We start from the raw sequence: 72,089 nt of genomic DNA on the forward strand, positions 1-72,089 counted from the left end.
CTGTTGTTGTTATTGGCCATGATAGGACTCTCAAAATAACATGCCATTTCTTTATCCAGGGAAGAGAAAAAATCAAAGGCCGTTTTTTACCTCTCCGAGGGGACAAAGTCCCCTAGGAGGGGTTATACAACGACCGTGTCTGTCTGTGGGTGGGTCTGTGGGTGTGTCTGTCTGTCAGGACTGCGAACGCGTTCGCATTTTCGGTGCAAAGTGTAATCACTGCGTACGCAGTTTCTCAAAGGGTTGGCAAAACCACCGTGTGACGGTGAGCGTTAACGGATGCATTTGCGGTTTGGTTTGGATGGTGTTTTTTCGCTCACCGTCGTGACGGTTTGGTGTATTACGGTTTTTGTAATGTTTATGCGTAGGTTGTGAGTGTTGAATTTGTTGTGTTTGTGTTCTGATGGATGTGCATGTTGAGTCTGTTGTGTTTATATGGGCGTTTTCTCTCCAACTTCTTCTTAATGACTTTGGGACGGACCGAGTGCTGAGTGTAATGCTACCTCTCAACGTCCAATGGCAGGGTTTCCACCAGTTGTACACGGTATTCGTCTTAGTATCAATTTGCGATCGCATCGGGCGGGTTTTAAACCCGAGACCTCCTGATTGACAGGCGGACGTTCTACCACAGAACCACCGACACTTGTTACGCCTTATTGAAAATTAGACCTTCAGCTTTATCGGAAGCGTATTTAATAGAGTACGAAATTTTGGTTTAATTGAAATAGAATTGAAATTGAAATTATTGCATCGAAGAAATTCTACTTTAGCGTTTCTCTATTGATTAAAAATAAATGCGCCACCCAGGTTTCGAACCCAGACCATTCGGCTTGGCAGTCGAGCGCTCTACCACAGAACCACCGATAGCTCCTTAGATTCACTGAAATTAAGACAGGCATCGTAAGCATAATAGGTAATAAAGTCTTTTTTTATTAATGAATTTATGAAGGCCTAATCTGGTATTTTTTAAAGGTTAAATCTTGTTTTAGCGCAGTCAGCCGAGATTAGAGGGTTAAAGGGTAGACCCTGTGGGTGGTCCACTTTTTTAACGACCTATTTATAGTTCTGTTAATTCAAAGGAGATAATTTAACGTTAATTGCTTTAAGAGCTGGCGGTTCGTCAAGTGGCTCTCTGGGCTTTGTTGATGGTAAGGTTTTTGCTTCTTGTAAATACATTTGGTGTGGATATTTGGATATCTACGATTTCTAACGCAGTCAATGATTTCTTGGGTGTGCGAGTCATTATATGATATTGGAAATTGGACGGCATTGGTCTTTTTCATGTGGTATGCGTCACAACGTCAACAGGAAGTGAACGAGTCGTCCACTACCAGATATCTACGGTATCTTCATCAAGGGCGAGTGTTGAAATAAAATGAGCGTTAAAGATGCGGCAAGTATTTCGTAAGAGAGTAATTCCAAAAAGCCTCTGTAGATATTTCTTTCATTAAAATTTGCTTCGTATTATATTTAACTGATAAACTTGTTCTGTAAAAGGGTTTAATTCAATTGTGCATTGTTATAGTACGTCTAACTTACTGTTGTAACTACTTAACTTATGATATTCTGAATAAATTAAAATTGGTCGTTTCGTCTCAATTATTTTAATTATAATTAAAATTTTATACCGGGCGGGATAGAAATGGGTTAATATTTATAACAAATAACTCTAAATTGCGGAGATATATCTTTAAGGGTTATCTCGATAAATTAATACCACTAGGGACAATTCTTCCGAGGAGAGGTATATTTTGGCTTGCCAACTTGTTTTTCAAAACAATTAGTCATCCTCTATTGAGACTTTTAATCCAACTTGAATAGTTTTCTCCCAGTTTTTCAGTTTCACAACTTTCACTTACACAGTTTTGATGCAAAATTGGTGCATTGTACTTTTTGAAACCCTTTCGCAGAATGTACCCTCCAATGTGATGTATCACTTCGTAGTTTTTAAATTTTCGCTGTGCTTCAGTTGGACAGGAAAATTCTTTTATAATAGGTTTTTGTTTATTTGATATCGACGGTTTTAGATTTACCCATTTGATTAAGAGGGCGTCAAAATATCGCCTCAACCAACTATTCACTAAAAATATTTGTTCCTTGTTTTCAAGGTCGGAAAATCTATCAACAGTTTGAAAAAAAATTTGGTTTCATTTTGTAGGTCATTCTTTTTTCGGAGTCTTCTTCAATGTAGAAGAAAATGAGCTGGCTCTTTTATGTTTAATGTGTTTAATAATGTGCATATTTCGATGATCTCTCAGCTTAGTTCTAAAGCACTTGCATTTTCTTTTAAATTTGTAAGTACAATTTTTATCCTCATTTCCGGATCATTGACTAGAATATAGTTGGTCATTGCCAGAGACGCATTGACAAATACTTCTTTGTTGTGTTTGAGAAAAAATAATTCATTGAAATCTAAAAAAGAAAAGCCAATGAAATTTATTCAAATATAAGATTTGCGAGTTGAAAATATTTTTAACGTCTGTCATAAAAAATTTTATTCGTGTAAATATTAGTTTTGGGACGACAGTCTTTCGAAGGAGATATTGGTTTTGTCGTATTTTCTTTAATGGACAAATCCAGAGGCTTCAGAGCTTTGTTTTAGGCATTTTCATTAACCTAGGTTGACTATACATTAAAGATACTGTAAACATTATTATAAAATGTGTGTATTCACTTACAGAAAGGACACTTGCACCACTATTTTGAAATGGAAAGGGATCACATTTGAAATCTGAACCTTCCAATACCACAGGGAAATGTACTGAGCATATATAGTCATATTTATTTACTTTGTGAGGCATGATATCAGTCCTGCCACATGCTTCCAGCACATCTTGCATTTGCCATAATTTGATTTGGGTTTAGGAAAACAAATAAAAACCACATCTCTCATATGGGGTTGTCCTAAATCTTTTGAGTGACTCTTGCACCCTTTATAAATACATTTTTTATAATTAACCATTTTTTAAATTAACCTAATTTATAAAGAAGTTATATAGATCTTCCATTATTTTAGCTAAATCTAAGGCTGAGGCTAAACACGCTCGCTTGATCTATCTTGCAGACCACAGTGACGTCAATCTTCCTTGGTGACGTACCTTTGCACATCCGCAGAGTCTCTTTACGCCAGGCGTATAGCAGTAGAGGTAGGCTCATTTCGCGGGCCGACTCTGCATATACAGATTTCCATTCCCTCTCTTTAATCTTGCTTGTTAACAGTAAGAATTATCTTTGTATTCCGAATATTTTGCAGACAATGAAATAAAATCAACAATTTATGCAATAAATCTTTTGCTTTACTTTGACTTATTTGATATATTTTTAAAAATTAGATAATTTTTTTATCAAAGTTTGATCCGAAATTAATCAAATAGGCCGATAAAAATATTTCGCCTAAGTTTTTCTCTTTCCCTCACCACTAGAGGATTTTGGAAAGGGGGTAGGAAGGGGAAGTAAATCTGTGACGTATGTTCAACAGCAGCGCCATCTATGTACAGATATCAAAACTATAAAAAACGTTAAAAACAAATTTAGTCTGCTGCAGTATTTTTGTGGGAAACATAAGCCTTAGCAAGAATCGTGGCCTTACGCGAACGTTTCTTATGATTAACACGTAAATCATAAGTTAAAAATATAAAATGAATCGTCTAATTGGACTTAAGAATTCTTAAATTTGAATTTCCTAATTCAATGAATGATAATCTGGAAAAAAATTTGAAAATATGTTATTTGGTAAATTTTATATCTGAACCCCTTCTTGATGTATAAAAATAAAATATTCAAATCACAAATATCATTTTTATTATTGGTATTATCCCTTTATCACCATTATCTAAAATTCCATTAAAATCAAAAGTAACTGAAAAATATCACATTGCATTCATTCATTAACAAACTTGAGGGAGCTAAAGTAAGTGGTTGACAAATTATTGTTGACAAATTTGAGATGTTCCCACTTTTGTGCCCTTTCAGTGCATGCCGTCTTTCTAACGCACAAACTAAAATGTACCACAAAGTAGCCACAACATGGCTACAAACTCCTCCCTGGCCACAAGTACACTCGCACAATCCCAAAACAATAGTTCCCTTACTATCATCCATTGAAACAAAGCAATTATAAATGCTGTTTGCTTGGTAAGAAGCACGAACTTTCGCTTAGCTTTAATGTATAAGAGACATTGACTAGGTTGGTGTGATAAGAAAACAATCGTGACTCAGTTAGATTTGAACATACGGTAGCCTTTGTTTTTGTGTTTTTCACTTCTTGAATGTTGTTTTGCAATAATCTCATCCGAATATTCTTTGGGGATATCTTTTCGAAGTCCAATTTCCTTTTGGGATTAATTCTGCAATTTTGACTGAGCTTAGTGAGCTATTGTTAGGCCTTGGCTTAAGAGCGTCCCTGAAAAATGTTAACGATTAAAAACACTTTTTGTATCAGTCTATTCTATAATGCCTTTGTTTAAAAACATTAAATTCAAATTTTATTTAAATGTTATTTAATTTACATTTATCAAACACATTAACAAACCTTTTCTTTGGAGAATCCATCGCTTCAAACTTGCCGATTCACGAATTGCGAATTCGTTGGACAGCAAAAAAAATCGTCGAAGTTGGCCGTAAATTCCGATCAATCAGATAAATCCACTTTTTCGCAGGTTTACCGGGGGAAATACTGATGGGAAGTCTCCTAGTAGGTTAATATTTTTATCGGCCTATTAAAGAAAGTCGTGATACTAATTTTAAATAAAATTATTTTGGAATCTACTAAACTTCACGAAAAAAAATTATATTACCCGGGACCAGCGATGGGCAAAAAATCATTTGGCGAATAACGAATAAATTTTTTTCGTGTCAGTTGTTATTTATAAATAAAATCACAATTAATTTATTTAGAGAAAAATATTTTAAATAATAGTACGAAAATATTTTTTAATAAAATAAGTTTATAAATAAAAAAGGTCAAAATATCTGTTTTATTAGATCATTTGAAATAAATGTATTTTGCAAATAAAGAAGACTGAAATATTTTGTCATCAGATATTTCGGGTTGGCGTAGTTTACAAATAGATCGTCAAAAATAGCTTCCTTTTATTTATTATTTAGTAGATAACGAATTATTTGAGAGGGCTTGACTCAAGGAAGATAACTAAATATATGGCCAATTTGTAAGAAAATACAATACAAATTCCAAAGACTTAAAGTTAATTCTGGTGTCAGAGACGAAATGCAATTTTCGACACCATTTTTATTTTAACAAAGAGTATCAATATTACCCAGCAATGGTGGTTACTATTTAATGGCACAGCGAAGGTACAGCAGACCTGTCGGAGGGGAGGGTCTTATGAAGGTTTAAGGGGCCCTTATCAATTGGGGCTTTTGGGAAGAGGGATGGTAGCGCCGTGAATGCGGCGCCCTGACAGCGACATGTGAGCGAGGCCCCTTCTCACAACACATATATTTTGCGAAGGAATAAATGAGGGGCCCGAATAAGTGCCGCAAAGTACGGGAACCCCAAAAAGTGCCGGACCTCAATAAGTGCCGCTAAGTAAGGGGACCCCTATAGGTGCCCTTAGGTGTGGGGACCACAAAACGTGTCGCTAAGTGCGAGGCCTTAGACGCTCGCCTGGCTTGCCTGTTGTAGCGCCGGCCCTATAGCTACGCCACTGTAGCTATTAATTAGTTATTTAATTAATGCTACTAATTTAATATAAGATTAATATAATTTATAAATATTTAATTAATGCTACTAATTTAATATAAGATTAATATAATTTATAAATATTTAATTAATGCTACTAATTTAATATAAGATTAATATAATTTATAAATATTTAATTAATGCTACTAATTTAATATAAGATTAATATAATTTATAAATATTTAATTTCATATAAGATTAATATAATTTATAAATATTTAATTTCATATAAGATTAATATAATTTATAAATATTTAATTAAATATAAGATTAATATAATTTAGAAATATTTAATTAAATATAAGATTAATATAATTTATAAATATTTAATTAAATATAAGATTAATATAATTTTTAAATATTTAATTAAAGATAAGATTAACATAATTTTTAAATATTTAATTAAATATAAGATAACATAATTTTTAAATATTTAATTAAATATAAGATTAATATAATTTATAAATATTTAATTAAATATAAGATTAATATAATTTATAAATGTTTAAAATGATGTAGATTAATATAATTTATAAATATTTAAAATGATGTAGATTAATATAATTTATAAATATTTAAAATGATGTAGATTAATATAATTTATAAATATTTAAAATGATGTAGATTGAATTATAGTACCTAACGTTATAACTTCGTAAAGGACATTCACCAATGCTGTTGTTTAAAAAAACACCGAAGCTCAACGAGCGTCGGTGGCTCAGTAGTTAGAGTAAATCTTTTGAGCGCAGCAGACCCGGGTTCGATTCCCGGCCGGCGCCAATATATCGCAAATTGATACTAAGACGAATACCGTGAACAATTGGTGGAAACCCTGCCATTGGACGTTGAGAGGTTGCATAACACTCAGCACTCGGTCCGTCCCAAAAGTCAATAAGAAGAAGTTGATGAGAAAACGCCCGTACAAACACCACAGACTCAACAAACACAAACACAACAGACTCAACAAACAACACCCTCAACCATCATAACACAAACTCAACATTCACACCCTACACATAAACATTACAATAACGAAATATCCAATCCAACTGAATTAAAACTGTCACGACGGTGAGCGTTAACGAAAAAACACCATCCAAACCCAACCCAACCGCAAATTAATCCGTTAACGCTCACTGCAATGATTAACTGACTGACACACACACACGCACACACACACACACACCCACGTGGACAGACACGGTGATTGTATAGCCCCGCCTAGAGGACTTTGTCCCCTCGGAGAGGTAAAAATTGAGTTAGTAGAAACCACCTATGGACTGTGAGAAGGATGATAAAATACGCGAAAAAGTAGATTAGTCCATAATTAAAAATTGGGTTGTCTCACTGCAACCCAAATTTGGGTTAATAACAACCCAACATTAGTTAATTTTTTAAAATTGGTTAATTTTTTATGGGTTGTTTTATTAAACCAAAATTAGGTTAAAATTTGGGTTGAAATCCATATAGAGTCTTTTCAAATTTCATTTGGTTTCAAAATTTTCAACAATGGTTAGCTTATTCCTACCGATTCTCATATTTGTTGAAAAGTACATATTGAAAAATTTCATGATATTTCTGAAATTTACAAAAAATAACCATCTCCCCCGAGAGCGTACATACTGAATATTTCAAATTTCTAGAAAGTATAGATTTTGAGAAAAATTCCTGGGCCGATCAAATTGTGACACCCTGTATACGAAAAATTAAACGTCCCTCTTAGATATGAAGGTTTTTACCTCTCCGAGGGTACTATGTAACCTAGGAGGGGTTATACAATCACCGTGTCTGTGTGTGTCCTGCGAACGCGTTCGCAGTTTCGGGGCAAAACGTAATGCGTAATCACTGCATGCGTACGCAGCTTCTTTGATTCTAAATTGTGGCAAAACTGCCGTGATGGTGAGCGTTAACGGATAATATTTGCGTTTGGGGTTTTTTGGTGTTTTGCTCGTCAAGGCTCACTGTCACGACAGTTGTGACTTGGTAGTCTTTTTCGAGATGTTGCGATTGTAATGTGGATGTGTATTGTGCACTTGTGACGTGTTGTGTTTCTATGATGTTTGTGTGGCGTTTGCGATCTACTCTCCAACGTCTATGTATTGACTTTTCGGACGGACCGATTGCTGAGGGTTGCGATAAACGTCTCAACATCCATAAGGCTGGGTGTCCACCAAATCCGACGGGTTTTGAACCCTAGCCCTCCTGCATGACAGGCGAATGTTCTACCACAGAACAACCGATACATGTTACGGTGCAAAGAAAATTATAAGCTCAGCTTCATCGGAATCGTTTATTACAAATTAACAGAGTATTAAATTTCGGTTTTTAAAATAGAACGAAATTTCGTGTTCCATATAAATTATTGCATCGAAGATATTCTAATGTAACGTCTTCTCTGTTGATTAAAAAGAATAGGCCGCCCAGGTTTTGAACCCGAGCCCTTCTATATGACAGGCGAATGTTCTACCACAAAACCACCGATACACCTTACATTTCTTTGAAAATTATAAACTCAGCATAGCGGAAGAGTATTTTAATGGTTTTTAAAGTATACTTTTTTTACGTATGAAATATTAAAGGTCAAATCTTGTTTTAGCGCAGTCAGCAGAGATAATAGGGTTAAAGGGTAGAACCTGTAGCCCTGTGGGTGATCCACTTTGTTAGTTTTTTGTTATTTATTTACGGGTTTTATAATCGTTTTAAATATAGTTGCAATACAGCGAAGGCGTTCATTTAACGTTTGTTGATATTCGAGCTTGCGTTTAGTCAAGTGGCTCTTTGTGCTTTGTTGATGGTAAGGTTTTTGCTTCTTGTTAATACATTTGGAGTGGATATTTGGATACCTACGACTCCTTATATAGTCATTGGTTTCCTAGGTTTGCGAGTCAATATATGATATTGGAAATTGGACGGCATTGGTCTTTTTCATGCGGTATGTGTCACAACGTCAACTGGAAGTCTACGAGTCGTCCACTACCAGATGCCGAAAATAGCTATTCTACGGTATCTTCATCAAGGGCAAGTGTTGAAATAAAATGAGCGTTAAAGGTGTGGCTGTAGTATTTCGTAAGCGAGAAAAATACAAATACCCTCTGTAGATATTTCTTTCATTAAAATTTGCTTCGTATTATATTCAACTGATAAACTTGTACTGTAAAAAGTGTTAAATTCAATTGTGCATTGTTTTAGTACGTCTAACTCACTGTTGTAACTACTTAATTTATAATATTCTGAATAAATTAAAATCGGTCGTTTCGTCTCAATTTTTTTTATTATAATTAAAATTTTATACCGGGCGGGATTGAACCTGGATTACGTTTTTAGTAAATAACTCTGAATTGCGGAGATATATCTTTAAGGGTCATCTCGAGAAATCAATACCACTAGAGGCAATTCTTCCGAGGAGAGTATTTTTGGCTTGCCAACTTGTTTCATGGAGAAATTGTAGAAATAAAAGTAAAATGGAGGTCATACATGGATTATTATTCATCAAGGCAAAAACTGTCTTCAGTTTTCGCCCCGCGGGTCTTTGTCTAACTAACTTAAACGAAACCAATTTTCTTATATATATCGTATCGTAAAAAACCTAAAAAGTTATCAATCGTTAAAAAAAACGTATTTTTATTTTTAACAATTGATAACTTTGTAGGTTTTTTACGAAACGATATACAGGGTGTCTCAATTTGCTCGAGCAGGCCATTTTTCTCAAAATGTATTTATGCTAGGGTTCTGACCTCCAAACTCAGTGAACAATAGGTCTTTTTCAACCGAACCAAAATTATTTTTACACTTTCGACTATGCCCTACAACTTTTCTATTGAAATATTTTGCGTGACACCTACCGGTGAAAAAATATATTTTCCAAAACGGCACAAAATCGTTCGATTTTTCTGAAATTTAGTAACCAAAGCCTTCCATACCTAACAAATAAACCCTAGCATAAATACATTTTGAGAAAAATGGCCTGATCGAGCAAATTGAGACACCCTGTATATAAGAAAATTGGTTTAATTCAGCTTAATTTAACAAAGATCTGCGGAACGAAAGCTCAAGACAGTAATTGTCTTCAGGAATAGTAATCCATGTGTGACCTCCGTTGAACTTTTATTCCTGTAATTTCTCCATGGATCCTTTAAATGATTCATACATTAATTTGGTCTTATATAGGCACACGACAATTTCCAGGTCTAAAATTTACCTACACGGTAAATCACGCCATTAAGATTCAACCCGAAGTAGGGTTGTTTTCGACCCAAGACGGGGTAGTTTTCAACCCAAGGCGGGGTAGATTTCAACTCAAGACGGGGTTGATTTCAACCCAAGGTGGGGTAGATTTAAACCCAAAATCAAGTTGAATTTTTAACCTTTAATGGGTTGAGTCTAAACAACCCAAATTTTGGGCCGGGTAAACACGGACCCAGGTTTGGGCTGAATTTTAACCCATTTTGGGTTGAAAACAACCCAACCTTTAAAAGAGTGTAGATGGTCCAACAATCCTATATTTTTTTCTGTTCTTCTTTAGCAACCTTGGTAAAAAAAACTACTACTACATAATTACATAGAACAAATCCTTGAGAAATGTTTTCCCATTTCTTGAAGGCGGAATTATTTCAGAAGTAGTTTGTTAAATACATTTCAGGTAAGCGAACGTGTTTTTTAGTCATTCGTTAGGTATCTTAAGCTTTGTAAATATTTGTTTCGGGGTAAACAAATAAGTAAACGTGTTATATTTATAAGTTTTACATAATTAGTGGAAGAGTTTGTTATTTAGCGATTATTCTGAAAATAATGGGTACGTTATTACGTAAAATAGGGTGCAGTTATATTGTAATCTAATCAAATTACAGTTTGACTTAGAACAAATTGCGTAATAGTTTATAACTTCGGGCGGAACTACCTCATTACCATTGTTCTATTGGTCGTAGCGTAAGTAACGTAAAAAGCCTAATTAAGACATAGGAAATTCTCCCGACGATATTTTCTTTAATTGATGATAATCTGTTTCGCCAATGACCATATAAACCTATATACTGTCCGTTAGCTGTTACTAGTCTCATCCGAGTCTGATTGAAAACTGAAACGCTTAGATAAGTGAAGGTAAAATACCGTTAAATTATTGAATCGGGACGTAAAATTAATTAGAAGCATGCCCTTCGTTTGTTAAGGTAATTATTCTCCAATTTGAAACCTATTGTAAACGATTTTTCACCCGTATTTATCACAATCACGTGAATCTGAGAATAATTTGGCCAACAGAGAGAGTATGGTTTCAAATCGTCAGACTCAGTGCCGGCCCGAGGCAAGTCTCAGGATGGAGCGAGATCCGATTATGGCGCCCCCTCGCGTACCCCTAATTTAAAAATATTTCCTTTATTTTTCTTTACCACTGAGGTGCCCATGAGACTTGGCGCCTGGAGCGGTCGCTCAATTCGCCCTTTGGTAGTGACGGCCCTGGTCGGACTACACAATGTGTTTAGTGTCATAGTTATGTTTATTATGTTAATTGTGGTCGTAGAGATGTGAATTTCTAACGTAACACTACATCTGAGAACCTTTTACTCTACAAACAAATGAGTATTGTCAGGCAAACAGACGTCTGTAGAAAATACTCCACTGAGAAAAAGTAAAAAAGTTCATGAATTCTTAGCGATATCAGAGGAGGTAGACTATTACATCTTTAAACACTGTTCTAAATAAATTGCCAGTTAATTAATGTTTATAGAACACGAATTCTAATAAAAATGAAATATTTCAGATCTTCGTTGTTTTGCATCTATTAAGTAGCTGTAAATATGCCTTTGAAAGACGGCGTTTTGGTTCCGGATTACAAACTAGTGGATGGATTTAATCTGTTGGCCGCTTTCTCGGATCAGGCCTTGAGGGATACCATTAACCACAAGCCAAAACCGGGCGACATACTGCTGACAGCATTTCCAAAGTGTGGGAGCACGTGGACCCAACAAATTTTATTGCTACTATTCAACGACTGCCAACCATTGGCCAACCCCAGAGATTTCCTGATGAAGTGTCCCTATTTGGAGATGTTGGGCGTGGACGCCTTGGATATCCAATCGGAACCGAGGCTCGCGAAGATTCACCTCCCTTATCACTTGGCACCCAAGTCACCCGAGGCTAAATACGTCTTCGTGGTTCGAAACCCGAAAGACTGTTGCGTGTCTTTCTTCCATCATTCTCGCACGAACTTGTACGACTTTGCGGAAGGATCCTTCGACGTCTACTTCGATTTGTTCATCAACGGCGGAAACGACTACGGGGATTTCTTCGACCACACTCTCTCCTGGTACGAACGGAGAAACGACCCCAACGTCCTGTTCCTCTACTACGAAAACATGAAGAAAGACATCAAGACGGCCATCACCCAAATAGGCACCTTCCTGGGTCCGAAATATCAAGCTCTGGTGGAAGATCCGGACAAGATGGCCGACTTGGTTCGCTATTCCAGTTTCCAATACATGAAGGAGAATATCAACGACGAATCTTCGGGAGGCATTGATCAAATTGTCAAATCGGGCATAGACATCGATAGTCTGCCCTTACCGAGCGGAATGAAGTTCATGATCAAGTATTTAAAGGATAGAAAAACGTCTTTTGGCGATTTCCAACTGGTGCGAAAGGGCATTGTCGGCGACTGGAAAGGCCATTTTACCGAAGAGCAAAACAGCAAAATGAATGAAAAAATCGAACGGAAGTTAAAAAGCACCGAAATTCCGAAATGTACACTTTCTGGAAGAGTATTGGTTGTATATAGTACATAAATAAAATTATAATTATTAATCACTTCATTTCTTTATCTGGTGAAAGAGAGTATGTTAATGGTGGATTAACCCAGCTTAAGGGGAAGCATTTTGAACTATTAGTACCAAAGTAAATCAGCAGACGGAGCTGCCCGTTGCACCTTTCGCGGGTGTTCCAATCTTACTACGCCATCTACAAATCAGTTAAACTTAAATTTAAAAAATGTTGAATTACAGAATTCGTGAATTTTATTTATAAAATATATTAAATTAATAATAAAATAATACTTTTATTTAATTATTATTATATTACCAATTTTCAGTAGTATTTAATATGAGATAGATTGGTTGTAAAAGCCGTTTACCTCTTATAGACACTCTATGGAATGAGAACCGGCCGAAGGTCACCTGGTAATCTCTTAATGGGCGAGATAAGAATATTATACACGCTAAAAAAGGTTGGGTCAAATTCTACCCATTTTGGGTCAATTGTTACCCAAATTGTGGGTCAGTATTTCACCTACCAATAAATTTGGGCAAAATGAAAACAACCCAAGTTAGGTGAAAATGTAACCCAAAGTTGGGTAAATTAACAACTGCCCAAAAGGTTGGGTAAAAATAAATAACCCAAAATTATGGGCTTTGGTAAAAAAACAGCGCAAAATAAAGGGTTGTGCTATTAATTTGACCCAAATAATTAGGACATCATATTTACTTAATTAATTTGGTCAATAGCCTAGTGTTGTTGTTAACCATCAAAGGCTTAATTTCAAATTTACTATTCTTCATTGAAAACGTTTAATTTAATCCAATTAGCTAATGAAGTTCTATTATACTCCTATTAGATTATAATAAAATTACCATTACATGAATTTTCCTCCTTTTATGGTTTCAGCTTGTAAGCCGGACGGGGCTCCGTACTGTCGGTAGTAAGAAAAATTTGGCTGGGCGGGGCTGGGGGGGGGGATAGGGTTTTTTTTTAATTAGGGGGTCTGACGTATTTTAAGAATTTTAACGTGTACTGCTGGTATTGACCTTCGTAGCGGAACAATTTTACGTTGCCGTATCAAGAGTCGGATGGGGTAGAAATTTATACGTACTGGCTGAGAGTTCCAAAACCCGAAACATTGTTTATTCGAAAACCATAACAAATTTATGTTGTTCATCGAATTTTTTTCTGAAAGTGTTTATAACAGAAAAAACATTAAAAAAGGAAAAGATATTAAACGTAATCGTATAACTTCATTATCTTCTAAAGAAAAAAATGTTTATTTAGGTGGAATTTGTTAATTTTTATTATAAACATGTTCTAAGATTTACATTGTTTGAAACCCTTTTAAGAATAAGTTCCAACATATATTTATATGGTTTTGAATTCATTTTTCATTAAGGCAATACTATACTATACAAACTATTGTAGTGTAATAATACAGTTTACAGGTAATTATAAATTAAATAATTTTTATTCGACAATTTAGTTACCCTTACTTAACTAGATTAAAATGCTTTTGGGTTGCGTTCCTTATTGCAAATCTAAAAAAGTGATGAAACTCTGCGAGAAAGATGGCTGAAAATCATATCACGTGATAATTACAAAATAAATGACACATCAGCATCAAGTGTAGTATGCAGTTTACACTTTTGTGACACAGATTATCGTAAAGGTACAGAATTCATCTTTAAATGACAATTGTGGGGCTTGACATTTTCAAAGAACCCGTAAACAATTTGGATATAAATACACTGGCGTCTCTAGGCCCTTGGGGGTGGGATATAGTGACCTGATATTAAAAATTAGCCCACCCTAAAAATCTCATAGTAGCCCCTCAAAAATGTAAATAATGTTTAGTCATTTTCTTGCCTCTTAAAAATCAAGTAACCAAATTCAAACAAATAATATTAGATTTATTGATTAAATTAATAAAATTTCGAATTGGGATTTACTATTCTCCACTCCTTGATTTAATTTAACTATCAGACAGAGGTGGTTTAAAATACCCAAAGCAGAAGTTTGTCATGATTATCTCAATTTTTTTGACCGTCATAGAGGGAGCAATTCCATATTCACGAGAAACTCCTGGAATTTGTAACAAAATTGAATATTACATATTGCCCAAACTTTCTAATTGTCCTCTTTTACAGTGTGATTTCAATGACACTCATGCTTCAACTTCTACAAATTTTGTCTGTGACCAAATAATTCCACTTTGAGTTGATAATATATCACAGATAATTTCAGCTTGTTACGAGAATCTTAAAGAACTTAATTTTAAGTCGCAATCGAGAAAGTTTCTCAAAATGTGAAACGTTCAATACAACATTTACGGCAGTCATTCCTGGAAATATGTAAATAATAACTTTGTTTAAACTTCTCCATATTATGGATTGTAAATATTTAAATAATAACTTACTTTCAATTTCTCAGTTATTAAAATATTTACTATTGGCTTAGCTACACGCGTAAATTGTGATTATCCAAGCAGTCTCTTTTCGTCGACGTGTGAGAATTTTCTTCTAGGAACCTTGAGTAGCGAGATCCGCTGACAAAAAAACAAAAGTAAAATTTTTTAAAAAGTGATTATAACGAATAAAAAGAGTTGATTTACCTTTCATTTCCTTGAAAATGCCAATTAATTCTCAATCTTTTTCATAATGAATCAAAAACCAACATATCAGGGTACGGTGGGATTCAATGTTAAAGAGGGGTCAGATTATAGCGCCACAGCCAACGTAGCGGCCACCAATGGAATTCAGTATTTTGGGCTGATTGAGCGCAAGGTTCTTACAAGCGGCACTATGGATTGAGCGGGCCACTATGGGGCGAGAGAACGCGAGCGCATGTGCAATGGGCCGTGCTCGGCAAAACGCCACGACGTTGAGGCTCGACGCAAAAATATTGTATTAGGCCTAACGGGGATTTTTTTGCGTCGTGACGTTTTTGCTCGAATGAAAAACCAGCCTTTATTCCAATATTGAACAATTCCTTAATTTACATCGCAATTTGGGCAGTAATATGGTCAACCGTCAAATGGAAATTTAATATAAAAGGTGGTAAATGTTTTTGAGATCAACCTTTTCTCCGAGAAGCAAAGCATTGGGGGAAATATTTGGTGGGGATAATTCAGTTACGGGCTTCTGTCGCCCAAGGGATTGCATAATTTGTAGGGCTGTGCGAGTAGTGGTTTTAGGCATGGCCAACTTCGCGCTCTCACTACGCTCGCACCAGGCGGCCTACCACATAATTTCAAATCCATACCCCAGTAGCAATTGTCGCCTGCCCGACGGCGCCGATTTTCGGTTGGGCCGACTGTTTGACGGCGACTATTTCGTAGCCAAAATACAGTCGGGAAACTACTCTTTGGACTGGTACTATGTCCGCCCGAATTAAAGTCGGGGAAACTATTTTTACGGCAAAGAAATTACTTTCCGACGAACAATGGGTAGGTATTACGACTCAATATTGCAATGATACCAACTCCATTTCGGATTCATACCCGACCGCGTTTCGGATTTATACCCGACCCTGTTTCGGATACCCACCCGACCCCGTTTCGGTCTCATACCCGACCCCGTTTCGGAGTCATACCCAACACGAACTCTTACGTATAATTCTGGTATGAACCTATAAAAACGTATTTTATTAATACATCCAGAATTTAAACAGTGCAATATAATCAAAATTCAAAATTTTAGCCAGAGATTCCAACAGTAGACCACTTTCGCCCTTTTTGGGGCTCATCAGGAACTCTGGCTTAACTCGAAAATCTGCTGATATCAGTAAAACTAATATACATTCAGAGTGCCCTATATGTGAGCAGTCCATTGCAATTTATAGTGAAATTCTTCATCAATTATTGCATGGCGATCGCTATTCAGCAGACATCGTTTACGCTCGGGCTTCCGTTGAATTCCAACGTTAAGATATTTATATCAAAATTAATTTTTTTTAATTTTTTAATTATGTTCAGATTTCCAACATTTCGGTAGTCAGGCCCGAAACAAGTATACCACCGACAATTATTTGAACAGTCGGCCAATTGTAATTTTACCATCTACAAAGAGACCTTTAATGCAACGGTCGGCCGACCGTCGGTAATCAGGCCAGAAACAAGTATACCACCGACAGTTATTTAAACAGTCGGCCAATTGTAATTTTTACCGTCTACAAAGAGACCTTTAATGCAACGGTCGGCCGACTGTCGGTAATCAGGTCCGAAACATGTATACCACCGACAGTTATTTAAACAGTCGGCCAATGGTTATTTTTACCGTCTACAAAGAGACCTTTAATGCAACGGTCGGCCGACTGTCGGTAATCAGGTCCGAAACAAGTATACCACCGACAGTTATTTGAACAGTCGGCCAATTGTAATTTTTACCGTCTACAAAGAGACCTTTAATGCAACGGTCGGCCGACTGTCGGTAATCAGGCCCGAAACAAGTATACCACCGACAGTTATTTGAACAGTCGGCCAATTGTAATTTTTACCGTCTACAAAGAGACCTTTAATACAACGGTCGGCCGACTGTCGGTAATCAGGCCCGAAACAAGTATACCACCGACAGTTATTTAAACAGTCGGCCAATGGTTATTTTTACCGTCTACAAAGAGACCTTTAATGCAACGGTCGGCCGACTGTCGGTAATCAGGTCCGAAACAAGTATACCACCGACAGTTATTTGAACAGTCGGCCAATTGTAATTTTTACCGTCTTCAAAGAGACCTTTAATGCAACGGTCGGCCGACTGTCGGTAATCAGGCCCGAACAAGTATACCACCGACAGTTATTTAAACAGTCGGCCAATGGTTATTTTTACCGTCTACAAAGAGACCTTTAATGCAACGGTCGGCCGACTGTCGGTAATCAGGTCCGAAACAAGTATACCACCGACAGTTATCTAAACAGTCAGCCAATTGTAATTTTTACCGTCTACAAAGAGACCTTTAATGCAACGGTCGGCCGACTGTCGGTAATCAGGCCCGAAACAAGTATACCACCGACAGTTATTTGAACAGTCGGCCAATTCTAATTTTTACCGTCTACAAAGAGACCTTAATACAACGGTCGGCCGACTGTCGGTAATCAGGCCCGAAACAAGTATACCACCGACATTTATTTGAACAGTCGGCCAATTGTAATTTTTACCGTCTACAAAGAGACCTTAATACAACGGTCGGCCGACTGTCGGTAATCAGGCCCGAAACAAGTATACCACCGACATTTATTTGAACAGTCGGCCAATTGTAATTTTTACCGTCTACAAAGAGACCTTTAATGCAACGGTCGGTCGACTGTCGGTAATCAGGCCCGAAACAAGTATACCACCGACAGTTATCTAAACAGTCGGCCAATTGTAATTTTTACCGTCTACAAAGAGACCTTTAATGCAACGGTCGGCCGACTGTCGGTAATCAGGCCCGAAACAAGTATACCACCGACAGTTATTTGAACAGTCGGCCAATTGTAATTTTTACCGTCTACAAAGAGACCTTTAATGCAACGGTCGGCCGACTGGCGGTAATCAGGCCCGAAACAAGTATACCACCGACAGTTATTTGAACAGTCGGCCAATTGTAATATTTACAGTCTACAAACTTTGGACTCTTACCCGACACATGGACTCTTAACCAACTGTATTTCGGCGCCTATGTGCTACTGGGGATGTATTGGCGCGAAATAAAAGTTTGGTTTTTATTGTCATCGACGGCCGTCGGGAGCGCCACTTCCGGCTTCTTTTACGATTTAAAAAACATGGTTTTCTATGGCGTGAAACTTGACCATAATGAGTACAAAGTACTGTAAAATATTTAAATATCACGAAATTATAGTTATTTTATATTTAGGTTATAATATAAAAGTCCAATTTCCATATATAACCCCTCAAATACTTCATTACTTAGGTAATTTTAAATAGTTTGTATGAATCGTTAAGCTTTATCGGATTTAGATTTGTCGTCTTTTAAAACAATTTTCACGGCGGGAATTTCGAACACTTGATAATTACTTAATGCTGAATGATATTTGATTAATGTAAAAAGATATTTATTTCATTTTTCAATTATTATTTAAAGTTGTTACATATGAATATTTCTGTGGAAATTACCCAAAAATGCCTTCGAGTTGTGTTCACTATGGCCCATCTGTAAAAGGCAAAACACCTGGAAATTGTTTCCACGAGTTTCCTTCTGATGGGCCGTTGAGAGGCATGTGGCTAGAAAATATCTCTCGGGATAATTTCGAGCGTTGTATGTAGTTTACACTTTTGTGAAACAGATTACCGTAAAGGTCTTAAATGAAGAAAGCCGGAAAAAACGTCAATACCTACGGTATTCCCACAGTATCCAACTTATATGATACCAAATGCGTCGAGTAAAGAGCCTGACACGCAACGAACCACTTTAAAATGGAGCAAGCTGAAATTTGTAGCTTGTGTCTCGAGTGCATTTCCGGACCCTGTTCAAATTCACCACTTTTAGACTTAATTAAAACATCCGACAGAGGAAGCCTTAGTTACCCAAATAAGGATTTGGTAATGGTTCCTTCTGTAGTGTTGAGCTTCATTGAGGCAGCAGTTCCTTATTGTTGAAGAAAAAGAGCAATGAAGATATTTTTCTCAACGAAATCTGTTCTTTCCGTTCTCTCCTTTAGAGATAATATTTCGATCGTATATAAAACAACCTGTCGTTTGACTAAGGTTTGTCATCTAGCTTCTGCAGTTCTTGCAGTAATGTCGCTCCAGTACTAATCTAGTATTATTTGTTAATTGTATATAGTTTGTAAATATTATTTAAATGTCATCATTAATAAATCAATAGTTAGTTATTTATAGCGTCGTTCAGTTTGTTCATTTCTAAACCCTCAAGCGGCTATGCCCAGCGTGTAGGGCTTCTAACGGTGATCTGGTGTCTGATGCTTTAACAGATGAACTGGATTATTTTTAATCCGATACCTTTAGCGGATAACAGATTTTTACTCTAACGGCAGAACGCGGATACGCTTTTGCGCTTGTCTGACAAGCTTAAATGACTTTAACGGGTTGATCTGTCTTTTAAATAACGGCGGATATACTTTCTTAGTATATCTTTATATTGACTTCTTGGAACTAAGCCATTTTTTTGTTGCTATACAAAAATTTAAAAGGATAAAAAACATTCAACTAGATGTCGGAAAAAAGACATCATAAAGACAGATATCTACGCGCTTATCAGAGAAAAAAAACGGCTTTCTATATCTGTGGCCTCGTCGGTTGCCGAAACGAGATAACAAAACTAGATTGCTGCGGGTCAGATAAAAAAAGGAACAGGTAGCCAGATAATTCAGGTTTTTTATCGGCGATATATCTTATATGATAAATAGTAATCAGATTGCCTTATTCAGATCATCTTTAGAAGTCCTACCTGCGTGCATGTTGTAAACTTCAACACTTATTTAAGAGAATCACCAAGAATTAGCGAAAATATTGAAGCTCACGTGTGGCTGAAACTTACCAGGTGTCCAATTTTGCAGTGCAATTTTAATGTCACTCATGCCTCAATATCTGCCAAATTTATCTGTGACCAAATAATACCACCCGTAGTTGATAACATAACTAGGACAATTTGATTTGAGAAAGTAAAGGAACTAGTTTGCAAACCTCAATCGAGAAAACTTCTGAAAATGTTAATTGCTTTCATTTTCATTATGGATGTTAATATTTCATTGTTTTCCTGAAGTTTTCCAGGATTCTTTCATATCTATCATTCATATTTACCAGTGTTCATTCATATCTACCATTATTCATATTTACCGGTGTCAATTCATATCTATACTGGTGTCAATTCATATCTACCAGTATTCATATTTACCAGTGTTCATTCATAACGACCAGAATTCATATTTACCAGTGTTCATTCGTAACAACCAGTTTTCATACTTATTTACCAATGTTCATTCATATTTTCGTTCATTATCACTATTATTCCAACTATATCTGTCTTTAAAATTTAATGAAAAAATGCAATTATTAACTTTTACGTCAATCTAATTATTTCATAAAGATATTAAAAGTATTTTTATGTTCGTTACTCTAAAATTTTAGTTGCATCACTTAAAATATCAGTTTAATAGATTATCAACTTGCCATAAAATAGTTTAAAATCCAACCCAAAACGTTTGATGTCGGTTTGTTTACATTCCATTCTAAGCACGTGATTTTCACTGGCACCTGGGCGGTGGCACTTTTGGAAATAGTCGATCTCGGCGGGGAAAATGAATTATAAATTTTTGAAAAGGGTTGTAAATCATGCAAAAGGTTTATTCTACCTCTGACATCGACGAATATATAGAATAGCTTTCAATAAATTCCTTAAAGTAACGAAAAACCATAATCGTTCAATTCGATTCAATGCTAATAGTTAGGTCCGGAGGTGGCGCCAGGGCCTCCGTAGCGGCAAAGAGCGAATTTCGCTATTTTTGATCTTTTGGGCAGGCCGCCTTGTTTTAGGCAATTGAGTCGGGTATCGAGTACGAATTTTTTTTCATCGAGTATTCGAGTCGAGTAATCGAGTACTTGATTAAGGGGAAATTTTATCTTATTCGAGTCAGGTAATTCAGATTTTTTTAACGAGTCGGGTTATCGAGTATTCTTGATTAGGAGCTGGTTTTATTCGAGTAATTAGTAACTTGAATTTAAAATGAGTATAATCTAACTTTCAATGCTGAAAAATATTCCATTAATTTCCACATCTTTAGTAACATTAAAGTGATGTAAAAGACTAGTATACTAGTCTACTAGCCTAATTATAGTAATTAATAGTAAAATAACAATACAATATGAGTATTAACGCCAGCCGACATCCTTACTCGTGAAGTGACACCCCAAACCAAAACCAAATCTTTTAAATATTGTTAGACGAAAAACCGCGCATGCGCACTACGTATTAAAAACCGTGATCCATTCAAAGTATTTTTTGTTTGTACGTCTTGTAGGTACCGTTTATTATTGCCACCTCAAAAAGTTGCAAAAACCCCTCTTTGAATTTAGAGCAGCTTATTCGATTAATCGGGTACCCGACTATGAAATTTTTTGGTACTAGATAATCGACGAGTATTTTCCAATTATTTATTCGAGGTCGAGTTCTAGTGCTCGAACTCAAAAATACCAAGTAATCGATGATTTTCGAGTACTCGCACAGCCCTAAGCATTTGGTTGATACCAGTGACGATGGAATTTAGTTTGCATGGGTGGAAATAGCTACGTATTTGTAATCCACAAAATGACAAAGAAAAACATTTTGTGTCAATAATATCACATACAATAGTGATTAAGAAATTACACTTAATTACAAGTAATTAACAGCAAATTTTCGATTCCCCGAGTTGGGGCTTCATTCAATCCTAATTTATAAACCGACACCAAACTAATATGGCGAAAATATTTGGCACCCCCCCCCCCCCCCCCCATTGCCTCTGGAAAACCACATTATTTTGTTTTATTCTAAAAAAAGTGTACTTTTCATGTTTCAAGAAAAATGAGTTTAATTTATAATTCAACAAATCCATTTTACATGGAATACATTGCGCCCCTTTGACGCCCCTTAGCCTCTGGCGTCCGGTGCCGATACTAGTGCAACCCCTTCACCATGCCTCTGACGGTGCCCTTACAGTGAACGTTATAGGAAAAATTTCGCCCAGACCTTTGGCAAAAAAAGCTCGGTGAAGTATAAATGTAAATTAAAAATAACTCAATATATCTTAACTCTCTTCTCTAATACCTGTTCCTGAACGAATGACACAGGGCTACCTATATATGACCTTCTTTCCTCAGCTTTTTCCTATAGTTTCATGATTATTATTCCCTCCTTTAAAGTTTTTCTTTGATATGGTATTGTGAGAAATTTCGAATCGCAGAAAAACATTTATATTTTCTAGTGTGTCAAAAAATGAAACTTAAAATAATTTTACATTTCGTTTTCAGATTTTGAGTACGATTATGTGATATTTTTTGTCATTTCCAATATATAGTGAATATATCTACTAGGTTATAAAAACTTTTATCTAGATATATAATTTTTTATGTCATAACATTGATTCTTTAATAATAAAAATGTTTAATTTGCTAATCAAACACGTTCAAAAAGCTCTATAGTTTTTTTGGTCACCATTTACGTTACGTGAGACCATATAAAAGGATAGCACGTTGAAAAGAAGGGCATTCCAGCTTCAAGTCACTTCCGTCCAATAACACGTCCTCTTCGTTATAGTGCAGTATGTCAGTCGCGATGGAAACCGTGCTGTGTTGCGTAGTATTGGTTGCCGTAATTACTTCATCGACAGGTAAAGTACTTAATTTTTAATATCACTGAAGTTAAGAATGCATGCTAAGATTTTCTAGTTTTCCTCCAGGCGATGTAGTTGACGATATATTTGGAACGCAATTACCAGTGACCGAGTTAACGCCGTCATTGGCCGATGGACACGGAAGTGACGTCTTCAAACCGATGATCATTTCTCACGTGTTTCATTTCATATTTGGCAAGAATGCTTTTTCCAATGATACGCAGAACGGAACGTCCATAGCAGTTTATGACGCAACAACCGACGGTGCGGATGGTTCGAGCAAGGTGCCGCCGACCGAGTCTACTGGCTCTACGACTGACGTTCCATCGAGTACATCCGTCACACCTTCGTCCCCAGTAGAGCCCACCGTCGACCCGGACGAAGATGACGATGGTCCTGGTATCGGAGCGGGTTGCCTCGCGGCGATCATAATGGGTGGTGTGGCCGGAGGCGTCGCCATCATCTTCGTGGTCATCTTCGTACTCCAGAAGCTGGGGAGAAGGCGTTCTGCCGACGAGGCCGATCCCTTACTCGAAAACGATTCTTGAGTTCATCGTATCCATTTAATTTAATTTATTGTTGCATGTAGTTCATTGTTTTTAAATAAATGTTTTCAATTCGTAATACTACTTTAAAAATTATTTTTCAATCGCACGCGACGGAGGTAGGTAGATCTAAGTTTTGTATTAAAGAAACTGAGGTGGATAATCTCCTTTTAAAGATGGACGAAGGCTTGAAGAGGTTGAAAGCTCAAGTTTCTTCAGTAAAACTAACAATTACAAATTCGTGTCTTTCTTGTTGAAAGTACTTGATAGATGAACAAATATATTGTTTGGCTTGTTCTTTAATTTTCACGTAGACGGTATTTCGAAAATGGGGATTATCCAACCTTGTCACGTGGTCTATGAACGTCGGCTGTTTCGGTAGTCATTTTTTTTTCACGATATACGTAAAAGATCTCTTACTGTTCTACTATTATTAAATATGATGTTTAATATAATTTTGTTAACTGAGTTTGCAGGGTGGTTCATTGTGTTGCGGTAAACGTTGTAGAAGCTTTTCTTTTGGTTAAATCTTAATTTTAAATCATTTTCAAAGTAGACCTATATTTTAAGATGAATTACGCCTTGTCCGAAAAACATTTTAAAAGTTAGATTTGAATATAATCATACCTTTTTTCTAGTTGCCAAGTTCATCTTCAGCAACTATGTTTTTATATCAAAACCGTTTGAATCATTAAAACCTAATATTTGAATAAATTAGTCTAAGATGTGGAACACTGCAACTGAACTAATAGGGTAAAGATGATTTCGATAAAAAATTCAAGTCGATTTCATGAAATGCCTTAAACGTTGTGGAAAAGTGTATTCCTCGAATTTAACAACTATATTTATTTGGCTAATATTTATATATATAACTTTTTTAGCTCAGTTGTATCTAAATCGACAAATATTTTCACGTTTTTTGAAAATTTAAATTTTAACCGCTATATGCTATGAGAAAATTGTAGAGCGTCACCGAAAACGTACAAATAGCGTTGGCTGAAAAAATATGTCTTGAAAAAGTGATAAGTTGGGCAAGCTAAAATAACTTTTTTTGAATTCCATTGGGAGAGTAGTGTAACTTTATGAAAGTCAGAAATTTGTTAATCTGGTGTTTAATGCAATAAACACCACTGAAAAATCGAGGAGACAATGGCGAAGAAATTAAATTAATTAAATAAATTTTTAATGGTGATTTAAATTACGTAAGATCTGGCGACCTTGCTGGCCAATGTGCTGAACCGTTTCACCCTATTCATCGTTTTGAAATAAAGTATTTCACATTTCGGGGGTTACGAGGCGTGGTACTCTTTTTGAAACCACAATATGGATCATTTAGCTATTGACTTTTTCCTATTAGTTTTTTAATCTAATAGGACTGTGTTTGCATCTAGTCGTATTCGCAACCTATGTTAACCCTGAAAGGCGAGAACAGTGTTTCTTTCAGAAAATTTTCTTCGGGGGGGTTTTCCAGACATCCGGGGGTGCCGGTATCCAGTGGCGAGCGTACCACTCCATGCACGCCTGGCAGTGGCGTCGGAAAAAGGTGAAGCTCCGGGGGGGGGGGGGGGCGATAGACTTTTTCCGGAGAGATGCCTGAAAAAAACACTGGGCGAGAAGATAAATATACCACAGGCTTAAAGGTCAGTAAAAACCTTAAATTTATTTAGTATTTAAATAACTGTAATACAAACTATGTAACATTTTAACAATCATGCCTTAATATTCCAGAGCGGATCGTACGGAACTAGTGACCATTTACCACGCGGAAGGTGGACGAAATCTACGACAAGTGAGTGAGATCTTTGAGCAGCGAGTCAGCGACATCCAGATAGAAGACCATCCACAACTACTGTAAGGCGAGCTGTAAATGACTTTCACCAGTATGGTAACGCACAACCTCGATTTCGTGGGCCTGGTCAGCGGGATTTGCACTTTGAAAACACTGTTTTAGCCTATTTTGCCGCATACCCACGTTGTAGTTGTGCCGCGGCGAGTAAGGATTTGGCTTGCAGTAAAAAACGCATTTGGGAAGTTTTACATAGGCATAAGTACCATCTTTACAGAGCAAAAATATTACATCTGGCTTCGATAAGTAAGTTCCACACTTATTTATTACTTCTGGCCATACACGACTTTGAAAAGTAAGTGCCACACTTATTTATTACTTTCGAATATTCACAAACCGGTGAGGCAAACTTATTCTAAATTGTAACCGTTTCAAAAGCAAAATTATTCCGAAATGACACTATTTGGTGACGATGAGCGTTCTGAATAACGAAAGTAACTCAGCGTTGCCAGGCCAGAAAAATGAAATTATATTGTTTTACATAAGTACGGGCAACTTTGAATAATCGCTTTAGTGTGGTAGCACTTGACCATAGTTGGCCGTGACTCACCTTTATATTGGAGGAAATTTTAAATTTGTATATTGGCATATTATAACCCTCTATTTACATTCTTAAGGTTAAAAAAATGGTACGTTCTAAAACTTCTTTAATTATCGCCCAAATATTGGAACTATTTTTAAATTATTGCAAAAAGCGTTCTATATAGCACGCGATTGAAATTAAAGTTCGGAGAAAATTGAAAGGTTTAGCGAATTGTACGATAATAATAACACGATTGGCAATGCTAAACGAAAGTGGAATTTCACCCCGCCAAAAAGGGGCTACAGAAGAACTTTTGTCGTTCCAAGCTGTCTCCATTAATTCGAGTCTATTCAACAAATACACTTTTACACAACGGTTGAAGCATTTTGTAAAATCGACTTTACTATTTAATCAGAACCGCTTTCATCGGTTCATTAACTCAGATGGTTAGAGTATCGTACTATTAACCCGAAGGTTAGGGGTTCGATCCCCCCATTAGCCAAATAAATATAGTTGTTAAATTCGAGGAATACACTTTTCCACAACGTTTAAGGCATTTTATTAAATCGACTTGAATTTTTTATCGAAATCATCTTTATCCTATTAGTTCAGTTGCAGTGTTCCACATCTTAGACTAATTTATTTAAATATTAGGTTTTAATGATTCAAACGGTTTTGATATAAAAACATAGTTGCTGAAGATGAACTTGGCAACTAGAAAAAAGGTATGATTATATTCAAATCTAACTTTTAAAATGTTTTTCGGACAAGGCGTAATTCATCTTAAAATATAGGTCTACTTTGAAAATGATTTAAAATTAAGATTTAACCAAAAGAAAAGCTTCTACAACGTTTACCGCAACACAATGAACCACCCTGCAAACTCAGTTAACAAAATTATATTAAACATCATATTTAATAATAGTAGAACAGTAAGAGATCTTTTACGTATATCGTGAAAAAAAAATGACTACCGAAACAGCCGACGTTCATAGACCACGTGACAAGGTTGGATAATCCCCATTTTCGAAATACCGTCTACGTGAAAATTAAAGAACAAGCCAAACAATATATTTGTTCATCTATCAAGTACTTTCAACAAGAAAGACACGAATTTGTAATTGTTAGTTTTACTGAAGAAACTTGAGCTTTCAACCTCTTCAAGCCTTCGTCCATCTTTAAAAGGAGATTATCCACCTCAGTTTCTTTAATACAAAACTTAGATCTACCTACCTCCGTCGCGTGCGATTGAAAAATAATTTTTAAAGTAGTATTACGAATTGAAAACATTTATTTAAAAACAATGAACTACATGCAACAATAAATTAAATTAAATGGATACGATGAACTCAAGAATCGTTTTCGAGTAAGGGATCGGCCTCGTCGGCAGAACGCCTTCTCCCCAGCTTCTGGAGTACGAAGATGACCACGAAGATGATGGCGACGCCTCCGGCCACACCACCCATTATGATCGCCGCGAGGCAACCCGCTCCGATACCAGGACCATCGTCATCTTCGTCCGGGTCGACGGTGGGCTCTACTGGGGACGAAGGTGTGACGGATGTACTCGATGGAACGTCAGTCGTAGAGCCAGTAGACTCGGTCGGCGGCACCTTGCTCGAACCATCCGCACCGTCGGTTGTTGCGTCATAAACTGCTATGGACGTTCCGTTCTGCGTATCATTGGAAAAAGCATTCTTGCCAAATATGAAATGAAACACGTGAGAAATGATCATCGGTTTGAAGACGTCACTTCCGTGTCCATCGGCCAATGACGGCGTTAACTCGGTCACTGGTAATTGCGTTCCAAATATATCGTCAACTACATCGCCTGGAGGAAAACTAGAAAATCTTAGCATGCATTCTTAACTTCAGTGATATTAAAAATTAAGTACTTTACCTGTCGATGAAGTAATTACGGCAACCAATACTACGCAACACAGCACGGTTTCCATCGCGACTGACATACTGCACTATAACGAAGAGGACGTGTTATTGGACGGAAGTGACTTGAAGCTGGAATGCCCTTCTTTTCAACGTGCTATCCTTTTATATGGTCTCACGTAACGTAAATGGTGACCAAAAAAACTATAGAGCTTTTTGAACGTGTTTGATTAGCAAATTAAACATTTTTATTATTAAAGAATCAATGTTATGACATAAAAAATTATATATCTAGATAAAAGTTTTTATAACCTAGTAGATATATTCACTATATATTGGAAATGACAAAAAATATCACATAATCGTACTCAAAATCTGAAAACGAAATGTAAAATTATTTTAAGTTTCATTTTTTGACACACTTGAAAATATAAATGTTTTTCTGCGATTCGAAATTTCTCACAATACCATATCAAAGAAAAACTTTAAAGGAGGGAATAATAATCATGAAACTATAGGAAAAAGCTGAGGAAAGAAGGTCATATATAGGTAGCCCTGTGTCATTCGTTCAGGAACAGGTATTAGAGAAGAGAGTTAAGATATATTGAGTTATTTTTAATTTACATTTATACTTCACCGAGCTTTTTTTGCCAAAGGTCTGGGCGAAATTTTTCCTATAACGTTCACTGTAAGGGCACCGTCAGAGGCATGGTGAAGGGGTTGCACTAGTATCGGCACCGGACGCCAAAGGCTAAGGGGCGTCAAAGGGGCGCAATGTATTCCATGTAAAATGGATTTGTTGAATTATAAATTAAACTCATTTTTCTTGAAACATGAAAAGTACACTTTTTTTTAGAATAAAACAAAATAATGTGGTTTTCCAGAGGCAATGGGGGGGGGGGGGGTGCCAAATATTTTCGCTATATTAGCTTGGTGTCGGTTTATAAATTAGGATTGAATGAAGCCCCAACTCGGGGAATCGAAAATTTGCTGTTAATTACTTGTAATTAAGTGTAATTTCTTAATCACTATTGTATTTGATATTATTGACACAAAATGTTTTTCTTTGTCATTTTGTGGTTTACAAATACGTAGCTATTTCCACCCATGCAAACTAAATTCCATCGTCACTGGTATCAACCAAATGCTTAGGGCTGTGCGAGTACTCGAAAATCATCGATTACTTGGTATTTTTGAGTTCAACTACTCGAACTAGACCTCGAATAAATAATTGGAAAATACTCGTCGATTATCTAGTACCAAAAAATTTCATAGTCGGGTACCCGATTAATCGAATAAGCTGCTCTAAATTCAAAGAGGGGTTTTTGCAACTTTGTGAGGTACAAGACGTACAAACAAAAAATACTTTGAATGGATAACGGTTTTTACACACAATCCTTAGGGATTTGTGTGTATTACGATCACCTACTGTGTAGCCGCCGCCGCCGCTGCCGTACACACGATTGCTCGCGGTACGTTAGTGGTACAAAGGCGGTTGATATCTCAATCGGTAGGCACTATTATAGCCTCTACGGGAGTTTCGTAATTTTGGGGATCGGAGCCCGAGAAGTGGGGCATTTCCCCACTTTAGTGTTTTTGATCGATTTTCAAATAAATGTACCCCACCACCCGCTTAGGCACTATTGTCATATTTGAATTTCGTGCCAATTGATAGAGGTGCCATCTAACTCGTTCGCGTTTCTCTACATTATTTCCAAAACCAGGTAACTCATAAAACTTGGTTTTTATAAAAATTAATTTAAATGAACGGGTTCGCGTTTCGCTGCCTTATTTACAAAACCAGGTAACTCGAAAAACTTGTTCACCGCCTTTTTTTCAAAACCAGGTAACTCGAAAAACTTAGTTTTTATAAAAATTAAATTAAATGAACGTGTTTGCGTTTCGCCACCTTATTTCCAAAACCAGGTAATTCGAAAAACTTGTTCGCTACCTTATTTCCAAAACCAGGTAACTTGAATTGAGTTTAAAAACCACAATACAGCTATTGTGCGACTCGTGAACCCAAAAAAGTACACTAAACTAAACTAAATTTTTGCTAAACAAATATGACTGGCTTCAGTGTCTGGACAGTCGTTACGTTAAATTTTCAACTTCACGCGTATTTAAAAAAAATATATATAAACGTAACTTAGGAAGAAATCAAAGATATAAAAGATCATCGATTTTTTTCGTCATTCCCTCAATAATATAGTAAACATTTTGTACACGACCTGATCCACAAAAAATAAATGTCTGTTCAATGTATTCGCTTTTAAAGCGTTTTACCTAATATTGTGACGCCCACCGAAGTCGCAATTTCTTTTAATTTTCATTCTAGTTTGTTATCATGTTTACTTATGAAGGAATCTTATATCACCTTTGAATTTTGGATATTATATCCAATGAAACAAAAGCTTTCAGGCAATGTATACTTTTGTAGGACTTTCAATTGCGTAGGTACCTTGGCGCGGCTTTGAAAGCTATCGTGTTTTTGTTATTTTTAATATTTTATCATTTTTGGTGTTCTTTATCTAATGAACTTTTGGTCGCAGTGCAAAATGACTATTATTTTCGAATTCTACAGGGCAAACACTATCAGAAACGCGTATTAGAATTTCTGATCCGATAGTAATTCGAAAATTATCGGTTCTTTTTATGTGCCTATTTATTCGTTTAGATGAAAAGTTTTGCGTTTTTCAAAATTTACGACGAAAAAACAGAACCGTTTCGAGGAAGGGTTTTGAGATAGATATACTCTATACCACCCACTTAAACAGTAAAAAAAGTTTAAATTTTTTCTTTGAAGTCATTCTCTAGATATCGGGTGTCAAAATCACTTGATTTGGAACGTGACATCTCCTTACCGTCTGTAAGGCCTTTTTAAAAATTTAATATCTCAGAAACAATATCGAATTAAGACTTAAAATTTTGAACCTACCACTAAAAATGTCTAAAGTTTAACTGTGTAAAGTTTCATCAAAATCGGTTATGGTACCGTGGGGCAAATATTTGAAATTGCCTGATTTCACATGGAATGACCCCTTTACTCGACGCATTTGGTATCATCAGGAATACATAACTCGAACTTGGAATGATTATCTCGGCCGATTTCCGTCTCTATCTAGGGGACTGTTTTTTTAAGTCATTTTGACGTCAGAGCATACGTGTCTTTTCTTACGAGTTTCATTGGCTTAACAATCTCCTACCAAAGTTTCCTGTACTCCCCAGAAATACCGAGTATACAATCTTTTTCGCGCCTTTATTTTACCCCTCTTACTCGCCTCCCACTCGTCGGCCATTGCCTCTGCCCTCAGCGGGGAGTCTAGCATCCACTCTTTGGGTATCCGTAATGGAGGATGGGGCTGAAAGGGAAAAACCAAACATGGACGCGCCCAGGTAATTACCGCGTAAAAGAGTGTAGAGTTGACAACAAAACTACAGTTGTAAAAACGGGAGGTTGCGCGGGGTTAAAACTCCTAAAGAGGGAAGACGCGCGCGAGAAGAGGAATTTTTTATCGTACGGCAAGATAACCATTCCTAGCTAGAGGTATGTATTCCTGGTATCATATAAGATGGATACTGTGGGAATACCATAGGTATTGACGTTTTTTCCGGCTTTCTTCATTTAAGACCTTTACGGTAATCTGTTTCACAAAAGTGTAAACTACATACAACGCTCGAAATTATCCCGAGAGATATTTTCTAGCCACATGCCTCTCAACGCCCCATCAGAAGGAAACTCGTGGAAAGAATTTCCAGGTGTTTTGCCTTTTACAGATGGGCCATAGGGAACACAACTCGAAGGCATTTCTGGGTAATTTCTACAAAAATTATTGATATGTAACAACTTTAAATAATAATTGAAAAATGAAATAAATATCTTTTTACATTAACCAAATATCATTCAGCATTAAGTATTTATCAAGTGTTCGAATTTCCCGGTGCGAAAATTGTTTTAAAAGACGACAAATCTAAAATCCGACAAGGCTTAACTATTCATGCAAACTATTTAAAAATTACCTAAGTAATGAAGTATTTAAGGGGTTATATATGGAAATTGAACTTTTAAGTTATAACCTAAGTATAAAATAACTATAATTTCGTGATATTTAAATAATTTCATCTGTACTCATTATGGTCAAGTTGTAGCCGACTTTAAGGTCCGGAAGTGGCACTCCCGACGGCCGTCGAAGAAAATAAAAACCAAACTTTTATTTCGCGCCAAAATACATGGATTTGAAATTCTTTGGGTAGGCCGCCTGGTGCGAGCGTAGTGAGCGCGCGAAGTTGGCCATGCCTAAAACCACTACTCGAACAGCCCTACAAATTATACAATCCATTGGGTGACAGAAGCCCGTAACTGTATTATCCGCACCAAATATTTCCCCCAATAAAAAAAATTACCATTTGACGGTTGACCATATTACTGCCCAAATTGCGATGTAAATTAAGGAATTGTTCAATATTGGAATAAAGGCTGGTTTTTCATTCGAGCAAAAACGTCACGACGCAAAAAAATCCCCGTTAGGCCTATTGCAATATTTTTGCGTCGAGCCTCAACGTCGTGGGGTTTTGCCGAGCACGGCCCACTGCACATGCGCTCGCGTTCTCTCGCCCCATAGCGGGCCGCTCAATCAGCCCATTTGTGGCTGCTACGTTGGCTGTGGCGCTATAATCTGACCCATCTTCAACATTGAATCCTACCGTACGGTGTTATGTTGGTTTTTGATTCATTATGAAAAAGATGGAGAATTAATCGGCATTTTCAAGGAAATGAAAGGTAAATCAACTCTTTTTATACGTTATAATCACTTTTAAAAAAAATTTACTTTTGTTTTTTTGTCAGCGGCTCTCGCTACTCACCCGATAGATTGATATATGACAGTGATATTAATGAATGGGGACTGCTCGAAATTAAGACATTAGCCAAAGCCAAAGAATTGGGTTTAACGGTTAAAGAAGCTACGGTTCAGTTAAAACCAGTTTTTATTAAGGAACGCAATGGTGATATTGTTTTTTCACGTACACATATGTACTATTTTCAAATAATGGGGCAATTAGCAATTACCTGCCTTAATTGGTGTGATATATTAGACAAAAATTTATGGGAAACTGCAATGTTGCCAAAGATCTCTAGTTTTTCTTTTACTCACTTCGCAAAGAAAGAATAAACCTTAAAGGTCGATGACATGAATTTTCGATTTACTCTGTCTTGAACTGGAAGTAGGCTGGCTGCAAGGCACATGAGCTATGCAGTAAGCCTACTTCCAGTTGGAAACAGAATTAACCAAAAATTCATGTGGTCGACCTTTAAGACTGATATACATAGTCAAATTGATCAAATTAAAATTAAGTTCCAACAAGTACTAAAAAATGTTATGAATGAGTTCCTAAAAATGTTACAAATAATGAGTTCCTAAAAAGTTTTTATGGTGTTAAGAATTACGTTTTTTTTTAGTTTTCTGGTCCTAAAATATTTTATTTAAAATTTTTATAAATGCTTAATGCTAACTATATCAAGATGTTTTTTTAAAAAGGAAATGAGTTTGTGATAATAAAAAAATACATTTTAAGAAGGCGTTTTATCGAGCCAGGGATCTCCTATAAAATTGACCAAATAACAACAAATTTTCCAAATTTTATCTAACTTATCATGCATATTGTTTGGGAACACAAATTTCAACAGCCGAAATAACTCGTTCTACATGAATTCTTAAACTAGCAATGTTTCTGGTAGCAATTTCTTTTTCCAAACTTAACTGTGGTGCACCGTCTAAAAATGGTGGTATGTTTAACGATACTCCTATCTCATCCAACATCTCTTTAATAACAAACCCACGATCTGCCATCACAGAGTCCCCCATTTCAAGTTTTTTAAGGAGCCCAGAATGAAAAGTAATTTCTTTATCAGAGATACGACCAGGTGCAAGGGCTCATTGGTATCACGCAATACCAGCAGTACACGTTAAAATTCTTAAAATACGTCAGACCCCCTAATTAAAAAAAAAAAACCTATCCCCCCCCCCCGCCCCGCCCAGCCAAATTTTTATTACTACAAGCTGAAACCATAAAAGGAGGAAAATTCATGTAATGGTAATTTTATTATAATCTAATAGGAGTATAATAGAACTTCATTAGCTAATTGGATTAAATTAATAAGCTATAGCTTTTAGGAGGTAAACGGCTTTTACAACCAATCTATCTCATTATATTAAATACTACTAAAAGTTGGTAATATAATAATAATTAAATTAAAGTATTATTTTATTTGAGAATTTATTTTTATTATTACTTGATTTAAATGAAACTTCCAATTATACTATTTTATTATTAATTTAATATATTTTATAAATAAAATTCAAAATTTTTTTAATTTAAGTATAACTGATTTGTAGATGGCGTAGTAAAATTGGAACACCAGCGAAAGGTACAACGGGCAGCTCCATCTGCTGATTTACTTTGGTATTAATAGTTCAAAATGCTTCCCATTAACATACTCTGTTTCACCATATAAAGAAATGACGTTATTAATAATTATAATTTTATTTATGTACTATATACAACCAATACTCTTCCAGAAAGTGTACATTTCGGAATTTCGGTGCTTTTTAACTTCCGTTCGATTTTTTCATTCATTTTGCTGTTTTGCTCTTCGGTAAAATGGCCTTTCCAGTCGCCGACAATGCCCTTTCGCACCAGTTGGAAATCGCCAAAAGACGTTTTTCTATCCTTTAAATACTTGATCATGAACTTCATTCCGCTCGGTAAGGGCAGACTATCGATGTCTATGCCCGATTTGACAATTTGATCAATGCCTCCCGAAGATTCGTCGTTGATATTCTCCTTCATGTATTGGAAACTGGAATAGCGAACCAAGTCGGCCATCTTGTCCGGATCTTCCACCAGAGCTTGATATTTCGGACCCAGGAAGGTGCCTATTTGGGTGATGGCCGTCTTGATGTCTTTCTTCATGTTTTCGTAGTAGAGGAACAGGACGTTGGGGTCGTTTCTCCGTTCGTACCAGGAGAGAGTGTGGTCGAAGAAATCCCCGTAGTCGTTTCCGCCGTTGATGAACAAATCGAAGTAGACGTCGAAGGATCCTTCCGCAAAGTCGTACAAGTTCGTGCGAGAATGATGGAAGAAAGACACGCAACAGTCTTTCGGGTTTCGAACCACGAAGACGTATTTAGCCTCGGGTGACTTGGGTGCCAAGTGATAAGGGAGGTGAATCTTCGCGAGCCTCGGTTCCGATTGGATATCCAAGGCGTCCACGCCCAACATCTCCAAATAGGGACACTTCATCAGGAAATCTCTGGGGTTGGCCAATGGTTGGCAGTCGTTGAATAGTAGCAATAAAATTTGTTGGGTCCACGTGCTCCCACACTTTGGAAATGCTGTCAGCAGTATGTCGCCCGGTTTTGGCTTGTGGTTAATGGTATCCCTCAAGGCCTGATCCGAGAAAGCGGCCAACAGATTAAATCCATCCACTAGTTTGTAATCCGGAACCAAAACGCCGTCTTTCAAAGGCATATTTACAGCTACTTAATAGATGCAAAACAACGAAGATCTGAAATATTTCATTTTTATTAGAATTCGTGTTCTATAAATATATTAATTTAAATGACGTTGTACTGGCAATTTAATTAGAACAGTGTTAGTTTTACTAAAAATGGTGTATCAAAATTTTAATTAAATTAATCTTGTACTGATATTTTAATTAGAGTGGTGTTTATTTACATTGGTGTTGTACAGGATTTCACCCGAAGTGGTGCTGTATCGATACGTTAATTTAAATGTAGTAACATTGAAGTCTGTCGTAGATAGAAGCTGTCTTAGAAGTTCTTCGTTGTGATGTGTCTATCAGCGTAGTTACATTATTATCTATTCCAGATAAACTTAATCTTTTCTATTCAGAGCTCTTTAGTGCCAACTTCAATTTGAAAAGCAACCATTTGTCAACATGGCGTAGGTCCGATGGGCCGATCATGGAGCTTCCATGGGCCGAAGACCAACCGATCGAAGGGGTCCAACGGATCGAAAACTCACGGCCCGAAAAAAAAGGACCAACCGATTTTTTTTATAGCAACAAAAGGGAAAAGGTTTCAACGGACCGAAAAGTTGTATATCGTTAAATAAAAATTAAAATAACTTTTATACTGTTCAAGTTTACTGTTTTGTTTTTTACTTCTGCCCCGAGATATAGCAGGGTACGCGAAAAACGTTTTAGATTAGATTAGTTCGGATTAGGTTAGGTTAGGTTAGGTAAGCGCGCGGAGCGCGCAAAGATTAGGTTATATACGCGCGCCGAAGGCGCGTAGGCACCGTGGGATACGTCCGTGACTTATATATATCTATAAAAAAAACCTTAATTCGATGTACTAAAAAAAATATATAAAGGTGCAAAATTGGGCTGTAAACCGCACAATTGGGGTATTTTCGATCGACTGGAACTCAATGTTAAATCGTTTTCCAACGAATTGGATTTCGGTCGAATGGGCCCAAAGCAAAATTATTGCATTAAATTACTATTCTTAATTACTATTCGTAAGGAAAGGATTTCGAGTGAAAAACAAAAACCATTCTGCAGATAACGATAATTATGAGCTCCTTAATATATACTTTTTAAAAGTAGTTTTTTTTTAAAGTGTACTTAGTCCGCGAAAGTGATTTTTTTTCAGCTTTTTAAAAATATATATTTCGGACCGTTGAAACCTTCTGCAATTAACTCATAAAAAAGGAATTTTTTAATTTTCGGTCGGTTAGTGCTTTCCTTCGATTGGATGGACTTCGGTCCGTTGGACCCCCATTCGATCGGCTGGTCTTCGGGCCATCGGACCCAGACCGTCAACATAAATCTGGAGGACTGTAAATTAAACCCTTTTCGATAACAGTATAACATTTAAAAATGTGACAAAGCTCATTTCTCTATATATCAAGAAAACATTTAAAAATGTAATTGTCTACCTTCTCTGATATCGCTAAGAATTCATGAACTTTTTTACTTTTTCTCAGTGGAGTATTTTCTGAAGACCTCTGTGGGCCTGACACTACTCATTTGTTTGTAGAGTAAAAGGTAGTGTTACGTTAGAAACCCACATCCCTACGACCACAATTAACATAATAAACATAAGTATGACACTGAACACATTGTGTAGTCCGACCAGGGCCGTCACTACCAAAGGGCGAATTGAGCGACCGCTCCAGGCGCCAAGTCTCAGGGGCACCTCAGTGGTAAAGAAAAATAAAAGAAATATTTTTAAATTAGGGGTACGCGAGGGGGCGCCATAATCGGATCTCGCTCCATCTTAAGACTTGCCTCGGGCCGGCACTGACATGCGAGTCCGACGATTTGAAACCATACTCTCTCCGTCGGCCAAATTATTCTCAGATTCACGTGATTGTGATAAAGACGGGTGAAAAATCGTTTACAATAGGTTTCAAATTGGAGAATAATTACCTTCACAAACGAATTAATTAATTAATTTTACGTCCCGATTCAATAATTTAACGGTATTTTACCTTCACTAATCGAAGCGTTTCAGTTTTCAATCAGTCTCGGTCATTGGCGAAACAGATTATCATTAAGAAAATATCGTCGGGAGAATTTCCTATGTCTTAATTGCTAAATAACAAACTCTTCCACTAATTATGTAAAACTTATAAATATAACATGTTTACGGAAAACGTATACTTATTTGTTTACCCCGAAACAAATATTTACAAAGCTTAAGATACCTAACGAATGACTAAAAAACACGTTCGTTACCTAAAATGTATTTAACAAACTACTTCTGAAATTGAAGAATATCTAGCGAAAGGACTTCCGAATTATTTATTCTTCTTTTCCGCGCCTTTAACTATTCATTTGGGAGAGCTTCTTTATCTTCTAAACCGACTGAAAAATTTAGAAGATAGGTTATTATTTTGACTATCTTAATTTTGAAAGTACAAGATTTGGTATAAAACTTTGATTTATTTAAGAGTTGACCCATTCACTTGAGTCCCGATTAGAATTCTGCCTTAAAAGCGTCGTGAAGACTACCAAGAAACATTTTTCCCTGGTGGCCAACATTTTAGAGAAGAGGGTATGTAAAGTTTTAGGGGATTAGCGGGCGAGTACATATTAGCGCCAGCGAGGCTGGAGTATTTTTCGATGGGTTTTACTTTACATGTAGAAAGGGTCAGAGAATAGAATATATCAATTTGTGCCGCTTCAATTCAGGAATTTTTAGGATGGGGAATTTTACTTTTGGAAAGAGTTAATTTTGTTAGGGGACATTTACAAATAATGGTTATAAAATAAAAGGTACACACAAACATTAATACATACAGTAAAACAAATTATACAATGAAACAAATTATACAATGAAACAAATTATACAATGAAAGAAATTATACAGAAATAATTCCGCCTTCAATTAAGAAATGGGAAAGGTTTTCTCAAGGATATGTTCTATCTAATTATCTATTGGTACTATCTAATGATCGGTTATATAAAAGGAAGAGAATAATGCGTATATACATATAGTTTGTATTTTTACCAAGTTTGCTAAGAAAGAACAGGAAACAAGTCGGCCAAGGCCGTAATATTAGTTCCACATCGGGAAAGAAAGTGGGAAAAATTATTTTACATCATATGCTGAAATAATCAAAATTCAAGATGAAAAATCGAATTGGAACAAGACTGCTCAAAAAAACCTTTAATTTTTCCCTAAGCTTTGGCGTTAGTTAACTTCTTTATCTATATTCAAAGTTTGCGCTCTGTGTCTCAAATCCATTAGGAACTACGAAGAAAATCCGCATACGCTCACTAAGCTTTTATGCGGGTTATATAAGATTCAAGCATAATTAATCAAAATTCTGCGAAATGCTTAGTACGAACAGACCCTTTTCATAATGAGATTACTAAAGTTTTGGAGGAGATAGCAAATTCAAACGGAACCTCACTGCCGAAAGTAATGAGGATTACTTTAAGCTGTTAGTATAAGTGACGTAGGGATGAAGCTGTTACAAAATTAATTTTAAATTAATAATCCTTGGTTAAATTAAAATTAAGTCTTGTAAAAAGTTATACCTCAAATCGCACGCGAATAGCTTTAAAATTAGCCCAAAACATTCTAAGCCTTCTTTATATTAAAATTAAGTCTTGTAAAAAGTTATACCTCAAATCGCACGCGAATAGCGTTTAAATTAGATCAAAACATGCTAAGCCTTAATTAAATTAAAATTAAGTTTGGTAAAATATCCGCAATACCCATCCTAATAACTAAATCCGGTTTCAAAGTTATACCTCAAATCGCACGCGAATTGCGTTAAAATTAGTCCAAAACATTCTAAGCCTTGGTTAAATTAAAATTAAGTATGGTTAAAAATCCGCAATAGCCATCCTAATAACTACATCAAGTTTCAAAGTTATACCTCAAATCGCACGCGAATTGCGTTAAAATTAGTCCAAAACATTCTAAGCCTTGGTTAAATTAAAATTAAGTATGGTTAAAAATCCGCAATAGCCATCCTAATAACTACATCCAGTTTCAAAGTTATACCTCAAATCGCACGCGAATTGCGTTAAAATTAGTCCAAAACATTCTAAGCCTTGGTTAAATTAAAATTAAGTATGGTTAAAAATCCGCAATAGCCATCCTAATAACAACATCCAGTTTCAAAGTTATACCTCAAATCACACGCGAATTGCGTTAAAATTAGTCCAAAACATTCTAAGCCTTGGTTAAATTAAAATTAAGTATGTTTAAAAATCCGCAATAGCCATCCTAATAACTACATCCAGTTTCAAAGTTATACCTCAAATCACAAGCGAAATGCGGTAAAATTAGCCCAAAACATGCTAAGCCTTGGTTAAATTAAAATTAAGTCTAGTAAAATATCCGCAATAGGCTTTGTCGGTTTCAAACGAAAATTACACGCAGCGCCTCTCGTGGCGAGCTCGCGCGTAACTTGGTTAAAATTTTCACCGCCCCATTGAAATAAATGTAAAGTTGGTGATAATTAAACGATAATTAACCTACAAATGATATAAGAAATATTCCACTGACAATTTTTTCCGTTTATATGAACTTAAATGTAATATAAAATCGTTTATCGTCTTATATCATTAAAAAAAATTATTTTTAACGCGCCATGTAGATAATCTAACTGCTGCTCGTCTATGTGAAGTTTGCGTTGTCAACGCGCGTATTAGGAAGCAAAATGAGATTTTAGAAAGTAGGTTGTAATTCGGAACGATATTAATACTTTTCGGTAATTTGGTAATCAGTTAATTAAAATTATGACTTGACATAAGTTTCAAGGTTTATTTAGAAGCTAGTATCATAACTATTCATCCATTGGTTCGTTCATAACATTGAGTTGGGAATATTAATCTAGAGATCCAATCAAATCTGCTCCCCGCGAAACAAGTTTTTGAAAAATACGAATGTGCCGTCTGCTCTAAAATGACGAGCAAACGTTATCATATGACCCGTGGCGCCTACCATTATTTTGAAAAACAAATCTTTTTGCCGGAAAACGCGTCATATTTGAACGAACCACGCATTTCGAACGCGTTTCGAAAGGTACTTTCAGTAGCCCCGCCAGGGATTTTATGCACGTAGGCCCAGCCTGAATTAGAGGCCCTATCTATAATGTTTATTTAAAAAATTCCCGAGTTTCAAGGATTTTTTTTATTTAAATGTTTTAAATTTTGACATGATTTCTATTTTCCCATTGAATTTTTTAAAGGCATTTTAATCAAGGAATGACACTCTTCGATTAGTTTTTTTTTCCAAATTCGTCGACTACTAACTTTGGGTTTTCTTTTAAACAATTCGACAAATCACGATTTATCGACAGTGTAGCCAGATTTGAAAGCCTAAATTCTCCCATAGTTGTCCGTAGACGTGTTTCAATTCTTTTGAGTGAACTGAAACTTCTTTCTGAGATTGTATTTGTCACAGGAATGCAAGAAACAATTTTGTAGTATTTCACTATTTCGGGGAACCCATCTGCCATTTTAATTAAATAGTGGAAGCAGTCGATTACGCTGGTAAATTTCTTAGGGATAATTTAATTTCTGGCTATTTTAATTTGGCTTTTTAACGAATTGAAACCGATTATAAGTGTTACAATGGGTTACGATATCGTTTTCGTTAAGAAAGTTTTCCGAGTTAGGGTCAGACGCCATTATACCTTTGAATAAGCCAGAGTTTTCCAGTAGTCGAATTTTCATTTCTGAAATAAATTCATCAACTAATTCGAAATAGGTGGACCTCAACTGGTCAATCAGGGTTTTTGCTTCCGTTTCCCTTCTACCCGTTGTCAGTGGCGTAGGAACGGGGGGGGGGGTACAGGGGTACAATGTACCCCCTTGAAATTTTAAAGGGGTGCCAAATTGGTTTGAAAAGGGCTCCAAATTGTTTTAGTTGGGGCGCAAAAAGCCCGCCGATGAGGGGGGCGCCAAATTTAGCATCCAAGCTGTACCCCCTTAATTCAAATTGTTCCTACGCGCCTGCCCGTTGTACTCGTTACCACACTATGTTTTAATCTCTTGTTAGGGATCATTTTACGTTTCCGTAAAGCTATCGGTTCGCTGTTACGATCAGGTATTGCCATAAAAGCAGATTCTGCGATTTTACTAGCTTCTACCCAAATTAAATCAAAACGTTCCGAGTTCCTACATTCTTCTAAGGTCTTAACGGTAGCTTGGCAAATGGCAACGGCTTCCGTTAAAATAACTTTCGAACTTTGCAAGTATTCCGACAGGGAATTCGTTACGCCTAATACTTCGTCTAGTGCGACAATTAATATTAAGTTGTTAAAGTTATGTAATTGGGATATATACCCACCACACTCAGCAGCTTCCTCTGGTTTTCCGTTTTCAATTAGATTCTCTAACGTTAAAACTACGGAATCGAGTCTATTTCTAAAATAACTAACACCTTTTTTTTTACTCCACCACGGAGTGTCGCAGCTTTGTGGCATTTTAAGATTCTCATAGCCCAGATCTTTTTGGGAGTTTTCAAAATAATCGCTTCTAATAACCGAATTGCTTTGAAAATTGTATATGGCCTGAACCAAACCAAGTAGTTCCCTAACTGCCAATATTTTGGAGCAACAGTCAACTAAAACTAAATTTAAGCGGTGGACGTAGCACTGAACGTACGGACAATGTCCGCCTACTGCCTCTTCTACTTTCACCGTCACTCCTTTTACGTGTCCGCTCATTACACTTGCCCCGTCATATGTCTGTCCGACGCAATTCTCCAGTTTTAAACCACCCTCTGTCAAAAGATTTATAATTGCCAAGCTCAGAATCGAACTTATGAAAATCAGTGAAACCTAGAAATCTTTCTACGACACCTATTTCTATTCTAGTATATCGAATACAAACGCTTAGCTGCTCCACCCCTGCATTGTCTCGGGTTTCATCGGCAATTACAGAGTAAAACCCACCGGATTCGATGACCTCTTCGACAATCATTTTCCTTACTAAATTTGCACAAATGTCAATTATTTCATTTTGTACAGTGCTGTGAATATATTTTGCATTATTGGGCATACTCTCGCATTTGGCTTTCAAATCAGGACATTTTCTTTTCAGAATTTCTAAAATTTCAAAAAAATTTCCTCTGTTTCCAATTTTATCGGCATGCAGATGTATTCCCCTGAAGTGCTAAATCTTGTTGAGAACATAAAATTATGACTTCCACGTGTGCAGATAATACCTCTCTATTTCTAATTACGTCAAGTCTATGGTGGCCATTAACCTGACACGCTATTGATCCACGAGATTTTAATTCAGTGTAGTCTAAATACATTCTATAGGCTAGTTGGTGGGAAGATTTATTCGAAGTGAAATGTTCTTCGAATTTTTTCGCCATATTTTTCCAATCCGAAAATCCGTTCACAAATCCAGTATTTCTACTGCCTAGAAAATGACGGCAACAAAAGCAGTAAACTGCATTTTTTGCAACTGAATACTCAAGCATTCGATATTTGTCGTACCAGGAAGAAATGAAACCACGATTTTTACCACCCATTAAAGTTTTAGGAAAAGGATTGAGTTTAGGCTGAACTGGAAGGCAATCTTTATCTAAACTAATATCCAATTCGTGTAAGCGCACTTCTGTTAAATTAGTTAAATCTTGCACATCGGCAGATATAGTAGGGTTTCTAATAATTTCGGCTTCATTACTTAGTGCAATGTCTAAAGCAGAACTGACGTTTAAAGAACCTCAGAAATATTACCACCTTCGAATTCTAAACCCTCATTATTTCCCAAGCTTTCCCCGGGACTATCATCACTCTTGCCTGACGATTTCCAAAAACGTTCCATTGCGCCTTTCTGACTACTAACAACACCATCTTCTCTCTTGCGCTTCTGGCGTTTTTGGGCCCCAGATAAAAACTTTCGGGTGCTCATATTTTAAAACTTAATTTAAAACCTATTCTAAACGAAGCTTGTAATTGCTTAGTAGTCTCGAAAAGACTGTTTGGATAAAGCAGAGCTATAGTATATGTAAATATAATTGCTAATTAGGTTTCAAAAAGGCAGTGGGAAAATCAGCTATATATAGCAAATTAGCCTTGAAAAACTTTGTTTGGAAAATTAAAATACAAATAGCTTATTAGCCTTGAAAAAGGCTGTTTGGAAAATTAAGCTACAATAGCTTATTAGCCTTGAAAAAGGCTGTTTGGAAAATTAAGCTACAATAGCTTATTAGCCTTGAAAAAGGCTGTTTGGAAAATTAAGCTACAATAGCTTATTAGCCTTGAAAAAGGCTGTTTGGAAAATTAAGCTACAATAGCTTATTAGCCTTGAAAAAGGCTGTTTGGAAAATTAAGCTACAAATAGCTTATTAGCCTTGAAAAAGGCGGTTTGGAAAATTAAGCTACAATAGCTTATTAGCCTTGAAAAAGGCGGTTTGGAAAATTAAGCTACAATAGCTTATTAGCCTTGAAAAGGGCTGTTGAAAAATCAACTATTAAATCTAGTTAAATTCTGGCCAAAAGAGACTCGAAATTGAGAACTATTTTGCTCAGGAGACGTAAACGAAATGACGATTGACGAAACGCGAGGCCCTAATCACTGACGGACCCCGTTCGATGGTCACTGAAATCACGTGACTTCGCAAAAGAGGGAAAAAGGGGAAACCCAAATTACCTCTGCTGGGACGAGAAAGAGAGAAATCCAGCTTTGGCAATCCCCCCCTCCGGTCCTCTTCACTGACGTCGTCAAATTCCAAGAAACTAAATGTCTTTGTTGTGTGTATTGTAGCTTCTCACTGATCCGAGGCAAAAAGACAGGTGTCCCTGCACTTTGCGGCCTAGCATGACGTATTTCCCCCTCCCGGCGTCACCATCTCTTATCAGTCAATTCAAAAGAAAAAGTTTTTTCAAGGGGAAAATCTATGATCACGGACAGCGTTGCCAACCGTACTCTAATTAAAGTACATTTCGATAAAATTAACTTTCGATTTTCTTCGTTTCCTATCTGTTATATTACTCTCAGTAGGCTAAAAATGGAAATATCAAATCTTATTTTACAAACTAGTAACTAAAAATATTGAGGGTTATAATAGGCACCGTTTCAAAAATTTAGAGGCCCCTAAAGTAGGCCTACACTTTTTCAACGTAGGCTCGTGCCTACTTGTGCCTATTGCTGGCGGGGAGCCTGGGTACTTTGAAGATAAATATTTTTTTGGAAACTTATTGGTGTATAAGTTATTTTAATGAAAAATATTGTTTTGAATTAAATGTTTTTAACAATTATAAAACAATGGGACTTCGTTAAAAACTGTGTAAATACAGGTAGAAATAAAAAGGTTTCGTGGCATAAGTAAGGATATAACTAAAGATTTATTTGATTATCTTAGTACATAGGTTAGGCTAATTGTAAAAATAATGTTTTAAAATCAAGATTCCCAGTTAAAAAGCCAGATTTACTTAAGAAATGGCTTTTGGCTATTGGTAATGTTGAGTGTTCTCCACAACTAAAAGATGCTATCTGCGGGGATCATTTTGATCAATCGGACTTTCAGAAAGACTCAAAAATATGCTTACTTACGAAAAATGCTGTTCCTACTTTACACTTGCCTAATCCAGACGAACCTGACTTGGAAAAACATTTCTTTAATTATAAATAAAAAGTTTCAATTTTAGTCAATTTAAAATAATTTACAGAAAACTTACAATCGGTACAACTTACAAGTAGGCATATCTTCACGTTCATCAGAGATAAACACAGGAGGAATCACCACCGCCGGATATTGATGTTGACCATGAATCATACGAAAACTCATCAAATTTATCTTACTTCATAGCATACAATTCCACATGCATCACCAAGGCACCACCACAGGAATTTGGTGCAGTAGATAATGACGCATCCAGTACTTCCTACTCCAAAGAACCCAGCACTGAAAATGAACCATCACTACAGGATGACGTAGTTGATCTGGAATTTGACTGTATAATATTCCACTCTATGCAATGCAGTACTGAAGTAGATACACCTGTCAAAGACCAAAATGAAACTTTATTTTCCTTGCGAACATTTCATGTAATTAAATTATGAATTTTGTAGTTTTAGGAACCCTAATTTTACCTCACCTTATATCCTAGACATATCATAAAATACGTGAGCAACAAATAATAGAACTTGAAAGAGCTCTTGCTAAGAATAAAGACCGTGAAATCGCACAACTTAAAAGAAAACTTGCGAGTCAAATTAAGGAAACAAAGGTCATCCAAAAGCAACTTAGAATAACAAACCAAAAAATGAGGCGGAGAAATAAAAAGATAGATTGCTTTACAGAGCTAATTTCAACATTGAGAAAAGATAAGCTTATGCTTGAAGAAAATGTTGTAAAATTCGAAGATATATTTTCAACTACTTCAAAAGAAATTTTTCAACACTTAAAGCAAGCGGGACTAGAAAACAAAAGCAAAAAAGAATACAGCAGCACGCTAAGAGAATTTGCTATCACGCTTCATTTTTATAGTCCTAAAGCGTATAGATTTCTTCGTCATTCTTTTTGTTTGCCTCATCCAAACACCCTCAGATTTTGGTCTTCTAAAATAAATGGTGAACCAGGTTTCACAAGACAGAGTTTTGAATTTCTAAAAAAAGAAGTCCAAAATTCTGAATACCCTGTTCTATTCTCTTTAATGTTAGATGAAATGTCCACTCGGAAAGAGATTAGATGGAATGGTAAATCCTTCGATGGATATGTTGATTATGGCACTTCCATAGTGACTAATTCTGACAACAATGAAATGGCAACTTCAGCTTTAGTTTTCATGGTTGTTGCTCTAAACAAAGCTGGAAATTACCAATTGGATATTTCCTCATTCATGGCTCCCCAGCTTGGTTATTGGACACATTGGTAAAGGAAGCTTTTCAGCTTCTACACTCCACGGGTTTTGAATGTGTGGCTCTAATATGTGATGGTCTTTCATCTAACATCGCTATGGCACAAAGACTGCGAGCTGTAATGAATAAAACTGAAATTAAAACAGTTTTTCCAAATCCTGGTAAATGGTTAAATTAAATTAGGCAAACTGTACTTTTTTAAACGTAGAAATGTTTTTATGAATAGCTAACCCAGAGAAAAAAGTTGCCTTTTTCTTAGATGTTTGCCATATGTTGAAACTCCTCCGAAATTTGTGGGAACATTACAACATGCTGGTTGACATGCGAAATGGCGAAGTATTTTTACTAATAATAATAAAGTGTTATGTAAACGTATAGTTTCTAAGTTAAACAAATATATTAGGATATCTTTTGGGCATTGGTCGTATTACTTGAATTGGTGCAGGAAGAAGACGGTCCCCAGATAGCAAGGAAACCGGGAACATAGCCTATTACGGCACCCAGATAGCAAGGAAACGGGGTACAGATAGCCTATTACGGCACCCAGATAGCAAGGAAACGGGGTACAGATAGCCTTTAACGGTACCCAGATAGCAAGGAAACCGGGTACAGATAGCCTTTAACGGTACCCAGATAGCAAGGAAACTGGGTACAGATAGCCTATTACGGTACCCAGATAGCAAGGAAACGGGGTACAGATAGCCTATTACGGCACCCAGATAGCAAGGAAACGGGGTACAGATAGCCTTTAACGGTACCCAGATAGCAAGGAAACCGGGTACAGATAGCCTTTAACGGTACCCAGATAGCAAGGAAACTGGGTACAGATAGCCTATTACGGTACCCAGATAGCAAGGAAACGGGGTACAGATAGCCTATTACGGCACCCAGATATCAAGGAAACGGGGTACAGATAGTTTATTACGGCACCCATATAGCAAAAAAACGGGGTACAGATAGCCTATTACGGCATCCAGATAGCAAGGAAACGGTTACAGATAGCCTATTACTGTACTCAGATAGCAATTAAACGGGGTACAGATAGCATTTTACGGTACCCAGATAGCAAGGAAACCGGGTACAGATAGCCTTTAACGGTACCCATATAGCAAGGAAACGGGGTACAGATAGTTTATTACGGCACCCATATAGCAAGGAAACGGGGTACAGATAGCCTATTACGGCAACAGGGTACAGATAGGCTAGCTCTAAATAGTTTGCTTTAACAAAGTTATAAAAACGAACTATGGGTTGAACTGTAAAACCCAGCTATTTATAAAGTAGAAGAGAGGGTATTTAAAAGAGAGCATAGCGATGACTTTGTTTTCTGATTTTATGTTTAAATCTCTAATTGATTCGCACTTTAATCTTTGTCCGGGTAATTTAATTTTTTTCATGAAGTTTAGTAGATTCCAAATTAATTTGATTTAAAATTAGTATGACAACTTTCTTTAATTTGATCAATTTCAGCCCAGAGTAGTGTCGTACTCCTGTAATCCCAAGCGTCTGGGAGGCAGAGTTTGTGGATGGCCGTGTGAGGAAGACCACCAATACCCCAACGGGTGGCCGGAATACTTCCGCGATGGGTGTCCCCACCCCTGTCCCCCCTTATCGCCCCGTTGGCGTGGCCGTTACACTTCTCTCACCCTGATTAATCAGTTATTGTGTGCTGGTGTCTAAGGCCTCAGGTCGACACCGATTTGTGTATCTCAAAAAAAAATTCGGATCAAACTTTGATAAAAATTTTATCTAATTTTTAAAAAATATATCAAATAAGTCAAAGTAAGGCCAAAGATTTATTGCATAAATTGTTGATTTTCTTTCATTGTCTGCAAAATATTCGGAATACAAAGTTAATTCTTACTGTTAAGGCCCAGAGAAATAGAAAAATCTAAAACGAATGCTCAGTCATAGACTAATACAAGAGACACTTCTCGGGCAGCTTTTCGCGTCACGCTTACGTTCCGCAGCAGCCATAGATGGGACTAGTTCGCGATCGTCTCACTTGGGCGCGTTGGCTTCAACTTCAGGGGCAAATAAATCGTCACATGACTTCGGAATTCCCACATGGCTGGCATGCTGGCACCAGCCGGTTTTATTTGGATTTCTGTATCATCGGTTTTAATTTCCAATAAATTTATGTAAAAAGTTAATAAAATTTAGCGTCAGTTATTTATTTTCTGGGATAATGGAAGTGCCACTAGATCTTTCAATTAACTGCAGACAATTAGACGATTTATTAAGTGGTAAGTATTTAAATATATTTTAAACAATATATAATTAATTTAATAGCTCCAAGGGTTAGCCGCGCGAATTTAAAAAATAAAATAGTGTAAATATTGAAATTTGAACTATCTACGTTTTACTTATTTTACACTATAACACTGAAGTATAAGTATTGCAAAATTTATTGCACATATTTAAAAAATTACAAATTTAAATTTTTAAAATAAAATATCTCTACAGAATCAGATTCTTCTGACAATAATTCAACTGTAAATATTAATTTGTTTTAAGAAAGAGTTTCAATACCAATTCCAAAATGAAAACTTACCGTTATTAGAAGTCGTCATTCTTTTTAGAAAATAATAATTGGTATAATGTTACCCATGTATCCCTAAACTGCTTTCAACGTGATTCTCAACCACTAACCTAAGATTACTAGACTTGTCCAAACATGGAGGAAGAAACTACTATCCTGGAGAAGAAAAGCAGGCGCGCGAACAGCGGCCCAATACACCTTTGTGAATAGTAGAGTGTCTCCACCTTTTAATGAATGGAACAACTATAACTTTATAAAAATTCCGTAATGACTGTCATAAAATAGGAGTCGCTAAAATCCTACGAACCAGGCTAGCGGATTTTCGTGCCGCACTTCGAACAATCGGCCCGTGCTAGAGGTATCGTAGTTTCTTTCTCCATTGTCCAAAGAACTCCAAACCCAATGATAAGTGATAAGCAGATAACTATAGGATTTGGCGCGGTACATAGAATATCCATGGGCGCACTGAACAAGGGAACTGAGACCAGGGTGGGAAATAAGGATTCTTTTGAAAGTGAACATGTTACCATAGTCTATGGGCGAGGCCCGGGCTTACGGCCTAAGCCGAACTTCTCCAAACTGCCATAATCAAATAAAAAACTGACGAGACTGGAAAAAACCATCTTAAACTAAAATTATTGAAATTATGGTATACAACTTTAAAATTATTGTAAATAAGCGTACAATATTGTACAAACCTAAAATTATGTTACGACCAAAATTTTGGGCTAAAATTATTGTTTTGTACAATAATTATGGTACGTCTGGCAACGCTGGCACCGGTTCAAAAATAATCACGTGTCTGGCCCCTGAATAGTTCGATTTCCTCCCCCGGCATATGTCTTCCCTCCCTCCGCTTTCGCGCACCGTGAAACTGCCTCGTTACAGGAATCAAACTTTGGGGATAGCGTTGTAGAGGGCTGCCCGAGACGTGTCTCTGTATATTTAGTCTATGGTTCAGTGTAACCATTGATAATATTATTTATAACTAGCTGAGAAGCCCGCCTTACAGGCGGGCCCTCAGCTAGTGGTGTGTTTCGAGGCACCCTTTTCCCCATATTCGAACCACCGCAGTAAGGCCGCCTCCCCTTTTTCCCATGCGAGAATTACCGTGGCACCCTTTACCCCATAGTCGAACCACAGCAGTAAGGCCCCCGACCCTTTTTTTCACGCGATAATTTCCGTGGTACCCTTTACCCCACAGTCGAACTTCCCCCCCCCCAGTAAAGCCTCCTCCCCCTTTTTCCCAGGGGATAACTACCGTGGTATCCCCTCCACCCTTTTCCCATGCGAGAATTTCCGTGGTACCCTTTCCCCACAAAAATAACTCAAAAACTCGCCGGCGTCCCAAACCCCTCTGTACTCCTTTAAACCCCCTGTATCCATTTACCCCATAGTTGAACCACCGCAGTAAGGCCCCCGACCCTTTCTTTCACTCGATAATTTCCGTGGTACCCTTTACCCCATAGTCGAACCTCCCCCCAGTAAGGCCTCATCCCCCTTTTTCCCAGGGGATAATTTTCATGGTACTAATTTCCCCATAGTAGAAGCACCCCAGTAAGGCTCTTCCTCCCCTTTTCCCCATGTGATAATTACCGTGGTACCCCCTCCCCCCTTTTCAAATGTGATATTTTCCGTAGTACCCCCTCCCCCCTTTTCCCATGTGATAACTACCACGGTACCCACTCCCCTCTTTTCCCATGTGATAACTACCGTGGTACCCCTTCCCCCTTTTCCCATGTGATAATAACCGCGGAACACCCTCCCCCTTTGTCCCATGCGATAATTAACGTGGTATCCCCTCCCCCCTTTTCCCATGTGATAGTTACCGTGGTACTCCCCTCCTCTTTTCCCCTGCGAGAATTTCCGTGGTACCCTTTTTCCCGGAAAAATAACTCAAAAACTCGCCACCGTCCCAAACCCCTCTGTACTCCTTTAAACCCCCTGTATCCAATGGCTGATTTACTCTCATGACGAACAAATAAAAATACGCTCGTCCTTGAGTCCCGATTTACAGTGCGAAATTCAAGCCAGTGCGAAATCCGATCCGAAATTCCAAAAACAAACTTAATGACCAAAATATACTTGACCTAGTATTAAAGCGAAGCGCTACGACCACGGGTTATACACAGAGAAATTACCTTCGGCGATGTCACGTTAGACCCGATTTCTGAAATATACTCAATGACCTAGTATTAAGGCGAAGCGCTAGGTAGACCTTTAGTTTGTACCTCCGTGTACCTTCGGCGACGCCACGTTAGAGGCGCGAATTAAAGTCAGAAAAAATTATGTAGATGACCTAGTATTAAGGCGAAGCGCTAGGCATACCTTCAGTGTGTACCTCCGTGTACCTGCGGCGATGCCACGTTAGAGTCGCGAATGAAAGTCAGAAAAAAATGCGACGAAAAGGGCTTAGAATTTTATTATATAGATTACTAATTTAAAGTTTTATTTTGGAAAAATGACACTGTAGAAAAACTTGAATAACTGCGTTTAAGCACTTTAACGGGTTTTATATATTACGTTTTGATCCAATAGAAAAATTTAGTAAGAGCTAAATACGTGTATTAAGGCCTTTGATAATAGCTTTATTAATATATAAATAAATATTGAGCAGCCTAAGGTTTGAGACAAAAACGGTTTAATTTTCAGAAATAATTCAAATTTATTTGAATTAAAATAATTTTGTTCAAAAACTTGTCATATATTAATTAATTTGAATAAATGTTTTCTTATCTAAGTTTTCTGGATAGGACTTGATCCCATCTTGATCAAGATTATTTTAAGGTATTTGAACACGACTGGATCCAATCTTGATCAAATGATTTTAGTAATGAGCTATCCGTATCCTTATTCTCTCAGGTACGCAGACAGACTGTTGGCGTTGAGGCTGCGTTAAGCCTCGTCCACCTCGCGCGTAGTCGGATCGCTGGATCTCTTCTAAAATTCAGATTTTTCACACATAACGAAACTTTATTCTAAGAACGTTATTTAATGTAACAAATATACAAAGCAAATAAGGAACTTAATTATTAGCGAGGGGTCGAACACTTGCCATTATATTGTACGGGATTTCGGGATTTCGTAGAGATTTTGGCGATTTTAACATTACCTTTTGAAGTGATTTTTGGATTTCAATGTTAATTTACCATAGAGAAAGTTAAAAGATTTTGCGATTCTAGGCAAAGTGTACGGGATTTTGGTAAATGTCCGACCCCTCGATCAAAGGCTTCTTTTAACTTCCACAAATATTTCGAATTATTGAGAGTGGCTGATTTTGGGAGTGGCTGAAACTTTCGTATTAGGCACCACCCTAAGTATATAATATATTTTACGAGGGAAATATCAATCTATTATTTTACGCTTTAAACGTGTACTTTACCAGGGTCCGGATGGTTTTTCAAAGTACGTAAGTCTACGGTGCAATTTTAACTGTTGTGTTGTAAAATGTATTTATTCAAACTGTGAATCTAGCGGAGATCAATTTTAATAGTAACCGCACTTCCGCTATAACTTTTTAGAACAGTTAACGCATGTTCCACACTGGTTTATGAGGCAAACGTTGCAGCTTTGAACGCACGTTTTACATGTCTCTTCCGTACAAATTCTGCACTGAAAAGTGGTGCATATTTTGCAAGTTTGTTGGTAACATATGTCGCAGTTGTCAGGAATTCGGGGTGGTTGAGCCGGTGGCGGATTCATGAGCTCTTTGCACTTGAGGCAATGGCGCTCCTTACAGCTGTCGCAAGGCACGTGAGAGACACTCATTAATAATCCACTAATTGATTACCCTAGAATATGAAAACACAAATTAAATAAATAGGTTCTCGTGGAATTGATAATTTGTTTTCCAATTTTTAAGGCATTTTTCTATTGCACTCACGAAATCTTATCTTTTGGAAAATAATGCATACTCAGGCCTGGTATCATTGATTTATATCCTGAACAGAAGAATAAAAAATGCGATTCAAATATTGTAACCGTCGAAAACTGTGTCTAGAGGAAATCTTAGAGGTAAGGGACACCGTGATTGGATTGCTTTAGATCCTAGTGCACGCATGCGCATTTACGATTTTTATGTTTTTATTTTATTAAACATGGATGCCCTTCAAAACAAATCTTAGTCATTTGATCTCTTATATTTGTTTGTAAACTTCAATGGATTATCAATAATTATTTTAAATAAACAGAAAGCCATCATGCATCAAAATTAAGCACTTAAAGGGTAATAATATCTTTATTTCGGTTAACGTTGAAGGTCTAATTTGAAATTAAGCCAAAACTAACGTTTAAAAGAGCTCTAAGCCTTTGGATTTGTTATAGCAGACGTTGGGCCTCGCGTTGGGCTGACGCAAGGTTACTAGAAGATCGATTTTTAACGGACAAAACCTTGAAAATAAATATTTTTTTTGGCCATAGGTGACACTAGCGTCGGGTCTACGTCACATTTATTTCCCCATTTTCAAACAAAACCTTCCTTCGGGAAGAGGACTGACAAGCTTGTTTATTTTTTTAACCGTCTATAGAGTAACTAAGACTCGCTAAGAGTAACTAAGAGTACGAGCGATTGACGCGCAGCGCCTCTAGGGGCGAGTTCACGCTTAACTTGGTTAAAAATAAACTACAATTCTCGTTGATGCTAATGTAACTGTAGCGATGATTTAAAGTAAATTAACAAATCGTTTTTAGAAAAAAAATATTTGATTAACATTTTTCCATAATAAATGAATTTTAAAGAAACCCATAAAAAGCTTTAAAGCAACTGTCGGCTCTATCATTGCCACCTGTATAATGATAAGGCCCTTGTTATTAGAGATGGCCATGAATATAGACGATTCTTCAAAAAAACGACTTTACTGGAGAGCGTGGTGCCATCTATTAATGGAAAAGGAAGCTAAAATTCAAAATAGCGAAACAATAACGTCGTCAGATAACCATTTATAATTAATATAACTAGAAAACTTATACTCTACTTAGTGGACTTTCACCTAAATTAAATATCCCATTTAAAATATATTGTTAAAAATTACTATAATTCAAGTTATTGACAAACTTAAAAATGAGCCAATCAACGCGAGGGTATTTTTACGTCCCGCCTTTTGTGTCGAAATGTAGCTTAAGCATCTTGATCGGATTTCGACGCTAGTGACATCTGTTGAAAAAAGAGCTACTTCACGTCGAGCCGACACTTGCTTTAAAGATATATTTTATCGTTTTATTTTCGAAATAGACGAGCTCAAAGTTCATGCGTATGCCTAGATATACATCTAGGGAGAGAGCGGAGATTCCCGCTGAATTTTAAATACTATCTTGTACAACCTAGAGTAATATTTTATAGAAATCATATGACAATTATAATTAAATTACTTACTTACATTAACTGTTAAATCGTAGACCTTTTTAGTCACCGACGTCTCTCGTATGCATTGCCCTTGAACTACTGAGCTGTCTTCTTTAACTGCTTCCCTAACGTTAAATATACGATTGCCTACCAAAAGAGCTTGACCTTTTCTCTTCGTAGATTCTCTAAAATAGGTTCTAAGTCCATTTAACGCCAAAAATCCCACGTATTTAGTTATTTGTTTCTTATTACAATTAGAGTTCGCCATCATTTAACGATAGTACTCGGGTTTTTCCGTTTCAAAATACGCGGTAGATTAAACCGAGGCTTAAGACTGCGCAAGATTGAAGATTCACCTCGTTAACATTTTCACCTACTTTAAAGATGCATTGTGAACGAACCAATGGATGAAAAGTTATGAAATTAGCTTTTAAATAAACCTTGAAACTTATTTAAAGTTATATTTATAATTCACTGATGACAAAATTCGCGAAAAGTATTAATATCGTTCCCAATTACAACCTACTTTCTAAAATATCTCATTTTGCTTTCTAATACGCAAACTTTACCTAGACGAGCAGCTGTTCGATTATCAACATGGCGCGTTAAAAATATTATTTTTGAATGTTATAAAGCGATAAACGATTTATCAAGACGATTTTATAATACATTTAAGTTCATATAAACGGGGAAAATTGACAGTGGAATATTTCTTATTTCATTTGGTAGGTTAATTAACGTTAAATTATCGCCAAATTTACATAAATTTCAATAGGGCTTGGAAAAACTTTCAAACAAAGTTACGCGTGATCTTTCCACGAGAGGCGCTGCGTGTCATATTCGTTTGAAACCAACAAAGCCTATTGCATTTTGGTACACTACAACAATTATTAAAAACTTGTTGAGGTTAACGGTAATAGTTAGTGTAGGGAGCTGTTGGCTCGAACGCGTGGCATGCAGGGCTTGCCACCACCCTCCTACGCACTGTAACCCGGCCACCTGAATTAATGGCTTCAAAAGTTGCTTGACGACTTATGTCTAAGGTGGTGCCTTGGGTATTAGCCTAGCCTAGCTGACTTTTTTTTATTACTTGGCATTATTATTCTAAATTTAATATTTTGCCAAAATGCAAACGTTAAACCTGTAACCGGTATACTAAGCCTATGCTGCTTATCCCTTAGTTAGAGCTTCGTGTGTTTTCCGCACGGTGGCGCTTCGTTCTTTGGTTACAGCGAATAGATTGTTAAAGTTAGAAACGCGCAAGGAATTCTGTGCGTTTTCAAAATCCGCGTCACCAACTTTTCGTCACGGAGTTGGAAGTGACATAATTTACGTCATATTCCGTGACATTTCCGACGCTGATTTGTTTCGGAGGTAATCTCTAAAATTGTTGGACTCTTAAAGCAACTGTCGGCTCTATCATTGCCACCTGTATTATGAAAAGGCCCCTGTTCTTAGAGATGGCCATGAATCTAGCCGATTATTAGAAAAAAACGACTTTACTGGAGAGCGTGGTGCCATCTATTTATGGCAAAGCAAGATAAGGTTTATAATAGCCAAATGATACAGTCGTCAATAAGCCATTGTAAATTATTATATTTACACCTCTTGCACTCTATTTAGTGGACGTACATATTGTTTAAAATTACTGTAATTAATGTTATTGATCAATTTAAAAACGAGCCATTCAACGCGAGGGTTAGCTATAAGTACCCGCCTTTTGGGTCAAAATGTAGCTTAACTATCTTGTTTTTATCTCGATGCTAGCGACATCTGTTGAAAGAAGAGTTACTTCACGTCGAGCCGACACTTGCGTACATTAATCACTTTGGAAACTAAAAATTCAGGTGTAATTTCAATATTTTGGAAGTAACAAAATTTGTACTTGTCCATAAACAAACTAACCTTTCATGATAAGTGGAACAGCAGAAGGTACTAAAGGAAACGTTTAATAGTGGAAGGCAACATGCAGGTTTCTTGCTGTAACAGTGAAGGCAAGTCTATATCTCCAGATGTAACGAGCACGTCCTATAATAGCTACTGTTCGTTCTCTCTACAACGTTTCGAAAGTAATTCAATTGCAGCCTTAACAGTTTTTCGTAAAAATATATATTCGCGTGTCCCATTTTGCCATCGAAATTCGGTCATTATCTTTTCGCTTTCGCAAAATAGATTGCTTCGTGTCTGTGTTGGCTCAAAGGATCAATTATTACGTGGACCAAGACATTGAGCGTAGGCCACGAATTCGGGATAATTACAAACATTTTACTATTTTATTTATACACGTACAATCGCCACTATAATAACACTGTATAGCAATTTGGTATCTTAAGAGCAGTTCACCACGCGCGGGTATATTTCTATGATAACAATCATTACAGTGGACACAGGATAATCAATATAAAAGTACTTTAATTTTACTAATGTTCTTTTACTTAAACAAAAGTATATATTTATAAACAGGGTCTTTTAAATTGATTAATCCTAGCGTTTTTCTCCAACGACGTGACAGAAAATTATGAAATTTTCAGGGTATAAACCACTCGTAGAAATCAATTGACTTTGTAAATTTCAGAAAAATCGATGAATTTTTGTGCGTTTTATAAAAAAAATTAATCACCGGTAGGTTGCAGACAAAAAGTGTCATCGATAAAGTTGAAGAGCACATTGAATAAAGTAAGAATTTAATTGGTTCGTTCAAAATACGGTAATTTTTCCCCGAGTTTTGAGGGCTTGAAAGAAGACAAGTTTGCCGTAGAATGCAATAGCTTCTTTTGAAACCAAAATAAGCAAATAACAAAATTGTACGTTTGTTGGAATTAAAGCTTCGGATTTTCGTAAATAAAAAGAAAAATGTTGTTATAAAATAATTCTTTTAAATTTATTTTAACTAGCCATGAAGTATCCGTCGATACTATATATATATATATATATATATATATATATATATAGTATTTTTGTGTATATCAATAAAGAGTTGTTTTATATGAAACTAGCTTTAATACGCGGCTTCGCCCGGGGTCTTAGTTTTAATGAATTAGATCTGATTTGTACGTAAGAAAGGTAAACGCTGTAGCAAAAACGCAACACGCGTAGCAAAAAGTCCTGAACTACTTAAAAATCCCAACTAAACCTCCCTTTCTACGATGTCCCTTTCTTTCACACTAACTCCCCTTCTACGAATTTCGCACTAACCCGTCAAAAAAGTTTAAAGGTCGGGACGGGTGCAAGGAACTCAAGAGAGGAGATATGGGAAGCAAGGGTCGGCGCGGGAGATAGGGGGTGTCATAATCCCCACTCACCACCTCGAACCCCCCCCCCCTGATTTGTTAATACTCTTTAATGGTTTTGAGAAAAAGTGAGGTTCGTTTCACAATACAGGGTGTTTTTAGAAGTTTATGCAAACACTTTAAGGAGTTGTAGGGGGTGAGTTGAGAAGTATGCTCGTTGTTTTCCCCATTTTCTTACGATGAGTTAAAAGAGCGCTTTAGTCCCATTCGACCGAAGGCGGTTTTTGAGGTGTCCCATTCGACCAAATTCCGCCGAAACGTGCGGTTTATGTGTCCCATTCGACCGAACGCTGCTATATAAATTGGCTTTTGCTATGTTTTCAATTTAGTTACTGAAGTCGTTTGCAATGGAGCGGATAGCTAATAAAGGAGGGTATTTATACATCAATAATAATTATCTTCACCTAGTCAAGAAAAGTAACTGAACCAAAACTGAAAAAGTAAACTTAACCAACTCTAACCTAACCTAACCTAAACATGGATCTTCGATAGTACATACCTTATAAATAAAATACCAAATCACCCCGCCAATTGGGCTACATTTTAAAATTCTTTCGGTCGAATGGGATTTCGGTCGAATGGGAATAAACGAAAAGAGCACCCGAGAGCTTCAAAGTATGGCCTACTAGCCTCTGCAAGTAGGCTGCAACAAGCGCAAAACCAAGCAGCAGGGACTTTAAATACTGTTTCAGTTTACTTTTTTACGCAGGTTACCTCGATTTGTTTACCAAGTCCTTTTTTACCTATCACACGAACCAGGAATCCATAAAGCTACTTGGAATGAACAACGGCTTTGATTCCCTGCCGTTCTGGCGGAACATAGTAGGTGGAGCTCATAAGCCGAGTGTTAGCTCCTCCACTCATAAAACCACGTGACTAAAATGTCATTTTCTCAGTCGTCTGTTTGCTAATTAGGTAATAATAATAATAATTATCAGCTAGGCTAAGGTCTTTTGTGGAGTTGATTATAATAGGTGGTTTTTTTTCGCTTGTCCGGGGACAAAAAGTGTCAACTTTTTACCCTAAGACGTTTTATTCGGCTGTTCTCGGGGTAAGATTTACCCTGTCCCGAATTTTGTTCGCTTGTTCCAGAGCTCTAAGGTTACACTTTTTACTCTCCTCGAAAGGAGGTGTAGAGGGAGTAATCTAGCTTTGTCGTCTGCTTAAATTTCGTTTCACGAAAACATGACGGGAAACTTCTTATAAATAACCTTTAACCTTTAACTACTCCCTTCTTACACCAACTCGTTTTTTTCGTCAAGACAGAATTGAAGTAAAATAACGTCATGGCTACACTTTTTAACCTGCTCAAAAAACCCAGAACAGGCGAAAAAAAACCACCAATTGTAGACCGAAATATGAATAAGAACAAAGTTATAAAAGAACTTTAAAAACGGTTGAAAGCAGTTGTTTTTAGAGAACGGCATTTTTAATATTCCCTCCGCGACGGTTTAAAGACTGTATTGAGTTCATGCATGGACTAGTCTATGGTTCATGCAAGGAAAAGACCCAATGGTTTTAACACTTTATGCCTAGCACTATGGAATACATGTTTGAAAATCCTATCATGATAAGATGGCTTTTAATTTGTTGGATGTTATGATAACTCTCACAGTATTTTGATAAAAATTTGCTTCACTCCACGCTTCTAAATCTGAGCTGTTAGGCCTTGGTTCAGGTTTGGAGGAAAATAGACTTCATCTTTACGGACTATATTATCGCCCTTTTCTTTGAAGCTTTGTTACAAACTACTATTTTTTCTAAAACATGAATTCGTTTTAATGACTCATCTATCGCGGATTATAATATGGGAAAACATCTAAATCAACTCTACCGATGAGTTCGGCCATTCTTTCCCGATGATAAAAACTAGCTGTCGACTAACAAAAATCCTGTTTATTTTTAATAACGAATCAAACGCGAGAACTTTCACGTCACCGAATTTTACGTCATTTAAGGCCGTATAAACGTTTTTGGCCCCACCCACAATGTTCCGCCACAATTAAATACCACAGGGGGTATGGGGAGATATTCATTCCAAGTAGCGTTATGGATTCCTGCACGACCCCAAACCTTAATGTTCGCATTTCCCTGCTGCTTGGTATTGCGCTTGTTGAAGCCTACTTTCAGGGGCTAGTAGGCCACACATTGAAGCTCTCTGGCGCTCTTTTAACTCCTTGTAGGAAAATGTGGCAAAATTTCCAATTCGAGGTCAAAATGTAACTTCATAAGGAAAAGGCCTCCAACATGGTGAGTATAGCAGTCTAACTTCGGTTCATTTACTTTTGCTGCCATATAATTCTTAATTAAATGGGTTATTCTACGTGAAATGAACTCACTTACCCGTCTACGATTTCATTGAAACTTCGTGTATGTGTATAGTTACAATATACATATTTAGGAGTAAATCCAAAGTTTTAGATGAAATTTCCTATAACTTACAGAGAAACCGTCTTATACATTGTTGAGTCGGTGCATTTTATTTTATTAATAAATATAAGTAAATTTAAGAAATTATTTGCTATAATACTAAATTTTGGTTGACATAAATTTGGTAAAAAATATTGCCATCCACGAAATCCTTTAGCTGATTATAATTATATATTATTATTTTAGAGTGCCATCTATCTTAATATCCGTAAACTAAATATGTGAAGAAATATTAGACGACTGTTGAATTTCCATGTTTTTCGGTTGAAACTTATAATTTTGAACGAGCTTTCACATATTGTGCGATATTTGTGACCAAAATTGAAACTACGCACGAAGCTTATAATTGAAATTTTGATCAGCAGGACTAGTTAAAAGATGCCATTTTTCGAAATGTTTCATTACGGTTGAGTTAAAACTACGAATATTTTTCTCAAAGTATGACTTTTACCGTTAAATACCCTCAACAATGGCGTTGGGACGATGGTTCATTTGAAATAGAAGCTTCGCGCACTGTACACGCTCGAGATAATATGGGCAACAACCTATTGTCCACTTGGTTATCCGAAGAAAACCATCACCCTTCTGCCTCGCATTGCGTAATCTTCACATTTTGCCTCAAATGTGAAATGTAATTAAGTTATATGAATAACGAAATCATAATTCACTGTACTTTTGTAAAATTAGTGTGTCAGCTAGTTAGCAGTCTTCCCCGCGTAGAAATTTTTCAGAATGCCATTCATAAAATGACCGCAAGTTTTTGGTGGTCTTCAGCAGTTCAGAACATATACCAATAAAATATTCCACCTTTCCAAAAAGTGTCTCCTCAGCGTAAACCTCGACTATAGCGCCACTTTTTGAAAAAACGTACCAAGCACGGAATAACGTCCTGCGAAAGCGCATTTCTCAAGCGAATAACAGAAGCGAGACAGTTAGATGAATAAGAAATATATTATACGCTTTTGGTACAGATAACGTTACAGACCTTTTAAGGAATTGAGACTGACGAATACCAACGGGTAGACCAAGTCGGAATAAATTTCTTTACCGTCGCACGGCCAACTAGGAACACGAGTTACCGAATCGAAGTTGGCTGTGATATGGTAGTCACATGATTTTGTTTACCATTTAAGCAAGTTGGGTAAGACCAAATTTATTGTATAGTTTCGCTTATTTAAAACTCTTAATTACAAAGTAACATTTCGGGTATTATTAAAGGCATTTTGGTACGTTTTAAGATTTGGGAAGTTTTACTATTAGTAAACCGTAAAATACGAGAAAAACTACTTTTGTGAAGCTAGTGACTAGGTTAGATTTCAAATACTTAACAACATTTTAGTTTTTGAGAGTCACATGCTCAATGTTGCCAAAATATGGTTGTTCCCTATTTCAAGTTGAAAGCGAACCAATTCTGCGAAAAAACTTAAGCGCCACCTATTCAACCTTGTTGGTATTAAATATATACGGAAATAGGTCGAGCACTGGTTTTTATTGCAAAAGTAGAAAAAGTACCGTGATTTCCAAAAGTACATTTTAAAAATATCTCGCGGCAACACTTATTCAAGGTCAAAATCAAACTAGACAACAATATTATTTTTACTTTTTCCAGGGTTGTTTCCTGAAATAAAGCCTTGTTTTCCTTCCAAATCATTGGTCTAATGAAGTTATTATTTCACTTTTTTTATTACCCAGAATGGTAAATCTTTAAAAAAAAAAGGTGTTATAATGAAATTATGAAGCTCCTGCTGATATATTTTCTGAGAGGGGGGGGGTTATATTTTTATTAATGTATTCATAGGTCTTTGCTATAGCGATTTGCCCACACTCTTGGCGAACATGAATCGAAAACTCTTACACCTACCCCGAAATGAAATAACGTTATTTATTCTTAATTGTTAATTTATATAACACCAAAGAAATATTCATTATATCATATTCAAATAAATATAAAATTTAAAATACTAATAGTTGATTAGAAAAAATTAAATTACCCGATGACGCCGGGAGGCTTCGAAACTAGTAGTGATCAATATTTTTTATAAAGTTATTTTAAATTTACTACGCTTTTGAATAGTAAATTTCTTCCTTTATTATAGTTTTAACGCATAGCGTTAACCCAAGTATACCAACAAAAATTACTTGTTATTATTCGTAACAGCGTTGGTTATTTTTTTCAAACATAAATATTTCACTTCATGCATTTAATTTACACTTTACGGTCCTGATATTATACATTTGATAGCCGTATTTAAGCGAAAGAAAATGGCTTACCTTAAATGATCTGGATTTGCTTGTAAATCTTCGGTTTGGCGGTTTCAACCCTCTCTCTCTCTGTGGCGCGATTTAAAAGAGCTCTGCTCCACGAAAAGTTCGAGAGTGGCCAAAGCGAGCCGGCCCTTTCTTTCTCGGAGATCCCCACCGCCCGCTAACTATAAAAAAGGAAAAATCAATGAGACTTACAATATTAATTATACCAGATAAAGAGGACAAGATACGCCCTTTTAACGCATACCTAGTTCGGGTCGCTGGTTTAAATTAATGAGTTACATAAATAGACTGGACGGTAGAGGAATGCGCGCTTATTATTCCGACGGTATATACGCGTACACGCTTTCCTTACGAGCGACGCGCTGACCTGCTGAAAAGCTCGCGGATTTTAAAATCATTAACGCTGAAAGAGCAGATGCTATTTATTCTGTTGGAATAATTTTTTATGTCTTGTAATATATTAAAAGAGAAAAAGTAGACAATGAGACAATGACGAAATAATATTACTGTAGCGGGTGTTTCGAAACTCTAGGTCGAGGGATTTTTCTCTCAAATATTTTTAAAGACCGAGACCAGAGCGAATTTCCACCCCTCTTATCCTGTACTTAATTTTTTGATGAGTGACAACTGATTGACATCTCTGGCAACTTAAGTGACAGCTCTGACAGCTTGAGTGACCGCCTGGACAATTCAAGGTATTGTAGCTTACCTCTTTTTTGATGCTCATTGTATATATTCTATTCAAAAACAGTCCAAGCCGTCGGTCAAGCTGTCGACGCTGTCACTCAATTTTGTGGGGGTCTAAATTCGCACACGATAAAATGGAATCTCTGTTCTCGGCCTTTAAATATTGTTTTACAGAAATCAGAAATATAAATAATATAATTTGGTAGTTTTTTGCTACTTTGCCGAATATATTTTTAATTATAATTGTACATGTTCGTTACGTATCTTCCAACAGGGTGTTTCAATTTGATCACCCCAGATTTTTTCTAAAAGCCTATTTAATCTAGAATTCTAAAATGTTCTTTGTTTTTTAGCCAGGGATCGTCTTAATTATTAAATTTCACTGTTTTCAAATTATTTTTTCCCTGTTGGAGACAGACAAAGTTCCATGACTCGTTGTAGTGCACACTCTATAACTTACAAACAAAATTGGTTGTATAGAAATAGGCCAATTTTTCACTAAGATATTACTACCTAAAACCACTTTTCCAGTGTGATGACTATAAAATAGTATTGTTAATTTTCCGGAAAAATAGAATGCGGAAATATTTCCAGAAAAGTTTCCGCAAATCGGAAAAATAAAAAATTGTAACATAAATTAATTTTTAGGGGTTTTTAATTTTTTTAACTTATTATCGATATTAATCGATCTAATAACAGTAAACATACTATAAAACATTATTAGTGTTACATTGTTAATCCGTTTAAAGCTAGTCTAGAGGCTTAGTTTTACTTTTAAATTCGAAAAAGATGAGACGAAAATGCCGCTTTATTTAAATTTGCCAACAATATTAGACTAATCATGGAATTTTTTTTGGAAAAATATGGAAAATTTTCCGAAAAAAAAGGCCTCGGTCATTTTCCGGAAAATTTTCCAACTTACAACACTACGTATAAATTTGGTCTGTTGTTCGAACTTGACAAAACGTTATTGACGATTTACGTCATAACGATAATGATCCTGTGCTGGTGTACCGTCATGCTGGAACCGAAGACGTCAGAAATTGGCCAAAGAATTTCGTATAACCTGTTCGGAACTTTGTTTTTGGGAAGAAGTTCGGCCTATTAAGCCCGTATTAAGACAATCCCCGAGAAAGCCTGCCTAGCCCATTTATTGTAAATTGCACTTGATGGTGATGATGAGGAAAGAGGATTTAAATAATTTCACGTGTCATTTTTTGTCTGTTTAAATTACAATCTCTCGAGAATAAACATTCATACAACACAACAAGTATGCAAAACAATGCGGATTTTCGTTTACCAAGTTGTTCAGCCAATGGCAAACGTCGTATAGGTGCTCCCAGGCTCGACAAGAGAGGGGGAAGCCGGCACAAATAACCGGGGCTCGTGCAGTCTAGGGGCCCGCGCTTGAACAATCGAGGTGTACTTATACCGGGTTTATCTCCGAATAAAGTATGGCTATCTTCAACACTAACGGCTCTCTTCGGGGCCCGGAATTTAAATTTTACCGGGGCCTGGGTGGTCTCGGCGGCCCTGGGCTTACCATATCCCCAACCTTAAGTGCTTGATGATAGGAGCTTGGTATGGATGAATGTGGCCACGACCCGAATTTCTCGAGACATATTCAGTTCGACACTCGCGATTCTGTTGTGTGATCGAGGATATGCAACAAGAAGACGACCATTTGATGTTCGGGTGACATGACCCACAAAATAAATAGATGGGAAAATTTGAAATACAGAATCCAATATATTTATTCAATTATGCAATTTAATGTACTCTTCTTAATCGCGATTTTATGGTGGATCACCTAATTTAAATTTTTTATTCTAGGAGTAACGGGTGCTAGTTATGTTATAAACAATTCATTGCGGCTGTAACAAAATAGAAGCTAATCAAAAGCTACCAGAATTTCCCTCCTATCAAATCATCACTATCTTCAAGACGCACCGTAATTTTTAGACTTATGGAAAGCAAGAATATGAAAGCGTGATATTTAACTAATAACATAAGTATGACATTGAAGGGTTTTTTTTTTATGATAATCGGTCACAGAGCGATTGAAAGAATAGGAAGTGTCCGAGCGGAAGTGTCGTACTTATTTTTATGTAACTTATGGCATTAATAATATCAAATGATTTTAAAACGGAAATTGATCATTTTAAATGTTTGAAAGTTAAAAATGAACAGCATCCATTGGAACAATTAAGCTTATTGGGCCACAACGTGTTATTTCATTTTCGCTCAATACTCACATTTTTTCATTAACTTGATTTATAAAACTAAAAATATTAAGTTTTGCAAGAAATACCTTACTTAGATCCTAATTTTATTCATCAAATACAGGGTGTTAATCTAAAAACGATACAGAGCCAATTACTCAAAATGTGTTTTATGTAAGAATTTGAAATTTGCGGGTTAGACTTAAAATTAAACGTATAATACATTTCTAATTGGAACCATTCTTATAATCCTAATGGTTCTCGAGATAAAATTTGAATGACCTTGAAGACCTGGTTCAAGGTCATTGAAATTTTCACTGCAAGTTTCAAATTCTTACATAAAACACATTTTGAGTAATTGGCTCTGTATCGTTTTTTAGTTAACACCCTGTATAATTACTATATATTGCAACTAGACGATTTCGATTTGCTTCTTTCATTTGAATGAGTTAATTAAGAATTATTTAGTATACCATTCGAAGATAAGTATTCATCTTTCTATTCTTCATGTCAGTGTAGTTTTCACATTTCATGACTCCGTTCAGGAACACTCAACCAAAAAAACCGTTTTCCAAAAATAAAAAATAAAATGGTTGAGACCGCTGCCATAGATATAGGAAATATATAATATTCTAGATACAAGTATTACGAGGACTTAACGGGAACGTGACAGCTAGCAGACAGGTGTTTTTCGACAGTAGCGACATCGTCGGTGAAATAAAAAATTAAGTAATTATCACCGTCACGTGACTCTTCAGCTGGGGCTTTTGCGGCCTAGATTTGAGAAATACTTCGTTTAAGGCTCTAAATGATTAAAATTAATTGAAATTAAAATGACAAGTCGAAAATAAATTCAATCATAGGAAACTAATATCAAAGGCGAGTTAATTATCAATACAAGTAGCTTTTTGTTAATTTCAATAATTAGCCAAAGTCTATGTGATTTATAATGGAATTTAACGAAGGCCGCTGGACATTGTACAAAATTTACATTGAATATACCGAAATGGAATTCTATTTCACATCAGAGTACAAAAAATTGTCTACTAAAGAGCCTTTACAAACCAAAGGGGTGTTTGACAAAGGAACTTCTAATGTGGAAGAGATTTCCTCAACCGATTGGCCACTTGCACTCGAACTAGCTATAGATTTTTGTGCATCGCGAAATCCGTCATCAGTACCGCGAAAAGCTATGTTTTTTTATTGTTTGATAACCACGTTCTCGATCACATTTTGATTATCATTTACTAAATTATTATTAACATTTAATAATCAGCTTGGCTAATACCCAAGGCACCACCTTAGGCCCAAGTCATCGAGCGACTTTAAATGCCTTAAACAGGTGGCCGGGTGACAATGCGTACCGTTTACCTCAACAAGTTTTTATGGAAGGTTAAACCGAAGGGCTCGGAGGAAACCCCTTTAACCAGTGGGGAGGGAAATTGCAAACTCAACGCAAAACGATTTGTTCCGAGTTGTCACCCAGTGCCACAAGTGCTGGGATCGTACCCAGCTTTTCTTGCTGCGAGGCGAAAGTGCTAACCACTCCGCCACCCCACCCATCTGCAATGAAGGTCTAAATATTATGGCGAAATTGCTATTCTTTAGAGAACGATAATAGGGAATAACCTTTCACTACCCCTATTGGGAAACCGTTAAAAACATTAGCATATAATATTCCTCTTCATAATAATAACACCATTTCTAGACATACGTGAAAAGATCCATGATCAAAATATAAAGCAATTTCTTCCGGTGTTTGAACTTACAGTTTCTTTACGTAAAATACAACATTGTTACTTTAATGCAAAATTCATTGTTTAATGTTTAGCAAAAACCTCAGTAGGAATAGCGGTGTTTCTAAGGCACCGTTTGCCATTTACAACTTCCTTTTCACTTTCATTAAAGTGATCGCTACAAATGAAAACATTCTCAAATGGAGACCATTTTTCGTGGATTATAGATTGTATCCATTTCTCAAGTAGTTCAGGTTTTGATAGAGGAAACCTTTGATTATGTTACCGCTTAAATCAATAATGAGTTTATATCTAATTACAAATAATTGGGCCTACTTATGAAATGAAGCGTTTTTGCAATTTAATGATGTGTTCTTGCAATAACGTATCTCTTTAAACTTGAAACGCAAAAAAATGTCGCTACTTGGTTTTCAACGTATTAGGCCTAGTTTCAATTTGCCGCGTTCCTGACAGATGGCGATACAGCCCAAAAACTTGTTACCGTGCTCTTGTCCACAGAATATTATTATTATTATTATTATTAAATAAATTTATTGATGAACTTATAATTCCGGTGTTTACAATTTCTGAGATGCATCGTCCCGATCCCACATAAGCAATATTGCTTGTGCGTGGGCGGGACTATCTATATTGTATCTTAGAACATTTTCATTTTTCATTAGAGTACAATCACGTTTTCCTTTCTTAAAAAATATTAACTCCAAACCAATACGAAATTACAAAAATAATTAGTTTCAAACATTGATTACAAAAATAATTTGCGATTATAAAAGTTAGTTGTCAAGCTTATTATACAATTCCTCTATGCCAACATTAATTAACCAATTCATAATTTTGGATGCAAACACAGTTAGCGAGATACATGATTTTAATTCATTTTCTAATTTATTAAAGAGGTTTGGTCCGAAGTATGTTAGAAATTTTTCTCCAATAGTCTTGTAAGATCTCTCGGTATTTACATTTCCAGTTTCAACTTTTCGGGTATTATATGGGTTTTGATACGGTATTTGTTTTTTAATTTTGTATATATCTATAGTATATTTTTGAATGCAATTGTCTTACAGTGAAAACTTTAAATTGATTATGTAAGGCCACTCGACTTTCGAAGTAACTGGCTTTGAGGCGGGAGTGCTCGGGTTCGAATCCTGCCCGATACTAACGCCAAATGAAAAAAATGTATACACCCTATGACAAAAATGAGGGCTCGTTAAGAAAAAGCTTTTCTCTAATTCCAAGGAACTGCGAACGAAGTGATTACACTTTACCCCGAAAATGCGTACACGTTCGTAGCCCAGACAGACAGACACGGTGATTGTAAAACCCCTCCTAGGGAACTAGAATAACCTGACTAGTCCCCTCGGAGAGGTAAAATGTTATGTGAGGTATAAAATTTATATAAACATCCTGAGAGTTTATTAATTAGAATATTAATGTGTTTTTTGCATTTCAGTGAGTAATCTATAACAATTCCCAAGTACCTAGTTTCATCAACTCTTTCCAATTTGAGACAATTTTCCGAGCAACACGTACAGGGCCGTGCAGAGGTATCCTGGGGCCCGGGGATAAACTTACTCGCGAGCCCCTTCGATTTGCACCCCCCCCCCCCCTTGAGCCCTGAAATGTAATTCAGCCGAATTAAACCTTTTATAATATTTTCTTTATTAAACCTCGTATATCAAACATACTGAAAATAAGCATATGCCAGCCATCAGATCACCGTTATTACATATATATTTAGTTTTATTGATATTTAGTGATGGCACCACGGTTGAAAAAACCCATGCCAAAAAATGGGTCGACTGCTAGTTCTTGCTGGGCCGCTTTTCCGATTGGCTCACCCCATCGCCGAGTATCTAGAGTTTTATATACAGTATTCCCTATATCTATGACCGAGAGGTAAAACACTCTGCGAACTAGGTGTACACTGGTGTACCTTTGACAGTGCTAAATGGAACCCGCGAACTCTTGAAAATATGTATCTTTAACAGTGCTAAATACACGAACTCGGTTTACAGATTATCTGATAAGTTAAGTTAGAAGAAACCACCTATGGACTGTGAGAAGGATGATAAAATACGCGAAAAAGTAGATTAGTCCATAATTAAAAGGGATAATATAGCTAAATCCTAAACAAATTTGAAGAAATTAAAAAACTTACTACTAACTCGTACCCAATAGGTCTTCGAGCAAAAAACGCGAAACTCGGATCAAATAGATCTTCGAGTAATAAACTAAATTAAAATTAAATAAAATAGCCAGAAATTCCAACGGTAGACCGGTTTCGTTCTATTTGGAACTCATCAGTACCGTACGGGAAATCTGGCTGGCGACTGTTAAATCTAAAGGAGAAACTAAGCCTAAACCTTAAAAATTTCAAAACGCGTTGCATATAGCAACGGAAAGCCGAAAAGGGGGAGTGTGGTGGAGAATAGAATATACGATAAGTTAAGTTAGAAGAAACCACCTATGGACTGTGAGAAGGATAATAAAATACGCGAAAAAGTAGATTAGTCCATAATTAAAAGGGATAATATAGCTAAATCCTAAACAAATTTGAAGAAATTAAAAAACTTACTACTAACTCGTACCCAATAGGTCTTCGAGCAAAAAACGCGAAACTCGGATCAAATAGATCTTCGAGTAATAAACTAAATTAAAATTAAATAAAATAGCCAGAAATTCCAACGGTAGACCGGTTTCGTTCTATTTGGAACTCATCAGTACCGTGCGGGAAATCTGGCTGGCGACTGTTAAATCTAAAGGAGAAACTAAGCCTAAACCTTAAAAATTTCAAAACGCGTTGCATATAGCAACGGAAAGCCGAAAAGGGGGAGTGTGGTGGAGAATAGAATATACGATAAGTTAAGTTAGAAGAAACCACCTATGGACTGTGAGAAGGATGATAAAATACGCGAAAAAGTAGATTAGTCCATAATTAAAAGGGATAATATAGCTAAATCCTAAACAAATTTGAAGAAATTAAAAAACTTATTACTAACTCGTACCCAATAGGTCTTCGAGCAAAAAACGCGAAACTCGGATCAAATAGATCTTCGAGTAATAACCGGTCTACCGTTGGAATTTCTGGCTATTTTATTTAATTTTAATTTAGTTTATTACTCGAAGATCTATTTGATCCGAGTTTCGCGTTTTTTGCTCGAAGACCTATTGGGTACGAGTTAGTAGTAAGTTTTTTAATTTCTTCAAATTTGTTTAGGATTTAAAATAAAATAAAATTACGTAATAAAAAGACTGGATACTTCATGGCTAAAATTTATATATTTTTATTTACATGGGCGAGGTTTCGGACCGTGGTCCCTTTTCAAGCCGAGGATTTGTTTTTTTTTTTTTTTGTAATCCTCGGCTTGAAAAGGGACCACGGTCCGAAAGCTCGCCCATGTAAATAAAAATATATAAATTTTAGCCATGAAGTATCCACTCTTTTTAATACGTTATTTTATTTTATTTTAAATTCTAAAGCCATGGCTGGTAAAACCTTTCAAATTTTAAATTGTTTAGGATTTAGCTATATTATCCCTTTTAATTATGGACTAATCTACTTTTTCGCGTATTTTACAGATTATCTGAGCCTGTTTTACCCCTCGTCTATGACCGCTGCTCAACGATTCAACGTGACGTATGATCTTACTGAAAGAATTTTTTGGTCTTTACGCCATCAGTATAGTGGCGTCTGTTGTGTCCGGATCTGGAAAAAAAGGAAACTTTTCTATTTGCTAATTAATGAGATTTTTAATGATGACTAAGTCGATCTGGATTTATTCCAAACTAGTCATAATCCGATGCGTAACTTAAATAAGAAGAAAAGGCTTATTTTAGCACTTTTAGCGTGATCTAATCAATTTAATAGACAAAGGCCTAACTCAGTATGTATATTGAATTATGTTGAGTCGATTTTACCAAATTACACATTCAGGGAATTGCAAAGTAATTTCGGGATAACCAGACAAGTAAATTTAACATTTGTTTTGTTGGTTATTTTATTAAGTTTATCATTTTTGTTTCAGCAATTGATTCAGCTCATTGGGACGGCATTATCAACTTTCAAGAAATGCTTACGGCTATCTACGGAAAAGCGAGTTCTAGTATGGATATTAGCCACACCGTAATTCGCCCATGAGAAAAGAGGGGCCGCACACGAGGCTTAGTTGAGACGTTTGGACGGAACATCCGTTTCGTGACGTTTTTGAACCACGTGATCATGTTTGCCTTATTTTTCGTCTGCTTATTTAGAACATCTGCTGTTGATAGTCACATGAGTACCGCAGGCCCGGACTAGCCCGGGCGGCTAACCGGCGATCGCCGGTCAGATCGGGACCAGCTCAAATTGGGGGCCAAAGAGGAAAAATTTGGCACTAATGGGAAACGGGGCCCAAACGATTGCATAGCCGGTGGGGCCAACTACTAGCCAGTCCGGCCCTGGAGTACCGTACCGTAAAATTTTCGAATTTGGTTTTAATTTTAAAGTAATCATATTCTTGAACGTTAATATGCCTTTATCAAGAGTAAAACCTAGATTATGCGCCGTATCGCTATGCAATCAAAAAACTATTACAGACTGTCAAGGGAAAAAGGTAAGTTGATCACTATAAGCCTAGGTCCTATAGGCTATTTACAGCACCAATGATAAATTATTGGTTTTTAACAGGTTAGTTTTCATTCTATACCAAAAAACGAAGACCTTCGAAATATTTGGATAAAAAACATTCACAGAACAGAGGAGACTCTCACCAAATCATCTTGTGTGTGTTCATTGCATTTCTTACAATGTGATTTCAAAACAAACGTACAAGATGGGGTTAGAATGTTGAAACCTGGCAGCGTACCAACCGTATTTCCCTAGGATTCATGTTTATTCACAAACGAACCAACTATTGATCATAAAGACAACGATAACAGCAACATACTTGAAAGGAAAATTGAAACTGAGGCTCTTGCGGATACTCCAAGAAACATCATTTTGCGTAATACCACTGCGGACATAAATGTAACAGAAAATGCTGCTGAAGAATTTAATTATGAAGATATGGATTCATCACTATTGGGAAATTACACTAGTGAGAATTCAAGCTTGCCAACCTCCAGTGCGGAAAGTGTGTTTTCATCAAATCACCTTGCCCAGTCGCCAATTACATCTAATACTTCTCAGCGTAGGTACTCTACGCCCATGACTTCAAAGGTTTACCATTCTTTCACTCTTGGTACCCCTAGCAGTGCACCTAACAAACATTCTGATATACCAATGAATACCAGTGATGGGCCAATGAATATTTGCGAGTCTATTTTTCCTGAAAGGTGTACTTGTACATGTGTGATGCATAAACATCTTACTAATGAAACTGAAAAGCTTATTGAAAAAAATCGGGTATTAGAAGAAAAGCTTACCATTGAACGTAAAAGCGTGGCTGATTTAAAGGAAGAAATATCCAAGCGAAATAAAGAAATTGAAACACTGCAAGCCCTCAATATTACAATATCATTAACCAACGAAGAATTATCAAAACTATACAAAAGCAAGTTACAAACATTGATTCTATTAAAGACAATGACGATAAAGTTACTTTCTACACTGGGTTCTCAAGCTATAAAAA

General features: G+C 36.4%; 4 protein-coding genes across 4 annotated transcripts; 2 read left to right on the forward strand and 2 right to left on the reverse strand.

Moving 5' to 3' along the window:
* Nucleotides 1-11,493: 11,493 nt before the first annotated feature.
* LOC149946573 (sulfotransferase 1B1-like) lies at nt 11,494-12,477 on the forward strand. Its single transcript, XM_090170821.1, has one exon. The coding sequence runs from the start codon at nt 11,494-11,496 to the stop codon at nt 12,475-12,477; it is 984 nt and encodes a 327-aa protein (XP_090026947.1).
* Nucleotides 12,478-22,662: 10,185 nt separating this feature from the next.
* On the forward strand, nt 22,663-23,399 carry LOC149946574 (uncharacterized). Its single transcript, XM_090171650.1, has 2 exons — nt 22,663-22,772; nt 22,842-23,399. The coding sequence occupies exons 1-2, from the start codon at nt 22,706-22,708 to the stop codon at nt 23,321-23,323; spliced, it is 549 nt and encodes a 182-aa protein (XP_090027776.1). The 5' UTR covers nt 22,663-22,705; the 3' UTR covers nt 23,324-23,399.
* Nucleotides 23,400-26,962: 3,563 nt separating this feature from the next.
* LOC149946575 (uncharacterized) lies at nt 26,963-27,699 on the reverse strand. The gene is made up of 2 exons (XM_090171694.1): nt 27,590-27,699; nt 26,963-27,520 (listed from the first exon to the last, which is right to left on the reverse strand). The coding sequence occupies exons 1-2, from the start codon at nt 27,654-27,656 to the stop codon at nt 27,039-27,041; spliced, it is 549 nt and encodes a 182-aa protein (XP_090027820.1). The 5' UTR covers nt 27,657-27,699; the 3' UTR covers nt 26,963-27,038.
* A 6,420-nt stretch (nt 27,700-34,119) lies between these two features.
* On the reverse strand, nt 34,120-35,103 carry LOC149946576 (sulfotransferase 1B1-like). The gene has a single exon (XM_090170822.1). It carries the CDS (start codon nt 35,101-35,103, stop codon nt 34,120-34,122), a length of 984 nt encoding a protein of 327 aa, XP_090026948.1.
* Between the last annotated feature and the right edge of the window lie 36,986 nt (nt 35,104-72,089).

The sequence above is a fragment of the Leiobunum rupestre genome, chromosome 4 (genome assembly GCF_980474605.1).
Source record: "Leiobunum rupestre chromosome 4, qqLeiRupe1.1.hap1, whole genome shotgun sequence".
Taxonomy (NCBI): Eukaryota; Metazoa; Arthropoda; class Arachnida; order Opiliones; family Sclerosomatidae; genus Leiobunum; species Leiobunum rupestre.

What these genes read in the sequence shown, in the direction of transcription:
- LOC149946574 (XM_090171650.1), top strand. Translation starts at nt 22,706, where the DNA reads ATGTCAGTCGCGATGGAAACCGTGCTGTGTTGCGTAGTATTGGTTGCC. An exon ending in CGTAATTACTTCATCGACAG is followed by an intron (nt 22,773 to 22,841) that starts GTAAAGTACTTA and finishes GTTTTCCTCCAG; the next exon opens with GCGATGTAGTTGACGATATA.
- LOC149946576 (XM_090170822.1), bottom strand. Translation starts at nt 35,103, where the DNA reads ATGCCTTTGAAAGACGGCGTTTTGGTTCCGGATTACAAACTAGTGGAT.
- LOC149946575 (XM_090171694.1), bottom strand. Translation starts at nt 27,656, where the DNA reads ATGTCAGTCGCGATGGAAACCGTGCTGTGTTGCGTAGTATTGGTTGCC. An exon ending in CGTAATTACTTCATCGACAG is followed by an intron (nt 27,521 to 27,589) that starts GTAAAGTACTTA and finishes GTTTTCCTCCAG; the next exon opens with GCGATGTAGTTGACGATATA.
- LOC149946573 (XM_090170821.1), top strand. Translation starts at nt 11,494, where the DNA reads ATGCCTTTGAAAGACGGCGTTTTGGTTCCGGATTACAAACTAGTGGAT.